Here is a 72089-nt window from a genome sequence, read left to right as displayed (position 1 = left end):
CTTGTAATTGACATCTTATTCATGTTTATTCATCCTGTGAGTCACTGTTAATAAACTCATTGGTTCATTAGCTAGAATAGTTTCTTTCTATGGTGCCTTATCTGAGATAAATAAACACTTATTAAAATCTCCTCATAAAATGTTAGCATAAGGCATAAAAAAGTCCTTTCTGTAGTTCTTGGCAAAGTGTTCCAAGGTCTATTCTTACCGTCATCATTACTAAGTAATATATGTGAACGCTTGAATACAATATTAAGCAGATATTTGTGTTTTCTTTGTTCTATTACTTTACCATGAACATCACATTGATTTAGACAGTGTCTGTAGTTAAGATTGTTAAATTGATATTATCATGGTTAAGCTATGGGATACTAAAAGACTATATATTCTCCAAAGACTTTGCCATCGGTTCTTGGGAAATAGTGGGGGGGGGGTGAATATGGGGCAGATGTATTATATTATTACCAGTTTATTTTCTTCCTTTGAAAATTTAGCATGGCATAGAGTGGTCAAGTTGCCAAGAGCTAGATAAGTGATCAATTTATATTTATGTATAAAAATATCATGATGAAAGTCATTAATTAATATAGTTTATGTCAAAAAATTAGAAAGAAAGTGTTATTTACTCATACAGTTTATGCATTTTTTCCTCTTACATTTTTCTTATTAGTGGGGGATCTATTACTACACTGAAAATTAATTTTTTGATGACCTCTTCTGGTTGCAAATGTACCATTATGTGAGCCTTGGTCTTTGTCACCTATACATTTTCACCCCCATGCCTTTTCTCCAGCCTTGAAAAACAGAAAACACATTCACAGAAAAAGTTCCCACACAACAATTTATCTTCATTTATCTCTCTGAGTTCACAAGTTCATTTTAGTTTTAGAGTGCCCTGTGATGTATGCAGTTCATTTTGACAATGTCTAAAGATGTTTATTCAACATATGTATCTATTTTTTAGTGAAATGTTCAGGATGTGAATGAAATGAAATGATGTAATTCTATGAGTTTAGGCACTTTGTCTTACTTTGCTATGCAAATTCTTATGCTGACTTTTGTTATGTTATTAGTTTCATACTGTTTTATCTAGGACTCTCAAGAAGAACAGAAATGAGAGAGAGAGAGAGAGAGAGAGAGAGAGAGAGAGAGAGAGAGAGAGAGAGAGAGAGAGAGAGAGTTACCACCAGAATATTCATGGTGGGTCTTCTGACTGCAAATGACCCAGATGTGCAATGGGTCTTCCCACCCCGAATAACCTAATCAGAAAACACCTTCATGGTGTTTTGCTGATTCTCAAGATATAGCCAACACAAATATATTGTAATAAACCTAACATATTAAGAATTATAGAATATTAATACTCAATACCAGCCATTCATTCTAGCTTCCCACACTTTACATTGCTGGCTTCTTAACTGGTAGCTTCTTGAAAATAGTCCTAGAAATCGACTTCCTAAACTTTCATCACATAGTGGGACACTCTTTAGCATTGTCGAAATAAATAATAAAATAGATTTTAAATAAATTAAATATAAAATTTTTCTTGTTATAATATCTGAAAATCACACTTGTTTCTGCAAAGAAAATTTTACTTTGTACGCTCTCTCTCCCATTTACCTAAAAATAACCAATTACATTATGAAACAAAGTAGTTTGAGTAAACATACCTGGTTTTTTTATTAATTTATTCATATTACATCTCAATCATTATCCCATCACTTGTATCCTCCCATTCCTCCCTCCTTCCCTCTTTCACTCTATTCTCCTCACCTAGGTCTGTGACAGATGGGGACATCCTCCTCCACCATATGGTCACAGCCAATCAAGTCTCATCTTGGTAGCATGTTTATCCTTTCTCTGAGTGCTGCCAGGCCTCTCCACCAAGAGGAAGTGGTCAAATATGGGGCACCAGAGTTCATGTCGGAGTCAGTCCCTGCTCTCCACACAACTGTGGAGAATGTCCTGTCCATTGGCTAGATCTGAGTAGAGGTTCAATGTTTACTGCATGTATTGTCTTCACTGGGTACAGTGGCTTGAGCAGACCCCCTGGGATCCCCCATGCCCACCATGATGTTTTCTTGTAGGTTTCTAGGACCATCTGGATCCTTCTATTTCCCCATTCTCCCATATTCTCTCACCTAGAGTCCCAATAAGAAGTCTCTGCATCTATCCCAACCTCTTGGTAAGTGAAGACTTTCATGGGACATCCCTTTTGGACTAATATCCAATTAGAATGAGTATATACCTTGTGAGTAATGTTGGCATTCATTCTGGGCATGCAGGGATGGTTTAATATATGAAAATCCATCAATGTAATCCACGATGTAAACAAACTGAAAGAAAAAAAACACACTATCATTTCCTTAGGTGCAGAAAAAGCATTTGACAAAGTCCAACAGACATTCATGTTTAAAATTTTGGAGTGATCAGGAATACAAGGCATATACCTAAACATAATAAAGGCTATATAAGCAAGCCAATAGACAACATCAAATTAAATGAAGATATACTCAATGAAATTCTTCTAAAATTGGGGACTCACTCAGTATGATCATTTCCAGTTCCATCCATTTGCCCACAATCTTCAGGATATCCTTGTTTTTAACAGCTGAGTAGTATTCCATAGTGTAAATGTATCACAGTTTCTTTATTCTTAAACCAAGGGACATTTAGGTTGTTTCCAGGTTCTTGCTGTTATGAAAAAGGTGGCTATAAACATGGTTGAGTACATATCCTTATTGTGTGGTGGAGCATTTTCTGGGTATATTCCAAGAAGTCAAATAGCTAGGTCTTGAAGTATCCCTATCCCCACTTTTCTGAGAAAGCACCAGATTGATTTACAAAGTGGTTGTACTAGTTTGCACTCCCACTAGCAATGAAGGAGTGTTCCCCTTTCTACACATCCTCACCAGCATGTGCTGTCACTTGAGTTTTTAATCTTAGCCATTCTGATGGGTGTAAGATGGAACCTCAGAGTCATTTTGATTTGCATTTCTCTGATAACTAAGGACATTGAGCATTTCTTTAAGTTTTTCTCAGCCATTTGATATTCCTCTGTTGAGAATTCTCTGTTTAATTCTGAGGCAATTTCTTTTTTTTATATCAGTTATTTCTTTTTTTCTCTTTTCTTTTTTTTAATGAATTTATTCATATTACATCTCAGTTGTTAGCCCATCCCTTGTATCCTCCCATTCCTCCCTTCCTCCCGCTTCCCCCCTACTCCCTTCCCCTATGTCTGTGACTGAGGGGGACCTCCTCCCCCTGTATATGTTCATAGGGTATCAAGTCTCTCCTTGGTGACCTATTATCCTTCCTCTGAGTGCCACCAGGCGTCTCTATCCAAGGGACATGGTCAAATATGGGGCATCAGAGTTTGTGTGAAAGTCAGATCTGAGGCCATTTCTTAATTGGGTTATTTGGTTTGGTGGTGTTTAATTTCTTGAGTTCTTTATATATTTTGCATATGAGACTTTTGTCAGATGGAGGATTGCTGAAGATCTTTTCCCAGTCTGTAGGCTGTCGCTTTGTTCTGTTGACAGTGTCTCCTGCCTTACAGAAGCTTCTCAGCATCATGAGGTCCCATTTATTAATTGCTGACCTTAAGGCCTGGGCTGTTGGTATTTTGTTCAGGAAGTTGTCTCCTGTGCCAATGTGTTCCAGGCCCTTCCCCCACTTTTTCTTCTAGCCGATTTAGTGTCTCTGATTTTATGTTGAGGTCTTTAATCCACTTGGATTTGAGTTTTGTGCATGGTGACAAATATGGGTCCAATTACATTTTTCTACATGTAGACATCAAGTTAGACCAGCACTATTTGTTGAATATGCTATCCTTTTTCCATTGAATAGATTTGGCTTCTTTGTGTCCGTATGTGTGTGCATTCATTTCTGGGTCTTCAATTCAATTCCATTGATCGATCAGCCTATTGCTGTGCCAGTACCAAGCTGTTCTAATCACTGTTGTTCTGTAGTACAGCTTGAGAACAGATATGGAGATTCCTCCAGAGAATCCTTTATAGTACAAATTTGTTTTAGCTATTATGGGTTTTTGTTTCTCCATATGAAGTTGAGAATTGAACTTTCAATGTTTTTAAAAATTGTATAGGTATTTTGATAGGGATTGTACTGAATCTGTAGATTGCTTTTGGTAAGATGACCACTCTTACTAGGTTAAATATCCCAATCCATGAACAATGGAGATTATTCCATCTTCTGATGTCATCTTCAATCTCCTTCTTCAGAGATTTGAAGGGTTTATTTTTTTCAAACAAGTCCTTCACTTGTTTGGTTAGAGTTATGCCTAGATATTTTATATTGTTTGTGGCTACCATGAAGGGTGTGTTTTCCCTAATTTCTTCCTCTGCATGATTGTCATTTGTATATAGGAAGGCAACTGACTTTTTTGAGTTAATTTTGTATCCAGCCATTTTGCTGACAGTGTTTATCAGCTGTAGGAGTTCTCTGAGGAATTAGTGACTAATATACACTATAATATCTTCTCAGAATATGAATAATTTGACTTCCTCCTTTCCCACTTGGATCTACCTGGTCTCCTTGTGTTTTCTTATTGTTCTAGCTAGAACATCAAGAGCAATATTGAAGAGATATGGAGAAAGTGGGCAGCCGTGCCTGGTGCCCAATTTTAGAGGAATTTCCTTGAGTATTTCTCCATTTAATTTGATGCTGTCTATTCACTTGCTTATATAGCCTTTATAATGTTTAGGTATATACCTTGTATTCCTGATTGCTCCAAAATTTTAAACATGAATGGCTGTTGGATTTTGTCAAATGCTTTTTCACCATCTAAGGAGATGATCATGTGGTCTTTTTCTTTCAGTTTATTTATATGGTGGATTACATTGATGGATTTTCATATATTAAACCATCCCTGCATACCTGGAATGAAGCCTACCTGTTCATGGTGAATGATATCTTTATTGTGTTTTATATTTGGTTTGTGAGTGTTTTATTGAGTATTTTTGCATCAATGTTCATAAGAGAAATTGGTCTGAAATTCGCCTTCTTTGTTAGGTCTTTGTGAGATTTAGGTATCAAAGTGACTGTGGCCTCACAGAATGAGTTTGGTAGTATTCCATCCATTTCTATCTTTTGGAGTAGCTCTTCTGTAGGAGAAATATGACTATTTAATTTGTTTATGTGGTCTTGATTCAATTTTGGCAAGTGGAATTGATCAAGAAAATTGTCCATTTCCCTCAGATTTTCAAATTTTGTGGGACATATGCCTTTGAAGTAGGATCTTAAGATTCTTTGTATTTCTTCAGTGTCTGTTATGCCTCCCTTTTCATTTCTAATTTTGTTAATTTGAATAGTGTCTCTCTGCCTTTCAGTTAGTTTGGCTAATGGTTTGTCTATCTTGTTGATTTTCTCCAAGAACCAGCTCCTGGTTTTGTTGATTCTTTGAATTGTTCTCTTTGTTTATAATTTATTGATTTCAGCCCTGAGTTTCATTATTTTCTGATGTCTACTCCTCTAGGGTGTTTCTGGCTCTTTTTTTCCTATGACTTCCAGATGTGTTGTTAAGTTGCTTATATGGCATGTTTCCACCTTCTTCATAAAAGCATTTAGTGTTATGAATTTTCCTCTTAGCACTGCTTACAATGTGTCCCCAAAATTTGGGTATTTGTTCCTTCATTTTCATTGAATTTCAGGAAGTCTTTAATTCTTTCTTTATTTCTTCCCTGACCCAGGTGTCAGAAAGTAGAGAGTTGTTTAGTTTCCATGTGTCAGGCTTTTTGTTATTTCTGTTGTTGTTGAAGTGCAGCCTAAGACCGTGATGATCTGATAGGATACAAGTTATTATTTCAATCTTCTTGTATCTGTTGAGGCTTGCTTTGTGACTCACTATATGATCAATTTTGGAGAAGGTTCAATGGGCTGCCAAGAAGAAGGTATAACCCTTTGTGTTTGGGTGAAAAGTTCTGTAGATATCTGGTAGATCCATTTGATTCATGACATTGGTTTTATCATTATTTCTCAGTTTAGTTTCTGTTTCAATATCCTATACTTTGGTGAAAGTGAGGTGTTGAAGTCTCCCATTATTAATGTGTAGAGATCAATGTGTGGTTTAGCTTTGTTAATAGTTCTTTTACAAATGTGGGTTCCCTTGTATTGGGAGCATAGGTGTTCAGAATTGTGACGTCATATTGGAGACTTTACCTTTGATGAGTATAAAGTGTCCTTCCTCATCTCTTTTGATTAATTTTGGTTAAATGTCTTTTTTATTTGATATTAAAATGGCTACACCAGTTTGCTTCTTGTGTCTGTTTGCTTGGGATACCTTTTTCCAGGCTTTACTCTGAGGTAATGTCTATGCTTGTGGCTGAGCTATGTTTCTTGAATACAGAAGATTGTTGTGTCTTGTTTATGCATCCATTCAGTTAGTCTGTGTCTTTTTATTGGAGGATTGAGACCATTGATGTTGAGAGATATTAATGAGCAGTGACTGTTAAGTCCCTTGATTTTTATCTTGGTTGCAGTAGAGTGTTTGTGTGGTTATGTTTTTGTGATGGTGTAGTTATCTATTTCCCATGTAATTTTCATTGTAACTTGTCACTTTGGGTTAGAGGTTTCCTTCTAGTAACTTCTGTAAGGCCAGATTTGAAGATAGCTACTCTTTTTTGTTTGTTTTGTTTTGTTTTTGTTTTTGTCCTGGAATATCTTGTTTTCTCCATCAATGGTTATTGAAGTTTCACTGGGTATAGTAGTCTGGCCTGACATCTGTGGTCTCTTAGGGTTTGTAGGACCTCTGTCCAGGCCCTTCTGGCTTTTATGGTGTCTGCTGAGAAGTCTGGTGTAATTCTGATAGGTTTGCCATTATATGTTGCTTGGCCCTTTTCCCTTGCTGCTTTTAATATTTTTTCTTTGTTCTGTATATTTTGTATTTTGATTGCTATTTGGTGGGAAGATTTTCTTTTCTGGTCTGTTCTATTTGGTGTTCTGTGGACCTTTGTGTGTTTATATCCATCTCCTTCTTTAAATTGGGGAATTTTTCTTTTATGATTTTGTTGGAGATATTTTCTGGGCCTTGGAATTGGGTGCTTTATCTTTCCTCAACACCTATTATCCTCAACTTTGATCTCTTTATGGTGTCCTTGATTTCTTGGAAGTTTTGTGTCAGGAATTTTTCAGATTTAACATTTTCTTTTATGGTTGCTTCAAGTTCTATGATTATTTTTCCAGACCCGAGATTTGTTCCTCCATCTCTTCGATTCTGTTAGAGAGGCTCACCTCCGTGTTGCTTGCTTTCTTCTCTAAGTTCTCTCATTTCCATTTTTCTTCTATCTTTGCCTTTATCACTGTTTCCAGTTTCAACTTCAGATCTTGAACTGTTTTATTAATTTCCTTCATCTGATTGTTTGTATATTCCTGAGTTTCTTCTAGTGCCTCTCTGTAGGCCTTCAGATCTTGAACTGTTTTGTTGATTTCTTTGATCTGGTTATTTGTATTTTCCTGATTTTTTTTCCAGTGCTTCTCTATAGGCCTCTTTCATGTCTTCCACCTTTTTGGCTACATCTTGTTGCATTTGTTTATGGATTTTATTCATTTCCTCCATTATCATCTTCATTACTAAGGATTTGGGGTCACTTTCTTGTATTTCAATTGTGTTTACGTTCTCAGGGTTGCTTTCTTTGAGATAGCTGGGATCTGAAGATACCATATTATTTTGGTTTTGTTGTTTGTGTTTTTTATACTGGCCTTTAGTCATCTTGCTGTCTCTGATGTTTTGGGGTAGCTTCTGGTGCCCTTCACTGGTCATTGAGAGCAGATTGTTGGTGAGTGATTATAGGTCAAGGGCCCTTGCCTGTGGAGATCAGAGAACTCTTTTCTGGAACAGGCAGGTGACCTGTTTTCAGCTCCAGGAGATTTTGCTCCACACCCTGGGCTCCCCACTGGGTCAGCAGAGGTAAGTGCTGGTGCTCTGCAGCCCCAGGAACAGTTCAAGGTACTGTATATAGAGCCATTTGTCCTGTGTTTGCCTGGACTTCAGATACACAGCACTCCAGCCTTAGGGCCTTGGGTCCTAAGCATAGTTCACCCTAGAGGGCCTGAACCCCTGCTGGGTTCTAGTAGTTGCTTAGGTTTCTGCCTGATCCTTCCAGGCAGTGGGGCCTAGGTTCCTCCCACCAGGGAGAGAGGAGCTACTGACTTCTGATTGTTGTTGGTTGCCTAGATTTCTGCCCTATCCCCTCCATCCTTCCCAGCCTCTCCCAATAGCATGGGAGATCCTGCTGGACTGTGGAGCCTGGCTAGGCTGGATTGGTTCTGCCCAATTGTGTGGAAAGTCAACTTGTGGTATGTTGCTAGGTTCCTGCCAGATCCTTTTCCAACTGTGCAACTGTGGCAATTTGGTCTCACTGAGTTGGGGCACTCGTTATTTTTCTGACCTATCCCCTCAGTCCTTGGGAGGCCCTGCTAGGCTGTGGAGCCTGCCTAGGCCAGGAACTGACCTCGTTTTAACAGAGTTTAATAAATAAAACTTTATCAGTCTTATTTTTAAAAGCTATGGATCTATGGGATTTTTTTTCAAATTTTTCTCACAACATTTTGAGTCATTATTTATATGGGCATACATTTGAACATCTAATGAACTATTTTTGGTAATTAAAAGCTGGAGAAATATAAAATACATATCAATATTTCTGTCATATCTAGTAAGAGCCATCAATATTGAGGTTAGCAAAAATAAAATGAGATTAAGAAAGCTAAGGTTGTTAAATTTCACACAAATTAATCTGAATAAATACAGTTTCAGTCTTAGGCTACAGGAATTAAGTTGCTAAGTCTTTATATTTCTGGCTTTGAAAATAAAATTTCAACAACAGTTTCTGAAAGGAAAAAAATAGAGTAACAGAGACTGGAAGACAAAATAGAAAAGCAAAAATAAAAAATAAAAAACCTAAAGGGTAGTTTAAGTTAACCAAGAGAAAATGCATAATAATACTTTATGTTGGTAAAGGCTCTCAAAAAATTGGAGCTTTGCTGCTGGTGGTGCCGGGGAATGGTGTTGTCACACAGACTGCACTAGGATAATGTGTGATGTGAGGAATGCCTCTTTCTCCTTTATGGAGGAATGCTGAGTGAATGTATCAACCGTCAATAAAGCGCTGTTTAGCTAATTAGATGGGCAGAAGGACAGGAAGTGGAAGGCGGGACTTCCTGGAGAGAGGAGAAAGGAGTTTGATGGTTGGAGGAGAGGGAGAAGGAGACTTGATGAGGACTGGCCCATGGGTCATAGTGGCAAGTGCTTGGAATATACGTACGTTATAAGGTTTAGAGTAGTTTGTTTATTTTACGAGTAAATTAGAATCAGTTTAGACTCTGCCCAGCAAAGTGCTGGCAGCTTTAAAGTACTTTTCAGTCTCCCTGTGTCAGTTATTTGCTTTGTAGGCCGAACAGATACAAATGACTGTAACAGTCCTTTCATTAAGTTACTTCTCAGTGTTAACACTATTGGCATTTGAGACCAAGCAATTCAGTGGGGCAGGTACTAGATCATGTTTGTGTGGTCATATATTTTGAACTTCTAATTAACTTTTTTCATGACTAAAAGTGGGAGAAAATATAACGTTTGTTTGGAAAATAAAGCTCAGGGTTTTTGTCACATTTATTAAAAATCATCTCCACCAACCTGTTGGTGGGAATGGCAAAATTCTCCACTTAATCTTTATTCTAATTATTTCTTCCACGAGGCAGGCTAGGCCATGACTCAGTTTACCAAAGCATCCCCCTTCCTTGTCAATATTAACTTTAGCTTCAGATCACTTCTCGAAGTAAACAATTGTCATTCCACTGCTTCCTTGCCTTTGCATTATTAGCTTTGATGTGTTCAGCGTAGACTCTTATACTAGTATTAAAAATCCATAGAAAGCCAATGGCCTTTTTTTCAAATAATATCATTAATAACCACACAGTAATAAGTTATAAAACAAAAGCAACTTCTGACTGTGTTAGCTGCTTTTGATATTAAAGAAAGACAATAATGTGATATGAAATCTGCAAACATATTCATTATTTATTACATATGTGTATATCTTTTGTATTTTCGTGCTTTTAAAAATGTTTCAGAATCTATAGAAGCCTCCTGTTTTACTCATTTCCTGGTGATGAAAAGTCAGCTCAACATTCAGGAATCAGGACTGCTGTCTGTCTCACTGTGTCCCTAGAAAAGAAGTTATATTGAGCACAGAAGATGGAAGAAGGTCAATATTTTTAAAGAAGTTCAAAGAAAACAGTCAACACCAATGTACCACCACTCTGTCTTCTGTACTTGGGAAACACTGAAGCGGGCATGAATTATCTCCTAAACTAAAAAAATGTATCTCTGTAAGTAAGTAATAGTAATAGTAATAAATAAATATTATCTCTGAATTTATCTTTACAGTACATATATAGTTTTCATGATGCTAATAGAAATCTATTTTTTCAAAATCTGGTAATATTATAATAACAAATAAAAGACAAAAGCTCATCACTCACATAGTGATATCTCCTTCCTCTTTTATGAAGATTTTTTTTTCTTAAAACATTTAAATTTGGGCAAATAAGAATTTCTTGATTTCTTGTGAGCTCATATATTCATACTTACCTTTTCTGTGAGTAGTTGAGCTCTAAACATCAGAGAATAAAAATCAGCCCCTAATAAGCAATTTATTAGTTCTTGGAGTATATCATATTTAAATAGGTATTATTTATCCAAACTACAAAACATGATTTAATGGGAAATAATTAACTATAGTACAGAATTTAAACATTAATTTAATGCTAAATTTATTTAACTTAATATGACAGATGAAATTATCAGTCATGGGAAACAAACAAAAGTGACAACAGAGATAAAAGGGTTGTATTTAAAGCATGTAGCTGTACGTCTCCTGATCCCAGTCAGCACAAAGCCACTTTCCCTCAGGCCTGCTTTTCCTCTGAAAGATATTATGTACAGCAGAAAAACTGTGAGTTGATTGGAGAATACATTTGAAGTGGGAAAAAAGAATCTTATAACCCACAAATTACGTTGTGCTCTGAATGCATAAACATTGTCCATAATTCGTAAAAAGCTTCAGATTTGTCAGTAACACTGTTTACTGTGTGCCACCTAAAATGGGAGTTGAGATGACTTATAGAACAGAATTTTCAGTGTCTACCAAAGCTGGAGGTTTTGAAATAAAGGACAAAGTAAACAGTGTTTTCCAGGCTCAGAAAGACAGTTTGCCAAACACTCCTACTGAGCCAAGAATGAAATACAACAACACTTAATTGGCTAACGTGTATTTACATTTACTTGATGGACATTTTTTTCAAGTGAGTAATGAAAATATCACCAAAATCTTATTTATTTTACTATTTCACAGCACACATCCACCTCACACACCTGCTCCAGGGTAGTTTCTCAATGAACAATTAATGAAAATGTGTTTTTATGAGACCATTATTAAATCTAAATCCTAGTAATGGTCTGCTTGATATTTCAGGGTGTATGTGTAAATGTATTTCCATCTTAATATGTTTGTGTTTTGCCTTAAAAAGAATACAGGAGAACAATGAGTTTAAGAACTCAGCTAAAGGCTCTGTGGCTGAGGGTCCCTGCTGCTCTTACAGAGGACCCAGACTTTGTTCCCAGGCTGATACATTGGCTCACAGATTCCCATTAACTCTAGTTGGGTCCAGGGGACCCAAGACCTTCTTCTGACTTCTGTAGGCACCAGGCATGCATATGGTGCACATAGATAGATAAAGAAAATAACAGTGGCACACCCAGAATAAAAATAAACAGATCTTAAAAGAGTTCAATTAAAGGGAAGGTGAAATCAACATTACCACCGCTTCACACTTTAAGATGATGTAAAATATGTCACTTATTTCTCACTTCCCTTTACAAAAAATATATCTATTCACCAGTTTCTTCATAGCTGCCTTCACTTCCTTGTTTCTCAGTGTATAGATGATGGGGTTGAGTAAAGGGAATATCACAGTATGAAACACAGATACCACTTTGTCTAGAGAAAACGAGTCAAATGGGCGAGCATAAATGTAGATGGAGGGTCCAAACATTAGCACCACTATGGTGATGTGGGAGTAGCAGGTGGATATAGCCCTGTTGGTGCTCTCACCTGAGCCTGAGTGCTTCTTGAGCATGGCCAGAAGGAAGGCATAGGACATTAGCAGAGCAATGAAGCACACCACGGAGATCAGGCCGCTGCTGAAGATCATGACTAACTCCTCCAGGAAAGTATTGGCACAGGCAATCCGGACAACCTGTGTGATGTCACAGAAATAATTGTCTAATTCATTGGGCCCACAAAATGGGAGCCGAATAATGAGAGCCACCTGTATTATGGAATGAACGAAGCCCCCTGTCCAGGAGAGAGCCACTAAGATACAACAGAGCCGTCGGTTCATGATGGTAGCGTAGTGGAGAGGGCGGCAGATCGCAGCATAGCGGTCGAACGCCATCACTGTGAGCAGGAACATCTCAGAGGCCCCGACAAAGTGCAAGAAGAAGAGCTGAGCAATGCACCCACCAAAGGAAATTATCTTCCTTTCCACAAAGAAGTCTACAAGCATCTTAGGCGCTGTGATGGAGGAGTACCAAATATCAAGGAAGGCTAGATTAGCCAGCAGGAAATACATGGGAGAACTCAGATGGGGATCAAGCCTGATGGTACAGATAATAAGGACATTCACCGGAAGTATGAATAAGTAAAAGGATAAAAATATAACAAACAACACTAGCTGCACTTCCCGAGTCTGAGACAGACCAGTGAGAACGAATTCTGCCACGGTGGTATCATTTACAGACTCCATTTCTTCAATTAATTTTTCATTATGGCTATGGAAAATAAAAGAAACAGTAATTACTACAAATAATATTTAACAAGAAGTGAATCACTATTTTCAAAATTATAATTTTTTTGTCATTAAAAGATTGCATTACAGGGGCTGGGAGATGGCTGAGAGCTCTTGCAGAGAACCTCAGTTCACTTCCCACCAACCACAAGGCAGCTATTAATAATCCGCAGTTTTAGTCCCAGGGTCTCCAACATTTTATTCAGCTCCTCATGGGCACCAGGTGCTCATGTAATGAACAGATATATATGCAAGCAAAACGTTCATACACATTAAAATAAAATGAAAAAAATAACAAAATTATATCAGGATATCCTTGCTTTCCAATTTTATATTTAAAACTAAGATATAGAAAGTAGATTGCAATCTCATAAACTAGACACACTGAAACTATATAAAATATATCAAACACTTAAAAGGCTACTTACTTCAGGACTGTGTCACACACCTGGAAGTATACAATATTAGCTTCTTAGTGCTATATAGTTCTATTTTTTAGAAAATCCATTGGCAATATTTTCTTCAAATATCCAGCTTAGTGGACAATATATTTACTGACTTGTGGAATTAGCTGATATTTGGACCAATAATTGGAAGTGCAGCCTCTCCTCTCTAATCATGTTTTTGCTGGAAAATCTTGCTAATTTGGGGAACTAAGCTTGTACTCTAATATTAAGTACACTGATCTTTCAATGTTTTTGGTAATGTCTTTTGTTATTTGTGATTACAGATGTTGTGGGGGGAGGTGCACGTCCTGGTGCCTGCCAGGTGCACATGCTGATGCTGGCCAGGTGCATGGGCTGGTGCCTGCCAGGTGCATGGGCTGGTGCCTGCCAGGTGCACATGCTGATGCTGGCCAGGTGCATGTGCTGATGCCTGCCAGGTGCATGAGCTGGTGCCTGCCAGGTGCACGTGCTGGTGCCTGCCAGGTGCACGTGCTGGTGCCTGCCAGGATCTGAGAGGCTTCAGCTGCACCTGGAGCCAGACAGCCCAAAATGGGAGCTGGGAACAGCTGAGTGCACACCCTCCTGAAGAGCACCAAGCATTGTTTCATGTGAAGTAAAATAATAATCAAAATTTTATGGCTTACTCCTTGGCAATGGGTAAACAGAAACAAGAAACAGTGGTGCAGGCTGTACATATGAAAATCTTCCCCCTCCTCCCCATCCCTAAAGAAATGGCAATCAAAACAGAAAACAACATCCAAACAAAAGAAGATGAAATAAACACATGACAACAAAGACAAAAAAGCACCAAGTCCATTTCTTTTGGCTGACTGCTGTGCATGGACCTTGCCTGCAGTGTCTGTATACCCACTGAAGATGGGTGGGCAGAGAAGTGAGGAAGATCTGGGTGGGGGCCAGAGTTGGGAGGAGGAGAAAAAAACAACATGATCAAAATATATAATATGAAATTTTTTAATAAAAAAAAAAAACCCTTCCTGCACTCAAAACCCCTTTGCTCACCACTATAACTGTGAAACTGACCCACTGCTTTGGAAAAGGCAGAAAGAACAGTCATCTGAAGAGTAGGAATAAATGCCATGTGGCACATCGTATCATACTGATTGGCCCTGCCCACTCAGAGAGAAAGTAAGATTCTCCTAAAATTTTTGCTTAAGATCCAATATTAAGTGCAACACTACTAAGTTTTTTTAAGTATTGAACAAACAGAAAACACTCAGTCAAGCCAAATTGGGGTAGCACATGATTGTGATCCAAGCTTGGGAGGCTGAGGCAGAAATGTCACAAGTCTGAGGGCACACTGCATTACATAGAGAGTTAAAGGTCAACCAAGGCAGCGTCACAAGCGCCATTCAACAACAACATAAAATTAAGGGGCAAGGGAATGAGACATATGCTTTCTAAATAGTCTTCCTCTTTTACATAATGTTTAAATCTCCAAAGAATTTCTTATGATCAACAGCCAGCTGTAGATGTGCTGACATCTGTGTTTCCTGATGTAGTACCATATTGCATTTCCTCAGTTTTTCTCAGACAAAAGTTAAGTACGAAATACAAGTTAGAGTTTTATCAAATCAAGTAAATATAAGTAGTTTTTATAGACACTGTGTATAGTACCAATTAAAGAAATCTAATGTTTCCTCCTTGAAGCCTGTGCAGTCAAAGTGTGTGTGATTACAATAAGCATTCTTGTGACTCTCAACACTATGGAGAGAGATAACAGATAGATACAGAAAGAAAGGCCAGCGCTTTCCAGAAAAACCAAAAATACAGAAAACTCAATAGTGTGACACTACCTAGGCAAAAAGTACATGTATGCATATCCCCACTCCCAGGAAGCCCAGTGACAGCCTTCATGAGCTAAAAGTCATATTTAGTGAACTTCAGCTTGGAGAAATTTAAATGAAAAGAAAATTGTGAGTGCGGCTATCCACACTAAGCCATCTTAAAACATGTTTAGCTGCAATGATGTAGTTCCAGAGATTCCACAGATTGAGTGGATTCGGAGTTTCTGGCCACCATGGTCTCCTCAGAGAGCATCCAGCACATCCCAGTACCCACCCTGAACATGCTGCTCTGAGGCAGCAGATGAAGGTGGCTAGTGTGGTGGTTCTCAGGCAGATCACTGCTCTCCCATTATTGTAAGGAGAGCACTATCTCAAAGAAGTAGCACTGTGAGAAGAGCCTATGCATTTTAACATTTTAGTGGAATTACAACTCACTTGTGATTTGTTCGCATATCATCTAACTTCTCCTGTGGCCTGCTTCCTACAACCCATCAACAAGAAAGCAGGAAGTGTTACTCAATGCTGAAGAAACAATATAAAATGTAAACTAATGACACACACTTCTATAAGAGATACTAGTCTGGTTAGTCCTTAGGAACGAGATATAGAGCATCACTCTCTCCTCACCACCACAAAGCTGCCAGGAGATGCGTTCTGCAGCACCTCACACCAGGAGCCAGGGAGCCAACATAGCAACACTATTCGCCGAAACAAAACTGTTCAGCAGCTTCCTGCTGCTTACGCACACATGAAATGGCCAAGCTAAGGCAAGCCACTGCTTCAGCAAAGGGCAGACAAGTTCATTCCCTCCGTGTTTACAGCCACAAACTGAGAAAAGTGTGCATTTCTAATGATAACCAGGATATTTAAAATTATATTCCCAAACACACATTTATGTCACTTCTATAAATTGTTCATTTGTTTATTAAACAGTTGGGGAATAACCCCTGTGTGCTAACTGTTATGACATCAATGAACACAGAAGACACAGCAACTTCACCAAACTTCTGTTCTAGAAGTTCTGTTCTATAACAGACAGTAAGTATTCAAGAAAAAATGAAAGGAAGCAAGGAAGCAAGGAAGATGCCATTCCCATAGTCCCAAGAGATATTCCATAGAAATGGAATTTGGACAGACAATACATTGTAGTGTAGTATAGAGATGGCTGTTTCAAACAGTTTTGGTCATTAAAATTCAAGAGAAAATAATTTTAAGAGTGGGAAACAATAAACAAAAAGGCCCCAAGACAGAAAGAATGTTTCCAATTACTGTAGAAGACCCAGAACTTTGGAGGTGGGATTTGGCTCTATAGCTAAGGCACGTGCCACACAAGTGTGAAGTCTTGGGTTCATATGCGCAGAAGTCACGTAAAAAACAAGCAGAATCAGTAGCCACCTACGATTCTGTCACTTTTGAGGCAGTGATGGAAGGATACCCAGACAAGCCAGCATCAGTGACCTCCAGATGCAGTAAGAGACCATGCGGCAATAAAGTAGGTGGCCAGTGATATGCTCAGTAGGTGAGGCCACTTGTCACCAAGACTGACGATCTGAGTTTAATCCCCAGAATACACCTGGTGAAATGAGAGAGCCTGATCCTTCAAGTTGTCCTCTGACCTTCACATGCAAGTCTTAGCACATGTACTCACATGCACGCATGCACACACACATACACACACACACACACACACACACACACACGCATGCATACACACACACATACACACACAAAGAGAGAGACATACACACACACACACACACACACACACACACAAATATATATATATATATACTTTCTAAAAACAAAGTGAAGAGTAATCAAAGAGCCTATAGTCACCTTCAGGCCTCCATATGTAGAGGCACAGGTATCTGCACACACATGAGCATCCTGACACATGCAAATATGTGTACAAATATACACTCCACACACATACACATGCAAAACAAATGACACAAGCAAAACAGTATAACAGAGACAAGTCGTGCAGCTTCTAATAATAAAAACGAGTATTAATAGCTTGCAGTGTATGTCGTAATAAACTCTAGGAGAGTGCTTAATTAAGTTTACAGTTTGGGACTGTCACTCCAGGAGCTCTCTGAGAACTAGAGTGAAAAAAAACACTTCAGGAAAAAGTAAGCTGTTATATGGAAAACCAGCAATAGCCATTTAGAAAAGTGAATGTGGATTGTTTGGAAACTATTTAGACACAACTGGCATAATTTAACGTAGATTCAACATTTACTATTGTCACTCCACCAAAGCTAGATGGACTTTGAGATTATAACAGCGGTTTTATAAGATTCGTATCTTCTGTATGTAAAACAAGGCTCACTTGGCAGCTTACCAGGACCTTAAAACAATTGGCCTGGATCCTCCCATAAAATATATTCATGCTCCGACACAGACTAAGAAAGTCTGGCATTGTGCCAGTAAACATCTGTAACAAGGAATTATCTTGGTTTTTTGTAGGAGACAAGTCGCCTATGAATACTGACTTTAGAGCATGTCTTCCTCAGACTGCCAGGTAGAAGGGCATTTACTCCAGAGTTTACTACAAAAGAATCAAAAAGGTTGAATCTATCTTATATGCATTCATCTTTACCTCCCAAATTTCTGGATAAAACACATGCCACATGCCTCCTGAAAGGACCTAAGAAGCCTCTATTCTTTTTTTTTTAGTATTAATTTTTTATTGAAAAACAAAATCATTCATATTACATCTCAATTGCTATCCCATCCCATGCATCCTCCCATTCCTCCCTCCCTCCCACTTTCACCCCATTCCCCTTCCCTATGACTGTGACTGATGGGGACCTCCTCCCCCTGAATATGATGCTAAGATATCAAGTTTCTTCTTGGTAGTCTGCTATCCTTCCTCCAAGTGCCATTGGGCCTCCCCATCAAGGGGACATGGCCAAATATGGGGCACCAGAGTTTGTGTGAAAGTCAGTCCCCAGTCTCCATTTAACTGTGGAGAATATTCTGTCCCTTAGCTAGGTCTGGGTAAGGGTTTGATGATGACTGCACATATTGTCCTTGGTTGGTGCCATAGATTGAGCAGAACCCCTGGGCCCAGATCTGCCCATCATAGTGTTCTTCTTATAGGTTTCTAGGACCCTCTGGATCCATCTATTTCCCTATCTCCTATATTTCTCCCACCTTCGGATGTCCTCACCACTATCTCATTTTCCTGGGAAGTGAAGACTTTCATGAGACATACTCCTCAGCCTAGTGTCCAGATATAAGTGAGCATATACTATTTGAGTCTCTCTGCTTCTGGGTTAGCTCACTCATTATGATCATTTCTAGTTCAATCTATTTGTCCACAAATTCCAGGAATTCCTGGTTTTTAATAGCTGAGTAGTATTCCATAGTATAAATGTACCACAGTTTCTTTATCCATTCTTCTACTGAAGGACACTTAGGCTGTTTCCATGTTCTGGCTATTATGAATAAGGCTGCTATGAACATGGTTGAACATATGTCCCTATTGTATGCTGGAGCATCTTCTGGGTATATTCCAAGGAGAGGATTAGCTGGGTCTTGAGGAAGCCCTATTCCCAGTTTTCTGAGATAGCACCAGATAGCTTTCCAAAGTGGAAGCTTCTATTCTTTATTTAGCCTTCAGGGATGAAGTGTCAAGAGGATGGTTATGAAGAGAGCTAAGGGTACAAGTCCTTCCCTGTAGGTGAGCGAGCTGTGAGACCTCCTCAGGGGAATCATTGCCTTGGGGAAAAGTAAGACCCTGTGTAGAAATCCGTCTTGCTAAACAAATTGAAACCCCTTCATGTTGCTTGCATAGAATACAAGGAGTGAATGACGGCTGAAGCTGAGACTAGAAAAATAAACAAAAGAAACTCCTATGTTGATGAAGGAAAGAAGTTTACAAAAGAAAATTGTACAAATCCTAATTTTTCTGAGAATATTACATTCTTATAGTTTAGACACATAGCTTAAAGTGTTACAAAAGATGAAATAGTAATAGCTTCCTTCGGGTGGGTGGGTTGTTTGTTTGTTTGTTTGTTTGTTTGTTTTGTACCTGAAAAAATCCTTTCCAGAAGATTGGAGGCATCACTGTCCTGTTGAACCTGCTGATCCCTAGGAAAATTGTGAGAGCACGCAGTAGATTGTAACAAAGATCTCAAAGTGCAGAGGAAACATCAAGGAAAGAAAAACAAATAAACATAACAAATCATAATTTTAAAAACCAGAAAGCATAAGGAACACACACTTTAAAAATCATAAAACATAATATACAAACAGCACATAAGTAAAAAAATGTTTAAAGCCAAAACAAACCAAGATGAAGCCAAAAAATCTACAAAAATATTATTGAGTTGTTTTGTGTTGACCATGTGCTGCTGGAAGTGGGAGTCTGTCCCTAAATGTGGCTAATATAACCAGTGAAACTCCACTGGAGAAAAATAATTTAAATATGTTTTCATTGAGATAGAAGTACATGACTTCCCTCCCTTCCTTTCCTCTCTCCAGCCCCTCTTAGCTGGATTTCCTTCCTGAGAATCCTCCCATGTCACCCCCTCTCAATCTGATAACTCCTTTTGCTGTTATTATTGTTGTTACACAAATATATATATATATATATATACATATATACAAATTCATATATATGTGCATGCATTAGGCACACTCATGTATATATAAAGTTCAATAGGGAAACCATAATTCAACCACAGGATTTCTGAAGTACCACCATTTGATATGTTTATATTACTCTGTATTGAAATGCTAACCTTGTATCTGGAAATAACAGTATTAAAGACTAGCTTAGAAAGCAACCTAAAAAACATCTGACTTGTAAACACCAGCACTATGGGTCCAACGCTTTCTTTCTAATACCTGAAGTTTTGCATGAATCATTTCCAGAAATCTCAATAGAGATTTTTATCTGGGCCCCCAGAGCAACAGTCTGTCCATATATTCAATAGCAATTTTAACTAACAACGTTATAAAATTCTAACTTTTATTCTGACCAAAATATAACAGAAATTCAGTCTCTTCAGGCAAAAGAGTATGTCCTACAACTAGCTAGAGATCAGCACACTTTATTCCACAAGAGGTAGATGATTTAAATAGATTTTTTAAGTTAATGAATAGGTTTGAGAGAAAACAATTTCAAATACTTAGAAGCCTGTTTGCTAACTCACTTTGTCTCTCCTAACCTTAATTTATGTTTTAGAATTTTCATTGTAAAATATCCATATAACCAACAATGGTTCAAGAAAGTATCTGATTTTTTTTTCTATTTACGTTCAAACTTATTAGTGCTACCGACTCCAATACCTTCAAACATGTCACAGACACCACCTCACAGATGCCACCTTACCCCATTCTTTTCTGTTTGTTTGTTTTTGTTTTGTTTTTAATAAAGTCTTTTTAAATATACATTTATATTATTACACATATATATAATAAACTACATACCGCACAACAATCAAGAATCATAGTGTTTTGGCCATTTGTATTTGGCAACCTTGAAGAAAACATCTGCCCCATCTTGGTGTATTCAAAATTCTGAGTGTAAATCGGTATCATATCTCATCTCTCTCAACTTACAACATCTGTCTAGACCTATAAACATCTTATCCCTTAAACAACTAAGCTTAATTGTAAAACTATCTGGTCTTCAACCCCATCAGAGACTTGAGAATTAATTACCTCAGTAAACAGGAAGTGCAGGTTAGCAGCTTCCAAAGTGGAAAAAGTGACAGAGACTGTCTGCTGCATGAACAGTCACCCAAAACTTTCCATAATGTTGGAGCATCACCTTTAGCCTTCTGACCCAATAAATCTGACAGACATATTTGTGAGGCGGGAATCATTGAGGACTTGCTTACTCTGTCTTGGCAGAGTTTGGCTATCAACTCTGCCTACTCTGTCTTGGCAGAGTTTGGCCGTCAACTCTGCCTACATCCAAGCTTGTCATTTTTAGGCAGAATTCTGTCAGTGGTAGAAATGAGGACGTTTTGTCCAGTGGCTTGTTTGACACCTTTGAAGCCATCTCCATAAGGAGGTTCTTTGATGCTCATCATCTTCTTTGAGGTAGGCTGGATGTTGCCAGAAGTTAATCTATCTTATTGTCAATGAATCTTTAAAATAATTTTTAAAATCTTTAAATGCCATATTCTGTAGGCCTCCGAGGTTTCTGAAGACCTTATCTAACTATTTTACCTTATCTAACTGCATAATCATATCTATCTGTTAAACCTAGGATGTATATTCTTGTAATATAAATAGATTAGTAATTGATATGACCATGAGTTGATCAACTAACAATTAGCTTGTATAACTTAGTTATCCTAAACAGCCTACAACAGCACTTTCAAAATATTGGAGATAAATCTTCTAGTCTACTTGAGAGAAGGATACCCCATTTCCCTTAAGGGCAGTTGGTTAGGTTTTTGGTTGCTTTTTTGAGCTGTAGATGCTTATTTTCATTGGGAGTTAGTTATAAGTTACTATTGGTCTTATTCAGAAAGGAAATGAAATTGGACTCAGGGATAACTCTCTTTTCCTTTATCTCTCTTTCTTATATTTGGAGATAGGGATAGAAAAGAAAGAAGAGGGAATATAGAAATATATACGGATACTTGGACAAAAAGTAGATTATTGAATCTACTTCTCACCATAGGCCTTAATTGTTACTCACAGGGTTATTTTTAATTCACTGGTATAGAATTGTGTCTATTGATGCAAAATAAGTTTAATTTTGATACATTGGTATAGAGTTCAAATTTAAGATAATTCTTCACACACATTTTATATATATATATATATATATATATATATATATATATATATATGTTTACTCTAATATGAGGGATTGTACTCACCCCATTTTATACCCTAGATGCTTTCTTTAGGTTTTCTGTTTTATATTGCTGGTTTCACAGAATTTTAAGTTACTTATATCAATATATTCATGCTACCTAAAAAGTTAAATGACATATAAATATTTTAACAGTATTTTTCACCTACCAACTACTTTGCCAGCCTGCATGAGATCAGAGCCTATAAACAGCAGGTAAGAGATGCTTCTCCTCACACCCACATAGAAGACTGTATGGTCGGTATTCTGGCATATATCAGCTCTTGCGCTGATGTAACTATGTGCTAACTAACACCATGGGATGTAACTCTGAAAGTCAATCCTCTGGAGTCTAGAGATAACCAAAGAGGAAGAAAGCACCATGGGAATAATTTAAAGTTGGTGTATTGTTCATTGTTGAGAGTAGAAATACATATTTCCCCACAGAACAAATAAGGAAAATGGCTGATTTCCCATGGTTTGGGTGGTACTGTTACAATGCATGGGATAATTTTTCTTATACTTTTTGCTGTGAGCCTAGCCTTTTCCAGCTGAGCCATCCTTCCAGCCCTAATCTTTCTAGTACCTCTATATCAAGTTACTTTATTGTCTAAAGGTGCTATATACTTGGGAAAATGGAAATATGTCCAATACAATCTCCTGACTGTATAATCATTTGAAAAATATATTTTTAAAATATTTTATTTATTTATGTGTATGAGCAGTGTTAGAGGAGGATCTTGTGCACTCTATTTTCAGATGCTGATTTCAGTGCCGTGAGGTCTGGTTACTGCCCTGCCACAGGCATTGTTATAGATGATGAACCATCTCCTGTATCCATGTGATGTAAGGATTGCTCCCCAGTTATCCCTGATTGGTTAATAAAGTTGCTGATCACCTGGGCTGGGCAGTAGAGAGGGGGCAGAGCTAAGGTTCTCAGGCTTTTAACCTAAGAGGACCACACAGAGAGTGCAGGACAGAGATGGAATGAACAGCAGATCGCCATGGGGTGACATGGACCAGGAGCACGTGGCCAAGAGCTCTGAGGACTAGCCTGATGCAGCAGAAGCAGCCCAAATGGCACATGTGCAAAGATGTATGTGAATTTTGGCTGGGAAGCAGACAAGTTAGCTTAAAGGGTTGATATTTACCCAGCCATAGTGCTTTAAGGCTTATAAATGTAACATGTCTCTGTGTCTTTTCTTTGGAAAATGCTGGTTAAGAAATAACTGCTGTTGCTCCATATTTGACCACCTCCCCTTGGTGAGGAGGCCTGGTGGCACTCAAAGAAAGAATAAGCAGGCTACCAAGATGAGACTTGATAGCCTATGACCATATAGTGGGGGAGGAGGTCCCCCTCGGTCATAGACCTAGAGGAGGGGAATAGGGTGAAAGCAGGAGGGAGGGAGGAATGGGAGGATACAAGTGATGGGATAACAATTGAGTTGTAATCTGAATAAATTAATAAAATTTTAAAAAAATAACTGCTGTTGTAATTATTTCATGATTTATTAATAAATACAGAATAATATTATTCCTACAACAGGACACATGCATGCACAGCACACAAAAGTCAGAGAACAGCTCGCAGGAGTTCTCTCTTCCCACCATGTAGGTCCAGGAGTTTCCAGCAAGTCTATTTACACACTGTGTCATCGTCTTGCTAGCCTTTACCCATGGCTTTGATGAAATCTTATGTACTAAGTCCTTAACCTAAATTGTATTTCTAATTTTATTCAATGTATGTATATATATCCAAATTAACAAAACAGAAATATTCCATAAATTAAACAATTCTCAACTGTCTATGAAACTACAAATAGGTGTCTGCATCTATCACGTCTAAATAATCATCTTGCACTGAAAACTTCCATTCTACACATAAAGGCTGTGGACTGGAAGACAAAAGGATAGTTATAGAAGAGTAGAAGTTGTTGGGCTAATCCATGCTCCCCCAACAAGCTGATGACGGATAGTAATGTACTGTGTGTATTGCTTACACACATTCATGTATCCACACAGCAAATACCTGATTAAATTGTATTTTACTACATGTTTAATCACAGTTCCCACAGTTTCACACTAATATAACGACTCTCTTTCAGAGTTAGATTTACCCAATCAAACGCTCCCTGATAGAAACATTAGGTTCTAAGTCAATTTTATCCTGTCAAGCTGATCTTAATCTGACTACTTAATATTAATTACTTGACATTAAGTTAGGATAAAATAATCAGTACGAGATTGATAAAACGAAATGAAGAACAACCAAGAAAACAACAACAACAAAAACATGCATTTGACAGAACGCAGTAAACTTAAATGTTCCACACAGAAGTGTAAAGACGCTTGACCAGCTCAGTGGCTCGTTCCTCACCAGCACCTGAGGATGTGAAGACAGGGAGATGACAGCAAGCCTAAGTTCAGTCAGGGCTGCATAGTTCTAGACCAACTAAGCTATAGAGTGACACTTGCTTTCAAAACACATGTGTACATATATAGAGTCTTAATTTAATTTTAAAATGTAATAAAAATGTCATCTTTCATCTTTTTGTTTCATCTATTCATATAAAGTTCAGACAGCAGATGATAGATGAAGCATCTTTTCTGTTTGTACATATATTCTAGAACTCCATCATCCACAATATAGCTCGCAGTTTTTTGACCAATGTTAATAATAAAAGTAATTGCTTCTGTAGACCATAGCAGCTAATTCTATAAATGAACCCAGTAGCTTTTTATTGTTTGAGAATTTTACACATGTATAAACTTTGTTTTGATCAAATCCATCCCACTCCTCCCTCTCTAATTTACTCTATTCATCCAACAATCTTACTGTCCCTTTATCTACAATGACCCCTGACCCTTTGGAGAGGGTTGTGGCATAGATACCTCACTGTCCCTTCCTGTATCTCCTCCTTTCCCCGTGCACTCATTCTCCTACCCACTTAAACAATGAATCCAGTAGATTTTTGTCACTAAGCGGTATCATCAACCAAGACTACCACAAAGCATGAGAGTTTGTCACCAAATAAAATAACTCAGGTAGCCAACACCAAAAGATTATATATATATATATATATATATATATATATATATATGTATATATAATATATTATTATTATATATAATATTCATATATATATATGAATTTCCTGACAACTAATTCAAAATAATTGACCTAAAATTTTTCATGAGATACAACAGAATGGAAGTAAACAAATTTTAAAAACCAGAAAAATATGCAACAAAAAGGAAAAAAATCCAACATTATAAGCTCAATAAAAAGATTACAAGCATAAAACTTAGAACACTTTAAGGATAAAGAATATAATAAAGGAACTAAAAGATGTGTTAGCTTCTTAAACAACTATAAATAATAATAAAGACTAAGTGGGGTAGAAAACAGATTATCTGAAATCATCTCAATTACACCAGACAAGAAAAAAAAGAATAAAAGGAATGAATGAAGGCTAAAATATTAATTGATTAACATCACAAATCAATGATATTAATTTCAATAATTCCAGAAGAAGAGAGAAAATAATGGGTAAGAAAGCTCCATTACCCCCTCAGGAACAGTCATAGGGGAGGGGAATAAGGGGAAAAGAGGAGGGAGGGAAGAATGGGAGGATACAAGGGATGGGATAACCATTGAGATGTAACAAGAATAAATTAATAAAGAAAAAAAAGAAAAAAAGAAAGCTCCATTAAAGAAACAATAATCTCCTAGAAACCTACAAGTAGAACATTATGATAGGCAGATTTGGGCCCAGGGGTCCCGCTCAAACTAAGGCACCAGCCAAGGACAATACAGGCAATAAACTTTAAACCCCTACCTAGATCTAGCCAATGAGCAGAACATTCTCCACAGTTGAGTGGAGAGTGGGGTCTGACTTTCACATTTACTCTGGTGCCTCATATTTGACCACATCCCCTGGAGGGGGAGACCTGGTGGCACTCAGAGGAAGGACAGCGGGCTACCAAGAAGAGACTTGATACCCTATGAGCATATACAGGGGGAGGAAGTCCCTCTCAGGAACAGTCATAGGGGAGCGGAATAAGGGGGAAATGGGAGGGAGGGAGGAATGGGGGGATACAATGGCTGGGATAACAATTGAGATGTAACAAGAATAAATTAATAGATCCAAGATGGCGGCGTGCAGTGTGGACCGTGTTTGAAAGCTCCAGCGAACAATTCAGGGAATTGCACAGATTTCTGAGCCAGGAACACCAAGGTCCCCACACCACGGCAGCAGAAGTGCTCCACGGTTCGGAGGGACCAGGGTGCGGAGGACCTGCCTGCCCCTGCACACGGGAGGAGCGCGGACTTTCTCGGATCAGAGCGGCGGCAGCGAGAACAGCAGCGCCCACAGCGGCTCCGGCAGCGCCAGAGGTGGTGGCTGAGGTTTGCAGCTCAGAGCCTTCCAGTGGAGGCGATTAGTGCGGTGAACAGTGGGAGTTGCTGTGGGAGAGGGGACCCTGGACAGGATTTGGGTCGCGTGGTGCCTTGAGACCCAGGCTGGACTCAGCGGATGGTTCGGCCCCAGAGTTCTGGGTTTGCTCAGTGAGCTGTGCTGTGGAGAGGCTGGCTCGGCTTGGCAGGCAATTCTGCCCGAGGCGCAGCTCCCCTGCTGTGACGCAGGCTGGGCGGAGAGCCGGCTTCCACCCTGAGCTCCGGCTCAGCGCAGACGTGGTTTTCCTGCTGTGACGCGAGCGGGGCGGAGCGCTCAGTTATACCCTGGGTGCTTGCTCAAGCAGCCTTGGTTTTTCTGCTGTGACGCAAGCTGGGCGGTGAGCCGGCTTCCACCCTGGGCTCCGGCTCAGCGCAGACTTAGTTTTCCTGCTGTGACACGAGCGGGCAGAGCACTCAGTAATACTCTGGGTGCTTGCCCAGCGCAGCATTGGTTTTTCTGCTACCACACAAGCTGGGCGGAGCGCTCCCTTCTACCCTGGGTGCTTGCTCAGCGCGGTCTCAGTTTCCCTGCTGTGACACAAGCCTGGAGAAGTGCTCACTTCTACCCTAGGTGCTTGCGCAGCACTGCCACAGTTTTCCTGCTGTGACGTGGGCTGGGCGGGGCGCTCAGTTATACCCTGGGTGCTTGCTCAAGCAGCCTTGGTTTTCCTGCGGTGACACGGGTCGGGCGGAGCACTCACTTCCACCCGGGGTGATTGCTCATTGCAATCGCAGTTCTCCTGCTGTGACAGACGGTTCAGGCCCTGAGAAACTAGCTGAGCTCGCCACGTGGCTCAGGCCCAGTATCTCTGGCGGGACTTGGCAAGGGACCCAAAAAGTTGTGGTTACCTTGGCCTGACCCAACGAACATTCAGAGACCCAGAAAGATTGCAGGATCCACAGCAAAAAGGAGCTGAGGATCACTGGCGGTGAGAGCCCAAAACTACAGGGCTAACCTCCTGCCATCCACACCAGTGAAGTATCAGGGCTTCCAGCCTACGGAAATCGTGAGAAAACAAGTGAATCTATCATCAGACTCCATCCACTCAACTCTGGAAGTTACCCAACAAAAACAGAGACGGCAAGATGTCTAAGGGACAGCGTAAAAGCATTCGCAAAAAAACCCAAAACAACATGGCATCTCCAGCTCCCAGCTATCCCAAAGAAAACAACCCGGGGAACTCACATACAATGGAAACACAAGAAAATGACCTCAAAGCCTTGGGAATGAGGATGGTATCGGAGGAAACAAATAAAATTAGAAATCAGATGCAGGAAGAAGCAGCGAAGCAGGTGCGAGACATAAAAGAAGCACATAGAGTAGAACTGGAAATTTTTCAGGAAAACATAAGCAACCAGATGAAAGAAATTAAAAAATCTGTTCAAGATATGAAGATGAAAATGGATTCAATGATAAACACACAGACAGAAAAAAAACGAGAACGTGAGGCCTCAGAGAAGAAGGTGAATGACACAGTGCTGAGCTTCTATAACAGAATCCAAGAGATGGAAGAGCGAATCTCAAGTCTAGAAGATACAATCACAGATCTTGAAGCAACCAATAAAGAAAATGCCAAATCTGGAAAACTCCTGACACAAAACATCCAAGAAATTAAGGACACCATGAAAAGAAGAAATCTGAGGATAATAGGCATTGAAGAAAGAGAAGATATCAGACTCCAAGGCCCAGAAACTCTTATCAGCAAAATCATAGAAGAAAATTTCCCCAATCTAAAGAAAGAGATGCCTATAAACATACAAGAGGCATACAGAACACCAAATAGAATTGACCAGAAAAGAAAAACTGCCCGCCACATAATAATCAAAACACAAAACATACAGAACAAAGAAAAAATATTAAAAGCTGCAAGGGAAAAGGGCCAAATAACATTTAATGGCAAACCTATCAGAATTACACCCGACTTCTCAGCAGAGACCATCAAAGCCAGAAGGGCCTGGACAGAGATCCTGCAAACCCTAAGAGACCACAGATGCCAGGCCAGACTACTTTACCCAGCAAAACTATCAATAACCATTGATGGAGAAAACAAAATATTCCATGACAAAACCAAATTCAAACAGTACCTATCCACAAATCCAGCTTTACAGAAGGTACTAGAAGGAAAACTCCATCCCAAAGGGTCAAGCTACAACCAAAACTACTCAGGAAATAGATAACTATACCATGGCAAAAACACAACTACACAAACGCTCAACTGAAACCAACATCAAAATTAAGACTCTTAATAGTAACTGGTCGTTAATATCTCTCAACATCAATGGTCTCAATTCTCCAATAAAAAGACACAGACTAACTGAATGGGTGCATAAACAGGATCCAACATTCTTATGCATCCAAGAAACACATCTCACCCATAATGATAGGCATTACCTCAGGATAAAAGGTTGGAAAAAAATATTCCAAGCAAATGGACACAAAAAGCAAGCAGGCGTAGCCATTTTAATATCAAACAAAATAGATTTTCAACCAAGATTAATCAAAAGGGATGAGAATGGACACTTCTTACTCATCAAAGGTAAAGTCAACCAAGATGACATCACAATTCTGAACATCTATGCTCCCAATACAAGGGCACCCACATTTGTAAAAGATCTGTTAAAAAGGCTTAAACCACACATCAAGCCCCACACAATAATAGTGGGAGACTTCAACACCCCACTCTCACTGAAGGACAAGTCATTGAAACAGAAACTAAGCCGAGAAATAACATCATTAACCAATGCCATGGGTCAAATGGACCTAACAGATATCTATAGAACCTTGCACCCAAACAAGAAAGAATACACCTTCTTCTCTGCACCCCATGGAACCTTCTCCAAAATTGATCACATCGTAGTTCACAAAGAAAGCCTCAACAGATACAAGAGGATTGAAATCATACCTTGTATCCTATCAGATCATCATGGGCTTAGGCTGCAATTCAACAACAACAGAAATAACAAAAAGCCTACACGTATGTGGAAACTAAACAACTCTCTGCTAAATGGCACCTGGGTCAGGGAAGAAATAAAGAAAGAAATCAAGGAGTTTCTGAAATTCAATGAAAATGAAGGAACAACATACCCAAATTTGTGGGATACACTGAAAGCAGTGCTAAGAGGAAAATTCATAGCACTAAGTGCCTTTAAAAAGAAATTGGAAGCATCGCACATAAACACCTTAATGACACAACTGGAAGCCCTAGAAAAAAAAGAAGCAGAAACACCCAAAAGGAGTAGACGCCTGGAAATAATCAAACTCAGGGGTGAAATTAACAAATTAGAAACTAAAAAAAACAGTCCAAAGAATCAACAAAACCAAGAGCTGGTTCTTTGAGAAAGTCAACAAGATAGACAGACCATTAGCCAAACTAACTAAAAGGCAGAGAGACAGTATTGTAATCAACAAAATCAGGAATGAAAAGGGAGACATGAGGGGATTCCAAGATGGCGTCGACCAGTAGGCACCATAGCTGATCTTCTCCGAGGAGACCAGGGACTTGAATGGAACCACAGACTACTGGATTTTGAGAACTGTAGGTGAGTGGGGCCCCAAACTCCGCAGACCACCAGGGGGTCCAACCCTGGGACAAGCGACAGCCCCGAGGGCTAAACGCACTCCCCAAACTCTGAAAAGGAATCCACAATCAAGCTGTAGCCAGCACAAAAAACCCAAATTCGCCATTTGGGGAGATTTTCCGGAGCCCCAAGCCTGAGGAGTCTCAGCGAATAGGGTGAAACTACCATTGATCCTCTACATCCACACCACGCCAAACTGCGGAGGGCTCCTGCCTAACCCGGGTGGAAACACAGGTGGCGAGTCTCACCAAAAACAACTAGAACTGGCGTATAGCTCACGGACCGCGTCCGCGTCCTGCGCTCAAGCTGAAGCCAGACACAAAGGATTGACCCTGCAAGCTGGGGCAGTTAGGAACCGGCGTGGTCTGCTCCCACACCCCAGTGGGTCCGCCCACGGTATAGGGAGCCGAGGGTCACGCTTGCAGGGACTAACTACTGCCCTAAAGGGAACTGGCAGTACTCCGGCAGGAGATTCACGCCAGCGGTCTGAACCGCCTTTGGCGCCAGCTGCGTGGCCCGGCTGCCGGCAATCCCCCAAACAACTGAACTAACTGGGTCCATCTCTGTGGGCCCGCGACAGATCTACCCAGGTTATCAGGAGCCGTGGGTCTTACTGGCAGGGAATAACTGCTGCCCTAAGGCGACGGACTCTACCTTTCTCTAGCAGAAAGGGAAAATACAGGAGATTTGTCGCCAGCCGAGGGGACGAGCTGCTGGCTCTGACTGGGCTTTCCCCGAACAACAGACCTAGCAGGGGGCATTCTTGCGCGCCCTCCTTAGGACCGCCCATGTTATCCGGAGCTGTGGGCCTTGCCGGCAGGGAATAACTGCTACCTTAAAGCGTCTGGGAGCGGTCTAAGCGGCTTCTGTCGCCAGCCACGGGGACGATCTGCTGGCTCTGACTGGGCTCTCCCTAGCTGTATCCCACAATATAGGGAGCTGTGGCTCATGCGTGCAGGGTATAACTGCTAATTTATAGCAAGCTGGGAGTGGCCTGGCATACAGGGGCGTGGAAACTGCTACCTCATCAGACACTGCCAGTGGCCTGAAACCGTATGGTTACAGGCACAGATCCTGTAATCTCCAACAGGCAGATCCTAGCTGTGTCAGCTCCTGCAGACCCAGCAAGAACTCCCAAATTCATGGGAAAGGTTGGACGCTCCTACAGAGTGTAGAGGCAGAGCTAAAAGACAGCTACAACCCAGAAGATCTGATCCACCTGGGGTCTTGGCTACAAAGCAACAGGAAAGACAGACAGCTGGGATCAACCTACACAACCAGAGAGCTTGTGTGCTGACCTTACTCTAGATCCCAATACTGCTGACTTGAGATACAGCAGTAAGGGGAAAAGGCCCAAACAGAAACCTACTTCGCATGACTCAGCCTGGAGCCTAAGGTGTTGAGAAAAATCTACAGGAGTAGAATCTGAATCACCAGCCTGGTCCAGGGAAGTACTCCCTGTTCCCCACAGGTAAGGGCACCCTACCTATAATCAGACATCAACTATCCACTCCCAAACAGGGAAGGTCACTACAAACCACCTCCCAACATTAGAGTCACCAAAATGACAAGGGGACAACGAAAGAATGCTAACAAAAACCAAAACAGGATGGCATCTCCAGATCCCAGCAATCCTAATGAAAACAACCTGGAGAACCCAACAACAATGGATATACATGAAAACCACGTCAAATCCTTAGTAAGTAAGATGATATTGGAAGAAACAAATAAATTTTGTAAACAAATGCAGGAGGAAGCAAACAAGAGGGCTGATGACTTAAAAGAGTCATATAAAGAGGCATTTGAAGAATTTCAGAAAAACACAAATAACCAGATGAAGGAAATTATTAAAACAGTTCAAGACCTGAAGATAAAAATGGAAGATATCATAAAAGAACGCACGGAAGAAAAACGTGATCGAGAAGCATCAGAAAAGAAAGCAAACATCTCAGAGGTGGCCTTATCTAACAGATTGCAAGAAATGGAAGAACGAATATCAGGACTTGAAGATACAATCGCACAATTGGAAACAATCATCCAGGATAATGCTAAATCTGAAAAGTTCCTGACACAAAGCGTTCATGAAATAAAAGACAACATGAAAAGACGAAACTGGAGAATAATAGGGATAGAGGAAAGAGAAGGCAACCGACTCCAAAGCCCAGAAAATATCTTTAACCGAATAATAGAAGAAAATTTCCCCAATTTGAAGAAGGAGATGCATACGAACATACAAGAGGCCTACAGAACACCAAATAGATTAGACCCAAAAAGAAAATCTTCCCGCCACATAATAATAACAACACAAAATATACAGAACAAGGAAAAAATATTAAAAGCGGCAAGAGAAAAAGGACGAGTAACATATGAAGGCAAACCTATCAGAATCACTCCTGACTTCTCAGCAGAGACCATGAAAGCCAGAAGGGCCTGGACAGAGGTTCTGCAAACACTAAGAGAACACAGATACCAGGCAAGACTACTATATCCAGCAAAATTATCAATAACCATTGGAGGTGAAGACAAGATATTCCATGACAAAAACAAATTCACACAGTACCTAGCAACAAATCCGGCTTTACAAAAGTTACTAGAAGGAAAACTCCACCCCAACTGGTCAAACTACAACCAAAAATACATAAGAAATAAATAACTACACCATTGCAAAATCACAACTTCACAAAAACTCGATTGTTACAAATACCAAAAATGAAGGGACTTACCAATCACTGGTCATTAATATCTCTCAACATTAATGGTCTCAACTCTCCAATAAAAAGACACAGACTAACAGAGTGGATGCATAAACACGACCCAACATTCTTCTGCATTCAAGAAACACATCTCAACCACAAGGACAGACATTGCCTCAGAGTAAAAGGTTGGGGAAAAATATTCCAAGCAAATGGTCACAAGAAACAAGCTGGGGTAGCTATTCTAATGTCTAATAAAATAGACTTTCAACCAAAATTAGTCAAAAGAGACAAGGATGGTCACTTCATACTTGTCAAAGGTAAAGTCAACCAGGAAGACATCACGATTTTGAACATCTATGCTCCGAATACAAGGGCACCGACATTTGTAAAAGAGTTATTAACAAAGCTTGCCCCATTCATCGATACCCACACATTAATAGTGGGAGACTTCAACACCCCACTTTCACTCAAGGATAGGACTTTGATTTCAAAACTAAGCCGGGAAATAACCTCATTAACCAATGTCATGAATCAAATGGATCTAACAGATATCTACAGAACTTTCCACCCAAACGCAAAGGAGTATACCTTTTTCTCAGCACCCCATGGAACATTCTCTAAAATTGATCACATAGTTGGTCACGAAGCAAACCTCAACAGATACAAGAAGATTGAAATAATACCTTGTATCTTATCAGATCACCATGGTCTAAGGCTGGACTTCAACAACAATAGAAATAACAAAAAGCATACCAACACGTGGAAACTAAACAACTTTCTACTTAATGACACATGGGTCACGGAAGAAATAAGGGAAGAAATAAAAGACTTCCTGAAATTCAATGAAAATGATGGAACAACATACCCAAATTTGTGGGACACATTGAAAGCAGTGCTAAGAGGAAAATTCATAGCACTAAGTGCCTTTAAAAAGAAAATGGAATCATCCCACATAAACAACCTAACAACACATCTGGAAGCCCTAGAAAAAAAAGAAGCAGAAACACCCAAGAGGAGTAGACGCCTGGAAATAATCAAACTCAGGGCTGAAATCAATAAATTAGAAACAAAGAGAACAATCCAAAGAATCAACAAAACCAAGAGCTGGTTCTTTGAGAAAATTAACAAGATAGACAAACCGTTAGCCAATCTAACTAAAAGACAAAGAAACGCTATCCAAATTAACAAAATCAGAAATGAAAAGGGAGACATAACAACAGACACTGAAGAAATACAAAGAATCGTAAGGACCTATTTCAAAGGCATTTATGCCACAAAATTTGAAAATTTAAGGGAAATGGACAAATTTCTCGACCGATTCCATTTACCAAAATTGAACCAAGACCAGATAAAAAAATTAAATAGCCCTATTTCGCCTATAGAAATAGAAGCAACTATTGATAGTCTTCCAACCAAAAAAAGCCCAAGGCCAGATGGTTTCATCGCAGAATTCTACCAGTCCTTCAAAGAGGAGCTAATACCAATACTATTCAAGCTATTCCGAAAGATAGAAATGGACGGAATATTACCAAACTCCTTCTATGAGGCCACAGTCACATTGATACCTAAACCCCACAAAGACCCAACAAAAAAAGAGAATTTCAGACCAATTTCTCTTATGAACATTGATGCAAAAATACTCAACAAAATACTCGCAAAGCGAATACAACAGCATATCAAAGACATCATTCACCATGACCAGGTAGGCTTCATTCCAGGAATGCAGGGATGGTTTAACATACGGAAATCCATCAATGTAATCCACCATATAAACAAACTGAAAGAGAAAAACCATATGATCATCTCTTTAGATGCAGAAAAAGCATTTGACAAAATCCAACACCCATTTATGTTTAAAGTTCTGGAGAGATTGGGAATACAAGGCACTTTTCTAAACACAATAAAGGCTATATACAGCAAACCAATAGCCAACATTAAATTAAATGGAGAGATACTCAAGGAAATCCCTCTAAAATCAGGGACCAGACAAGGCTGCCCACTTTCCCCATATCTCTTTAATATAGTTCTTGAAGTTCTAGCCAGAGCAATAAGACATCAAAAGGAGATCAAGGGGATCCAAATGGGAAAGGAAGAAGTAAAATTATCCCTATTTGCAGATGATATGATAGTGTATATAAGTGACCCCCAAAATTCCACCAGAGAACTCCTACAGCTGATAAACACCTTCAGCAAATTGGCAGGATACAAAATAAACTCAAAAAAGTCAGTAGCTTTCCTATATACAAATGACAAACAGGCAGAGGAAGAAATTAGAAAAATTACTCCCTTCACGATAGCCACAAGCAATATAAAATATCTAGGAATAACCCTAACCAAGCAAGTGAAGGATTTATTTGAAAAAAAACTTTAAACCTCTGAAGAAAGAGATTGAAAATGACATCAGAAGATGGCGGGATCTACCTTGTTCGTGGGTTGGAAGAATCAACATAGTAAAAATGGCCATCTTACCAAAAGCAATTTACAGATTCAATGCAATCCCTATCAGAATACCTACTAAATATTTTGAAGATATTGAAAGAACAATTCTCAACTTCATATGGAGAAACAAAAAGCCCAGAATAGCAAAATCAATCCTATACAATAAAAGATCCGCTGGAGGAATCTCCATACCTGATCTCAAGTTGTACTATAGAGCAACAGTAATTAAAACAGCATGGTACTGGCACAGCAATAGGCTAGTGGATCAATGGAATCGAACTGAAGACCCAGAGATGAATCCACACACGTTTGCTCACCTGATTTTCGACAAAGAAGCCAAATCCATTCAATGGAAAAACGACAGCATCTTCAACAAATGGTGCTGGTCTAACTGGATGTCTACATGTAGAAAAATGAAATTAGACCCATATTTGTCACCATGCACAAAACTCAAGTCCAAGTGGATTAAAGACCTCAACCTAAAACCACAGACATTAACCCAATTAGAGGAAAAAGTGGGGAAGAGTCTGGAACTCATAGGCACAGGAGACAACTTCCTGAGCAGAACACCAACAGCCCAGGCCTTAACATCAACAATTAATAAATGGGACCTCATGAGGCTGAGAAGCTTCTGTAAGGCAGGTGACACTGTCAAGAGAACAAAGCGACAGCCTACAGACTGGGAAAAGATCTTCACCGACTCTTCATCTGACAAAGGTCTAATATCCAAAATATATAAAGAACTTAAGAAATTAAACACCACCAAACCAAATAACCCAATAGAGAAATGGGGCGCAGAGCTAAACAGAGAATTCTCAACAGAGGAATATCAAATGGCTGAGAAACACTTAAAGAAATGCTCGACCTCCTTAGTCATCAGAGAAATGCAAATCAAAACGACACTGAGATTCCATCTTACACCCATCAGAATGGCTAAGATCAATAACTCAACTGACACCTCATGCTGGCGAGGGTGTGGAGAAAGAGGAACACTCCTGCATTGCTGGTGGGAATGCAAACTAGTACAACCACTTTGGAAAGCTATCTGGTGCTTTCTCAGAAAAATGGGAATAGGGCTTCCTCAAGACCCAGCTATTCCACTCCTTGGAATATACCCAGAGGATGTACTACTACACAACAGGGACATATGCTCAACCATGTTCATAGCTGCCTTATTCATAATAGCCAGAACTTGGAAACAACCTACGTGTCCCTCTATAGAAGAATGGATAAAGAAACTGTGGTACATTTACACTATGGAATACTACTCAGCTATTAAAAACAAGGAATTTCCAAAATTTGTGGACAAATGGATTGAACTAGAAATTGTCATAATGAGTGAGTTCACACAGAAGCAAAAAGAGCTAAATGGTATATACTCACTTATATCGAGACACTAGTCCAAGGTGTACGTCCCCATGAAAAACTGTACCTACCAGAATAGTGGGTAAGAGAGGAGGACATCCTATTGAAACTTTAGGTGTGAGAAGCCTGGGAGAAAGAGGAAATGGAAGGACCCAGTGGGTCCTGGAAAACTACAGGCGAGTCTGGGCCCTGGGGCCCTCCGCAAACTGTGGCAACAGCCAAGGAAAAAATAGGCAGTAAAAACCTTGAACCCCTACCCGGACTAGCCGATGGACATTCTCCACTGTTGAGTGGAGAAGGAGATCTAACTTTCACACAAACTCTGGTGCCCCATATTTGAACATGTCCCTTGGACGGAGATGCCTGGTGGCACTCAGAGGAAAGATAAGAGGTCACCAAGGAGAGACTTGATACCGTATGAGCATATTCAGGGGGAGGAGGTCCCCCTCAGACACAGACTTAGGGGAGGGGAGGGGAGTAGGGGGGAAGTGGGAGGAAGGGAGGAATGGGAGGATACATGGGATGGGCTAACAACTGAGATGTAATATGTATAAATTAATAAAAATGTATTTTAAAAAAAGAAAAGAAAAGGGAGACATAACAACAGACACTGAAGAAATACAAAGAATCATAAGATCCTACTTTGAAGGCATATATGCCACAAAATTTGAAAATCTAAGGGAAATGGACGATTTTCTTGATCAATTTCACTTGCCAAAGTTGAGTGAAGAACAGATAAACAAGCTAAATAGTCCCATTTCCCCTACAGAAATTGAAGCAATCATTGATAGTCTCCCAACCAAAAAAAGCCCAGGGCCAGATGGCTTCAGTGCTGAATTCTACCAGACCTTCAAGGGCAAGTTAATACCGATACTCTTCAAGCTACTCCAAAAGATAGAAAGGGGTGGAACATTACCAAACTCATTCTATGAGGCCATAGTCTCATTGATACCTAAACCTCACAAAGACTCAACAAAGAAAGAGAATTTCAGACCAATTTCTCTGATGAACATCGATGCAAAAATACTAAATAAAATACTTGCAAAACGAATACAAGAGCACATCAGAGATATCATTCATCATGACCAAGTAGGCTTCATTCCAGGCATGCAGGGATGGTTTAATATACGGAAATCCATCAATGTAATCCACCACATAAACAAACTGAAAACAAAAAACCACATGATCATCTCTTTGGATGCAGAGAAAGCATTTGATAAAATCCAACACCCATTTATGTTTAAAGTTTTAGAGAGATCGGGAATACAAGGCACGTTCCTCAACATAATAAAGGCTATATATAGGAAGCCAATAGCCAAAATCAAAGTAAATGGTGAGATACACAAGGAAATTCCTCTAAAATCAGGAACAAGGCAAGGCTGCCCACTCTCTCCATATCTCTTCAATATAGTACTCGAAGTTCTAGCCAGAGCAATAAGACAACATAAGGAGATCAAGGGTATTCAAATGGGAAAGGAGGAAGTCAAATTATCCCTATTTGCAGATGATATGATAGTCTACATAAGTGACCCTCAAAATTCCACCAGAGAACTCCTACAGCTGATAAACACCTTCAGCAAATTGGCTGGATACAAAATTAACTCAAAAAAGTCTGTAGCCTTCCTATACACAAATGACAAGCTTGCAGAGGAAGAAATTAGGAAAACTATACCCTTCTCATTAGCCACAAGTAATATAAAGTACTTAGGAGTTACTCTTACTAAACAAGTGAAGGACCTGTTTGAAAAAAATTTCAAAACCCTAAAGAAAGAGATTGAAGATGACATGAGAAGATGGAAGGATCTACCTTGCTCATGGATAGGGAGAATTAACATAATAAAAATGGCCATCCTACCAAAAGCAATCTACAGATTCAATGCAATCCCTATCAAAATACCTACACAATTTTTTAAAGACATTGAAAGTTCAATTCTGAACTTCATATGGAAAAACAAAAAACCCAGAATAGCTAAAACAATCTTGTACAATAAAAGGTGCTCTGGAGGAATCTCCATACCTGATCTCAAACTGTACTATAAAGCAATAGTAATTAAAACAGCATGGTACTGGCACAGCAACAGGCTGGTTGATCAGTGGAATCAAATCGAAGACCCAGATATGAATCCACACACATATGGTCATTTGATTTTTGACAAAGAAGCCAAATCCATTCGATGGAAAAGGGATAGCATCTTCAACAAATGGTGCTGGTCTAACTGGATGTCTATGTGTAAAAAAATGCAACTGGACCCATATTTGTCACCTTGTACAAAACTCAAATCCAAGTGGATTAAAGACCTCAACATAAAACCAGAGACACTAAATCACTTAGAAGAAAAAGTGGGGAAGAGCCTGGAACATATTGGCACAGGAGACAACTTCCTGAACAGGACACCAACAGCCCAGGCATTAATGTCAACAATTAATAAATGGGACCTCATGAGGCTGAAAAGCTTCTGTAAGGCAGATGACACCGTAAAGAGTACAAAGCGACAGTCTACAGACTGGGAAAAGATCTTCACCAACCCCACATCTGACAAAGGTCTAATATCCAAAATATATTAAGAACTCAAGAAATTAAATACCACCAAACCAAATAACCCAATCAAGAAATGGGGCATGGAACTAAACAGAGAATTCTCAACAGAGGAATATCAAATGGCTGAGAAACACTTAAAGAAATGCTCAACCTCCTTAATCATCAGGGAAATGCAAGTCAAAACAACGCTGAGATTCCATCTTACACCTATCAGAATGGCTAAGATAAAAAATTCAAGCGACACCACATGCTGGCGAGGATGTGGGGAGAGAGGAACACTCCTTCATTGCTGGTGGGAATGCAAACTAGTACAGCCACTTTGGAAATCTATCTGGTGCTATCTCAGAAAAATGGGAATAGGGCTTCCTCAAGACCCAGCTATTCCACTCCTTGGAATATACCCAGAAGATGCTCCAGCACACAACAAGAAAATTTGCTCAACCATGTTCATAGCAGCCTTATTCATAATAGCCAGAACATGGAAACAGCCTAAGTGTCCCTCAATAGAAGAATGGATAAAGAAACTGTGGTACATATACACTATGGAATACTATTCAGCTATTAAAAACAAGGAATTCCCAAAATTTGTGGATAAATGGATTGAGTTAGAAATGATCATAATGAGTGAGTTAACTCAGAAGCAGAAAGACTCAAATGGTATATACTCACTTATATCTGCATATTAGCCCAACAGGCATGTCCCACGAAAGCCTTCACTTACCAGGAAACAGAGACAGAAGAGAGGACATACTAGTGGGACTCTAGATGTGAGATTCATGGGAGAAAGGCAAAGTAGAAGGACCCAGAGGGTCCTAGAAGCCTACAAATAGAACATTATGATAGGCAGATTTGGGCACAGGGGTCCCACTCAAACTAGGCACCAGACAAGGACAATACAGGCGGTAAACCTTAAACCCCTACCCAGATCTAGACAATGGACAGAACACTCTCCACAGTAGAGTGGAGAGTGGGATATTACTTTCTCACATACTCTGGTGCCTCACCTCTGACCATATCCCCTGGACGGGGAGACCTGATGGCACTCAGAGGAAGGACAGCAGGTTACCAAGAAGAGACTTGATACCCTATGATCATATAGAGGGGGAGGTAATCCCCCTCAGGAACTGTCATAGGGGAGGGGAATAAGGGGAAAATGGGAGGGAGGGAAGAATGGGAGGATACAAGGGATGGGACAACCAATGAGATGTAACAAGAATAAATTAATAAAAAAAAAGTCCCACAAATTAATAAACTATAATTTGAATTACAAAAAAAAAGAATAAATTAATAAAAAAAATTTAAAAAAGAAACAATAATCTTGGAAATCTTACCAAATGTCAAAAGAAAATAAATATCTAGTTACCTAAAACTTGGAATTCTCTGATCAATTCAAGAAATATATTACAATCAACCTGTCAAAGATAAAGAAATAAATATCCAAATGAAACAAAACACAAAGTATGTGTGTATGAACACATGCACAAACACACTTACAACCCTGAAGTTCATTCATTTTGGCCAACTACTCCTGGGTATGGGGCCTGCTCTGAGTGTGGTGGATATACCCAGTAACACTACACTGGAGAAAATTTGGGGAGGAACATATTTTTTTTATTTTTACTGATTTTTTCCTCTTCTTCTTCTTCCTCCTCCTCTTCCTCCTCCTCCTCTTCCTTCTTTTTCTCCTCTTCCTCTTTCTCCTCCTCCTCTTCCTCCTCTTTCTTCTTTGTCTGCTTTGACATTTTGCATGTGTATGTATGTGTATGTGTACGTGTGTGCATATGCACGTGCACTTTTTTAAGAGAGAGAAAAAAGGGAGAACATAATGTTTAGTGGCTAAGGATGTGGGAAGACTTGGGAGGAGTTGGAGAATGGGAAAGTATATGATCAAAATACATTGTATACTTAATTTTGAAGTTAAATAGTAGAAATTTAAAAATAGGCAGACAAATCACATATAAGAGATTAGATATAATCAAAGTGTAACAGACCTGTCTAAAAATCACAGAGAAAATATAAGTAAATTTATAAAGAAGGAGAAACACCTTGCCAGGAAGTGATAACTTTTCTTAAGTGAGCTGTAGTAGTCTCCTGTACTGACTCATAGATAACCATTATTCACATGCAAAATGTCCCTCTAGGGGACATTTTTTCTTTACCTATTAATATGTTAGCAAGAGTGTAGAATGTCACTGATCCAAAATAACTTCAGAGAAAAAGCAACTTTCTACCCTTCAATGAACTTTCATGGGAGAGCAAAGACCATCTCCAAGCAAGTGAATTTTATTCTTACTGCCCTCAAAAAAAAAACTCCTTCCTTGAAAAGTGGGAGTGATTTTCTATGACATCAGTAAAACTATCTCCTCTACCAAATTCTGTTTTCTGGTTTGTTTTGTTATAAGCAGTATATAGTAGGACCGCCAGGTACCAGTAGAAAGAAATACATTGCATGCTTCTATGAAATTCTCAAAGAATAAAATAGAAACACTATAGTTAAAGGAGATAAAAGCTGTTTTGACCTCTAAATTATATTAAATTTAACAGTGTCTAATACAAATATAGTGACTTCCTGATTAGAAAAACAATATATAAGTTACATTGGGGTATTTTTAATCCTTAATTTGACTTGAATATAAAAATTTTTACATTTGCCATTAAGAACATGTAATTAGTACATAGAAATGATTTCAGTAAAAAAGCAGAAAAAATAAAAATTATTAAGTTCACTATAATTTTCAATTCCTTTGCCTCAGAAAAGGACCCAGCTTTCTCTGTTCTTCTTGTCATAGGTAAGAGTTAGACGTAATGTTTTCTGTGTCAGCTGTGTTCAGCCTGTGGCCTTCAGGATAACTATGCAGATGGTGCAACACAAAATGGTAAATTCATTTAAAATATTACTTGATTTTTTCTGAGATCTCTATAACTCAATTTTATAGTTCTTAAATGAGAACTTTATAGGTAATAATATTGTGTCTCAATGTGAAAAGATTAGATCTGATAAACACATACAGATCATCCTATCCAATAGCAGTGCAAAACACATAAAACATTCTCAGCAGCCTCCTAATCTGCCTGTCCTGCACTGGGGTCCCACATCATGAGCTCCACGCAGTTCAACAAGGGTCCTTCTTATGGGCTCTCAGCCAAGGTCAAGTACTGGCTCCTGTCCAAATAGGATCCCCAGAAAGAAGCTGAACTCCGAAGCTGGACAGAGGGACTCACGTGGCTTTCCATCGCCCCGACTTCCAGAAGGGTCTGAAAGATGGGGTTATCCTATCCACCTTTATGAACAAGCTGCAGTCTAGCTCTGTGCCCAAGATCAACCATTCTATGTAGAACTGGCACCAACTAGAAAACGCCTCAACTTCATCAAGGCCACAGCCAGCTTCAGCATGAACCCTGTGGACCTGTTCAAAGCCAATGACCTGTTCCAAAGTCAGAATATGACGCAGGTGCAAGTGTCTCTACTTGGGCTAGCGGGAAAGGCCAAGACCAAAAGGCTATAGAATGGTGTGGACATCTGAGTCAATACTCAGAGAAACAAGAGAGGAACTTCCACGACGCCACCATGAAGGCCAGCCGGTTTGTCATCGGGCTGCAGATGGGCACCAACAAATGTGCCAGGCAGTCTGATATGACAGCCTATGTTACCAGGCGACATCTCTATGACCCCAAGAATCACATCCTGCCTCCCATGGACCACTGCACCATCAGCCTTCAGATGGGCACCAATTGTTGTGCCAGCTAGGTGGGCATGATGGCTCCAGGGACCCGGATGAATGTCTAGGACACCAAGCTGGGCACCGACAAATGTGACAACTCTACCATGTCTCTGCATATGGGCTAAACACAGGGCGCCAACCAGAGCACCAGGTCTTCGGGCTGGGGCGACAGATACACAACCCCAAGTATTGCCCACAGGGCCCAGCAGCTGACGGGGCTCCCTCCGGGGATGACAGCCGAGGCGAGGTCCCTGAGTGCAGAGGAGCCGGACTACTGAGCACCCAAGGGTGCCAACTCCCCACATCAGCATCCCTGTGTGAGTTGTGGGGGTTTTCTGTTTTCACTGTGTTTTGTTTTTTGAAACTGGGCTTCACCCTGTACCCTCTTTGGCCTGGAACTCCACTGCTATCCTCTGGCCTCATCTTCCTGAGGGCTGGGATGACAGGCCTGTGCTGTCTATGTTGCCTTCTCACCCACCCAGCCTGGCTTCCTTTCCAGGACTGACTCACCAGGCAAGGGGCGTGGAGGTCCTTGCTGGGATAGTCAGGCTGTGGTTATCTCAGTGAGAGAAACTGGGCCCCCCCCCCACCAAAGTTTCCAGTTTCTTCATCTCTTCCGCAACAGTTTGGGGTCTGTGAGTCAATGGAAATTAAAGGCAATTTCAGCGGGGTCGGGGGGAAAAACAAGTGGTTTTGTGTTTTGTTTGTCCCCCCTACCCCCGTCCGGGAAAAGTTATGGGGAAATGCACCAGGCCTTACAACACTGCAGACATTCTGAGGGACTGCATTTGAGAAGACCACACCTGCAGCCCTGCCTGGTTCCTCCGCTCTCCCTGCACAGGCCTGTTAGCTGTGCTGGGCCCCTCCTGGCTCCAAAAGTTCTGCACGTGACCCCCAGTGGTCCCTGCACTGCCAGATAATGTGAAATTCTCAATATGGACCAAAATCAATTAAAAAAAAACTCCATTTCTAAGAAAACAAAAAACAAAAGAAATTCTCAACTATAGATCAGAAAATATGACATAAAATATGTTGTATTTAAATTTAGGACCATATATCTTATTATTTCATTCACACTAATTATCTAAAATAAGCAAAATCATAAAGTCAGAAAGATTAACATTCAGGGTATAACAATAAGAGGAAATAGGGAAGGACTGTTAAGTGTCTCTTTCAGGGTGATGGGTGCTCTAGAATTAGATTGTAGTTGTGATTATAAACTCTTACAAATAAGGGTTGGAGACACAGATCAGTCAATACAGTGCTTTCTTAGCATGCACAAAATTCCAAGTTCAATCTGAGCACAGCATCAAGCCAGGTGTGGAGGAGCCCACCTATAATCCCAGGACCGTTTAGTCGGAGATAGGAAGATCAGTGTTATCCTTGGACACATAATGATTTTGAGCCTAGCCTACAGTACATGAGACCCTATCTTTACAAATTTGCCTGATGTCATTTTAGAAGTTTTACCATAGGGATGCCTAAGGTATGCACAGAGAAGTATTGAATGGGCAGCCAAGGAAGCATTATTGAAAGACTTGAATTATCGGACAAGATCTAAACAAGTTCCTCAATGTGAAAGATTATTTTTCTGAAGCATCTCAAATCATCAGCTGGTCTCCATCTTCACTGACAGCACCGGGAGTGGAGTGATGTAAGTCAGCACTTCATTGACTGTGCAGAGTAAATATTCCTGCCTGCTCTGAAACTACATTCTGTGTTTTCCACTATAAGAGAAAGATGAAGGAATTACTATTTTAGAATAAAAATGAAAAAACAAACTTTTCTTTGTATTGATGAATTCATGTTTATAATCTGAATCTGTACACTAGGATCTTTTTATACTGAATTTATGATTTGATCTGCTCAGTTACTATATACAAATTAAAGGGCATATGTAGTAGAAAATATCAAAATTATCATATAACTTTATGCCTGTGATAATAAGCTATCTTATCTTCCTCTCTACAGTGTAGAGTCTAATAATAGTAGTGAATGGTCAATTTACTATGTGAATTATACATGATAATTTTTAAAATATTCCTTTTATTATTTTTAAAGTGTGTGTGTGCATGTGTGTGTGCATGTGGTGTGTGTGTGTGTGTGTGTGTGTGTGTGTGTGTGTGTATGCATGCATTTCCTCATTTATCACCACAATATTGCCTGTTTTATTTTTAAATCACTGTTTTACAGAGCAGAGCAATAAAGATTGATGACATTTCATAAACTGAATAATATATCAATCAGGGAAATGACTCACATTTGGATTGTGGTATTCTGATTTTAGAATACACACAGAACACATCACCTCATATAAATAGAAGACTGTGTAATTATAAATGCATGTGGGCATAATAAATATAAATCCAGAAAATGAACTGACTTTCATAATCAATTACCATCTTATGGTACAAATTTCTTTAACTGTTGACTATGTTGCCTGTATCTATTAGTTTTGAATAGTATATATACTGAACCAGAAAAGCCAGGCTGTGCTAAGTCATCTCTAATTATTAAAACTGTAGGTATTAATAATTATTGAAACTATTAGAAACACTTATATTGTACTTACTGTGTGTTAAGTATTAGTTGAAGCATTTTACATATTACAGCTTCCTAAATTTCTGTAACAACCCATAGAATAGGATGTCACTATACTCCTGTCCTCAGAGATGGAAAATCTTAAGTACAAAGAAGTAACTTACCCAAGGTCACAGGACCAGTGATGGGCAGCATCGATCTTTAAACTCAGGCAACAGACATCTGCGCTGAGTCTGATGAAATCCACTGAATGGCTCCTGATCCATGTCTGGACCTTAATCCTTCTATAATGAAAACATAAACGCAGCTCATGACATTTTTTTTAGATGCTTCTAATAAGCAAAGCATAAAACTTCCAATGACAGCATACTTAGTTTGTGCCCAATATTTAACTCATTAAATTTATAATACAGAATCATAAACGACTGATGTGACATTGCTTGTGAAACCAAACATTGTTTCATTTGACACATGGTGACAATCTAATGCAGGCCATCCACACTCATTTTCACAGTGCTCAGCCATGACGGCTAAGAACATGCAGGAGACCACGGTTGCCTTTATAGAGAGCTCCTCACTGAGGGAACTTTTGAAAACGGGCTAGAATTTATGGTGAAGGAGTATACAGGGTGACATAGAGGGGTAGGAAGAAAGAACGGAATAACCAGATACTCTCCAGGGCTATGCACCAGTATTTACAAAGATGCTTCTGTGTGTAGTGACTTCAAGTTTGATTATAATTAAGTACCAAATTTGTGTAGGAAATTGTCAAGAGACAGAGCTAGATTTTAAAGAGTCTTTTTAGAAAAGTAGCTAAGGAGTTGGTAATTTATCCTGGAAAAATCAGGATTTGTGCCCACTCCACAAAGCAGTTAAATGGTAAGTGATTAAGAGAAGTCACCAAGAAGAGACCTGATACCCTATGAGCATATTCAGGGGGAGGAAGTCCCCCTCAGTCACAGTCACAGGGGAGGGAAGTACCGGGAAATGGGAGGGAGGGAGGAATGTGAGGATACAAGGGATGGGATAACAATTGAGATGTAACAAGAATAAATTAATATGAAAAAAAGAGAAGTCACCAATACTCAGAGGCTGAAAAGCATGCTGACTGGAAGGAGAGAGAGAGGAGCCTGAACATGAATCATCTTGCAAAATCTTAGGAAGTATGATCATTTATGAAACCCACCTCAAATGTATTTCTATGGAGCCACAGGGGGCTACAGTCCATGTCCGTGTACAGCTTTCAGTAAGAGTTGCAACAAGGAAGTGGTAAAACAGCTAAGTCATATTTCTGCTCTTCTTGAGCGGATTCACCTAGGACCTACCTTGCCCCCAAGATCTTTCAATTTCATCGTGAGTTACAATATTGGTATGTACCGATAGAGCAGCTGGATGACAGTGGCACAACAGCAAACACGCAGGCCAGTGGGATGGAATACAGGATGACAAAATTAACTTTGATAGCTATGTGCATCTAAGTTTTGACAAGTGTGTCAAAATGCGTGATACATAGAAAATTAAAACATATTCCTAGCACCAAGTCAATCATTTAAAGCTCTATTTTTAAGTTTCCTCAACAAGTCTACTTAAACTAGACTTAGCTTATGCAAGTCCCATACCTATAAAGTCATAAAGAATCTTTTAGATCATTTGATTTTATACTATTTATTTAACTACTGGTAAAATAAATTAAACACAGAGAGGAAGTTGGCTTGCCCAGATTTCATTTTGCTTATAAAACTGGTACAAAATTACAGCTAAAATAATATTGCCACACTTTAAAGTATTTTAAACACTTGATTTTTATAAAAATAAACGTTGACGACTGAATGAGTAATGTAAAAATTCTTTTTACTTGATTGTAATTTGGACTGTTGAAAATTGCCTTTGCCTATTTTACACACAGTGAAACTGTCACATCAGATATAGCAGTTACTCTGACTGTCCTCTAAGTTTTGATCACCTTAAGAGCCTGTAATCAAAAAACTTTACAGATAAAAAAGGTAGCCTTGATGATATGAAATATGAAGATATTTACACTAAAATATTGGACTCTGCATAGTGAAGCTAAAGATCATTTCTGGTCTATATGGCGTGTATCCTCTCCAAAGCTTAAGAGGGTCTGAACTAGCATTTCTCTTCTCTCTTTTCCCCTCTCTTCTCTCTCTCCTTCCCCACTTTCTCTCTCTCCCCCTCTTACGCTGTTCCCCTCTCTTTCTCTCTCCTCAGCTCTGTCTAGTCTACAGTCATGCCATTTGTCCTGATCTTGATCTCTCAGGATCCTTTCTATACCTGAGTGCACTCCTGTAACTGGAGTATAATCTTCCTCTTAATTTAGTGAGAACTAGTTAATAAGTCATCAAGAAATTTCCATTATTACTCCAACTTGTTTCAAAGAAGGGAGAAAATATGATGCTTAATATCACTACAGAAAACTATGACGCCACTCATGAAGTGAATCTTTTGCTTATAAAACTAGGAAAATATTTGTCTCCATTTACAATTTGGCCAGAACTCTGTGAAAACAGCCTGTCAGTCACATTGTTACATGAAGACATTAATAAGATCTGTAGGTCAAAGGAACTTGACAGGTATGGAAAATTATACCTTTGGTTTTAATACAAAACTGATTCCTAAATCACAGTGTAAACTTTCAAATCAAGTCTAAATGTTCTGTGTTTGAGTAACACAATTGTAACAAGAAGAAAAAAACTAGCAATTTGGACACGAATAGAGCTCATCTGGCTGAAGCAATTTACTCAGGCAAAGGAGCTATCATATGACAATACGAAAATGATTTTTGTCGTTCATGGTGCACTGGTTTTTTGGCCCTCTAGGCTATAAATAAAGCACTTGTTTAAAGTAGGAATCGTCTGATTTGTCTTGTTGTTCCTGGGTTACTCTGCTCCCCTTTTGTGAGGACAAGAGGAGGGGACATAAGGGGAAGAGGGTGAAAGGGAGGAAAAGAGGGGGAAGAGGGCTATGATCAGGATGTAAAGTGAATATATAAATCAAAAATAAATTTTAAAAAAAAGCATCACTGGCAGTGAATTTTGAAAGGAATGTTTTTAAGAAACTTCTCTAATCCCCCTCAGGAACAGTCATAGGGGAGGGGAATAAGGGGAAATTGGGAGGGAGGGAAGAATGGGAGGATACAAGGGATGGGATAACCATTGAGATGTAACAAGAATAAATTAATAAAGGAGGAAAAAAAAGAATATGGAATGCAAATATAACTTAGAAAAAGAAAAAAAAACCGAGGTTGCTGCCTGGCTGCTAAACTCTTGTTGCTAATGTGTATACAAGCACAGAGGAATAGCTCTCAAATGATGACACGCCCAATTTGGAGAAAATACAGAATAGAATATTAGGAGAAATTAAGGTGTATTTTAAAATTACTTTTTTAGGTTTAAATATAGATAAAAGTCCATGGAAATAGTTTACAGATTCTTGAAAGAAAAAAAACTGCTCACATGATAATTTTACTGTCTATGATAAAATATAGATAATAATATGGCTCAGTAAAACATTACAATAAAAATTCTAAAATGTGAAAAAAAAAAAAAGAAACTTCTCCAAATTGATAGTAACGTATAGTAGTAGGGTATTGACTCCTTTTAAAAATGTCTTCTAGTTTCTGAAGCTCTTAGAGTCAAACAAGAATTGGAAATATGGAGGTAGAATATTCTGTTATATCAGTCTTTCTGTAATATGTGCTTTGTAACTAAGCCATACATTTTAATACCTTGGTTTCCCCGTGATTCAGTGTGGTTTCTCTCGTTAATTATCGAATCAAGTGTGTCTTTGCTTCCTTGTTGTTTTTGAAGCCTAGAGGTGATAAAAGGGCACAGACCTCCCTACATAAATATCTATAGAACCCGGCACAGTAATTCAAGTGGACTACAATTAACATGTTTGAGAGCTATAAACGATGCTAACAAAAATCCAAAGATGATATCTTCTCGTTCACTTACAATTACTGAAGGGCTATTTTCTCATTGAAATTCCTTCAGAGTATTTGAGTTTCTGAAGGAAAACATGACGATATGGGCTTAACGGACCTTTGATCTTCACCTTCCAACCTCCCACTTCTCCTGAGCCCAAGCCTTACCACAGTGACCTCTCACAGACACGCAGGCGCCAAGGCTCTGCCACACAGCATGGATACAGTGTCCATTCACCAGCTGCCGTCTGCGTTGACATCAGTAGTGGATGCAGTGGTAACCTTGGATTGGAGGAAAGGACTCAGAGAGAAGCTCATGTAAGCTACACAAGCAGGACCATGGAACCTGAGCAGAGGACGCTACTGTGTGGGACCCATGGGTCATATCAATTATGTGCAGTCTGAAAAGCTGGAAACATTATTGGCTTATTATTAATAATAATTTTAGTGTGAGAAAACAAAGTATCAGAGATCAGAAACATATAGAAGGAGTGCAAAAGCTCCTGTGTTTAAGGATATAACTCTGCAATCCCAGCTATGAGCTTTTCTTTTAAAAAGAAGGTGCCAGAAAAGGGCTTGTTTCAGCCATCTTGGTCCTGAAAGATGGTACTTCCTGTTTCTGTAATGTGCCTGCTTGAAACACAGGTCCACTTAAATCTTTCTATCAGCCCACTGATGGACAGTATTTTATAATTGTTTTATCATCACACACAGTAGCTATTGTAAATAAAGAGCATTTGAGGAAATGTTGAGTAAAGCAGAGCAAGAAGAGGACAGGGCTTTTGTAATAGGGGAGACACTCTCATGCCTCAGTCACCCTACTTAGAAATCTTCCAAGTTTGTTTCGGTTGTGTGAAAAGTCTTTCCACAGCAGTGCATGTATGTACAATGTATGGGTACAGGCATACATATACAAACACTTTCTTAAACATAAATCCCAAAAGGAAAAAACTGAAAAATCCACTTTTCTGATGTTAAAAGTAGCTCTTTATGATATGATTGAGAGAAGTAATAGTTCATAAATTTAAAAATAAAATAAAAACTAATAGTAATTGACACTTTTTTGTTTGTTTTGGTTTTTATTTTATTTTGTTTTTTGTTTTTTTTTTTGAGATAGTGTTTCTATGTTAGCTGTCCTGGACTTGCTTTGTAGACCAGGCTGGCTTCAAGCTTACAGAGATCCACCTGCTGCTGCCTCCCTAAGTGCTTGGATCACGGGCATGTGCCACCATACAACTGACACTTTTCAATAGCTAATAATCAGGAACTTTCCCACAGAGACATGTAAATATGAAAGTGTAAGCAATCATAAAAGGCTCTTTATAAATATTGATTGGGTTTAAGGTGAGAAAATATGAAAACAATGCTAAAAGTTTATTGTTGTGTTATTTGCTGAATAGAATAAATGTCTTCTGATAATCAGAAGAGCTGAGGGAATTTTATGTCAGAGCTAGATAAACTGTGCCCACAAGATGGCTTAGTGGGTAAAAACCGTGGCTACACAAGAGAGATGACCTGAGCACAGTCCCAGAACCCACTACAGAAAGAAAGAGCCAACTCCTGAAGGTCGACCTATGCCATCCACATGCACAGTGAGGCACGTGTGAATCTGCACTAACTCAGACTGTGCAATTACACATATGCTGGCAATCAATTACTGAACTTTCAAAACAGCTGGGTGAAATTTTTGTAGGGAACACCTAGATTTGAAGCTTCTAAATAGATGCTGTAGAAATTAAGCAATCTCTCCATGTAATTTGACTAAATCTTTCTGAGGCGAAAAATATTGACTTTACTGTCTAAAATTAGTAGTTTTCTTGGCTGAGTATTGTAATCCATTTTTATGGGAAATACCACGTACATGCTAAGAGACTGGAACTTTTTTCCTAGGCCTCGCAGCACAGTTCTCAATGCACCTTGAGATCACTTAAGGCTTAAGATAGCTCAGTCAGATTGTTTAACCTTTCCTTTAAGAGAACAGTGTAACAACCAACTTGCCTTACATTCCCCATGTAATCAGCCTTAAGAACCTAAAGCTAATGTATAGCTCGAATCATAAGTTATGAACTCTTGCATGTCCCTGACTCAGAGCAGAGCAGCACATGGTGTGGGGGGGGGTGAATGTGTGTGTAAATGTGTGAGTGTGTGTGTGTAAATATGTGTGTGAGTGTGTGAGTGAATGTGTGTGTAAATGTGTAAGTGTGAATGTGAGTGTGTGCAAATGTGACTGTGTGAATGTGTAAACATATTGCTTGAGTGTGTGTGTATGTATGAATGTGTGTGAATGTGTGAATGTGAGTGTGAATGTGTGTGAGTGTGTATATGAATGTGTGTGTAAATATTAGTGTAAGTGTGTGAATGTGTATGTGCTTGAGTGAATGTGTGTATGAATGTGTGTGTGTGAATTGTGTGAGTATGTGTGTGTCTGTATGTGTGTTTGTATGTGTGTGTGGCAGTTTTCAGAAAACAGCCAACAGGGCAAAAGCAACTCATACAAAAAAATATCTACCATAAAGTGTCTGACACTGCATATGGATAATTCGTGATAATATTATGTTTGCTATCTTGCTTGTTATATGAGTCAGTTGAGGTCAGTTGGAGTCTGTAACCTCTTCACCTGTGAAACTCTGTGAAAGATTTTTGAGACGTATCGATCATTCCTTACTCATGTAATGCTTTCTGTGTTGTTTTAAAAAAAAAAATACAGAGCAAAGCCATTTGTTAAAGACACACAGGCAACAGGAGCAGATCAGGAACACAACAGACTACAGACAAGCTGGAAACCTCAAACTATCCAAGGGGAAGTGGTCAGCTTTCTTTCCTTAAAAGAACAGGGATTCATCTTGGTGCTTCTGAGAATAATTTTAATGCATTTAGCTGATGCTACTGGTTATGCTTTTTATAATTAATATCAAGCAAGTTATTTAACAGCCCAGAGATCATTTCCTTTGTTTGTTTGTTTGTTTGTTTGTTTGTTTTGTTTTTTTCAAGACAAGATTTCTCTGTGTAACCTTGGCTGTCCTGGACTCACTTTGTAGACCAGGCTGGCCTTGAACTCAGAGAGATCCACCTGTCTCTGCTTCTGAGAGTGCTGGGATTACAGGCGTGTGACCCCATGCCCAGCTCTGGGATCATTTCTGAAATATTAGGTTAAATAATACTGTCTATGACTCAAAGCACAGTTGTAACCCAGTGGTTATAACTTGAGTACCTCAGAGATAGGGGAGGTGCCTTAAAACACAGATTGTTTTCCTTTTTATATCTCTTCTTTAGAATTAAACATTATGATTAGCTGAGTCCCATCAACTTACACTCCATAAGAAAGAGGATGTCGCTACAGAGAAGACTCTACCAAAGAATGGAGCACCTCCCCTCAACCTGGCACTCCTGCTTTCTCAAGTGTAAACGTTTATCAGACTGATGTGTGCTTTTAAAATTTGGCAGTGCAGAACACAATTCCCATTTGAACACCAGTGCAGAGGGATTTTAGTGTTTTCAGGCTTTGCTGGAGAGTGGACAAGAGGACCTTGCACTACTTCAAGAGAGACTGTGGAAAAACATCACCAGCAGGTGTGTCCTCGAAGTAGGGACTGTTAACAGGGGAAGACACCTTTTGTTGCTTGAACAAAGCAAAGTAATAAAACAAATTAATGAAATAAAGGCTTTCTAGAGATAAAGAGGAAGAGAGTTGATGTTTCCAGGTATTCTCTGGCCCTGTCATGAAATTAATGCCAATCATTTGTCATCCAGTAAACGCCCCTGAGTCACAGCCTCACAGTAACACCCAACAATGTCACCAACAATGCCGTACAATTATTATTGCAAGCAATGTTTTACAATTTCTATGCTATCTTCCCTTTGATATCCAGTGTCTAAAGTGGCTTTCACATATGCGCAGGTGAAAGTAAGAGCGATCCAAGAAAGGGTGCTTATTTCAAAGGTAACTTTCACATCACCCCTTAACACAACAGTGGGATGTCACTCGCTTCCTTCTCAGCTTCTCTACAGCCTGTTTCATATCTGCGTTCCTGAGTGTGTAGATAAGGGGGTTCAGCATAGGTGTGATCACTGTGTAGAACACAGAGACTATTTTATCCATAGAGAAGGTGCGGAAAGGCCTCAAGTAGATGAATACGCAGGGCACAAAGATCAGGCTGACCACTGTCAGGTGAGAGGCACAGGTGGACAGCGCCTTGCCCTGGCCCCGTCGGAGGTGACTTCTCAGAGTGACCAAGATGAGGGCATAGGAGAAGAGCAGGACCAGGAAGCAGACAAGAGACAGTATGCCACTGTTAGAGACCATCAGCACCTCAACCAAGTACGTGTCCATGCAGGCCAACTTGATGACCTGAGGGACATCACAGTAGAAGTTGTCCAGTTCGTTTGGACCACAAAAGGGCAGCTGGATGACAATTATGACCTGTGTGATAGAGTGGATGAACCCCCCACACCAGCAGCCAAGCGCCAACTGACAACACAGGTGGTTATTCATGACTGTCAGGTAGTGCAAAGGGTTGCAGATGGCGACGTACCTATCGTAGGCCATAACAGTCAGCAGGAACATCTCACTGGCTCCCAGGAAGTGGAGGAAGAAGATCTGGGCCAGGCATCCTGAGAAAGGTATTGTCTTCTCCTTCTGGAGGAAATCTCTTAGCATTTTGGGTACAGCAACACAGCTCAGGCACATGTCAATAAACGACAGGTGGCTTAGGAAATAGTACATGGGCGACTGCAGCAGATGAGCATCAGCCCGCACCACCATCACTATCAAGAGGTTCCCAAGGACAATGGCAACATAAACCAATAAAAAGGTTAAGAAGAGAAACAACTGCAGCTCCCAGGAAGAGGACAGGCCCAGAAGCACAAATTGGGACACCTCAGAGTTGTTTTCATTTTTCTTCAAGCCAAGGGTATCAAGCGACCTAGTGTAAGAAAAATTAAATTGGACTAAGAAATTTGAACTAGACACGAATGGAAAAGCCATTAGAGAGTGCTTCTTGCTCGTCTGTATGTATGCTGTGTAGCAGAGGTTCAATAAAATTAAACTGAAAAAGAAAACGCTGGATTAATGATGAACTGCTAAGTTCTGTAAAAGTAAGGTTACTCTTCTCCCCCCTCTCGCACTTCTCACTTCCCCTGCCTCCGCCCCCCCACCGCCACTCTCAATAGAAAGGAAGGTCTATGTCCAGAAAAGACAGTGTTGGGTCTAAAACCAGCTCTGGGAAAATATAAAGTGAGAAAAGATTTGTATTTTCTTTTGTGATATATACATTTTCATGTGCTTTTTTTAAGTATTAAAGTTCACTTATTAATTTCATGTGAGTGTGTGTATGAGTGTGCGTGGCTGCATGTGTTCTGTGGAATACAAGGAGGACAAAGGGAGACCCTGGGGAGTCTGTCATCTCCTACCACATGAGTCAAGGTGATGCAGCTCAGCCATGGCTGCTGGTGCTTTTACCTGCCCACGGTTTGTATCCTCGTATTGCTACTTACTGACTCAATATTATTAACTCTTGAGAAATTTGGTCAATTTGATTAAAACAATCATTCATACCAGATGTAAAATATTATATATATATGTATATATATGTGTGTGTGTATATGTATATATATATATATATAAAACATGCAGTAACATTACAGAATTTCTAAAAAGAAAAAATCTTTAACAATAAAATATATTTCTCCAAAATAGTATTTTAGTACAATGCAGAGGTGAGGAAGGTTCTGGGCTGAGGCATCTCTGGATGCATTTCTGCCAATGTGCCTGTCCTCTCCTCAAGAGCAAGGTAGAACTCTACAGTTTAATAAGTCCAGGAAGCAATTGTGTCGCTTTATAGGATAATAGAGGAAATAAAACAAAAGGAAAATAGAGCATAGAAAAGTATTTGGTTCCATGCGAGTGAAATTTTTCTTGAACAAGTGTCTTCTTAATTGTTTTTTGTTCTTGTTCTTGTTTTATCTGGGCTTTTGAGGGGGGTTCCACAATGTTTAGATAATAGGGAGCAAGTTTTTATGACAATTATAAATATAATTTCTAACACCATATTGTATAAACTATAAAAATTCTAATAAATATATCTTAAATAATAAACACCACACACACACACACCACACACACACACACCACACACACACACCACACACACACACACACCACACATACACACACACACACATACACACACCACACACACACATACACACACATACACACACACACCACACACATATACACACACACCACACACACACACACCACACACACACCACACACACCACACACACACACACACACACACACACACACACACACACACTGAAGGGTTGGTAAGATGATTGCTGCCAAGCCTAAAGACCTGAGTTCAATCGCAGGACCCAGACGGCAAAAGGAAAGAACTAACTCCTGCAAATTGTTCTGACCCCTATAAGTGTACTTGTGCCACATTTACCCATCACCCTCATATACACACATTCATACACAAAATAAATAAAAAATATAATTTAAATTTTTGTACCAAAGAATTTATTGTGAGGTTTGATCCTTAGAGGAAGGATGTAATGTATTTCAAAAGTATAGCTCTACAGAAAGATAACCTTGTATTAAAGTAGTTAAGACTAAAATTAACCCACAAGGTTAGATTAAATAAGAATGTGTACATTTATTAAAGCCCATATGATGACAAGCAATTTTAATCCTGAGCTAATGATCTACTTCTTTAAAGTAATATTTAATCTTAAGGAACTTCAATGCTTGTTCATATTTAAATAGTTCCTAGGGTTTATGGTACTAACATTTTACTAAGAATGCTACTAAGTTTTTAATACTTAAAAAAGATAAATAGTGTATGTATTTGATCATTTTAATTATTATTGATTATTTGAGTGATTATTAAGGTAAGGACTAAGTAATGGTTTCCATAGGTGTTTGTTTGTTTGTTTGTTTGCTGATTCAAACATGCATTGCCTTCATATAATATTAAACATAATGCCAACGATGTCCAATTTACTTTCAATATTTGATGAAATCAGCATGTTTTCTAAAAATATCTTCCGATTTTTAGGTTTCTAATAATCCCTATCACAAGTAGGACATAAGCCTCTGAATGCTCTGTGTAGGATACAGAATATTGTGTCCTTTAACATGAAGAAATGTGTGCCAATAAGGTTATGTTACACCACAACATACTTTATCTCCCCAAGAATGAAAAGGAACACAGCTGTCACGGAGAGCAGAATGAAGTTTTCTTAAAAATTAAAACTAGACTATACTATGATCCTGAAATTCTCCTTTGTTGTAAAGGTATAAAACACCTTACTGGGTTAATACCTAAAAGAAATGAAATTGGGATCTGAAGAGGTTTTTTTTTTTGTTCTCCCAGGATCACTGCAGCATCATTAATAAGAGGGAGAGAGAAACAACAATCCAACACCCATCAACTGATGAATAAATAAAGAAAGCATATACATAAAGGGATAACATTTAAAAGATGAAATTTTGTCATTTGTAACAAGATAGAACTGGAGAAAAATGCAGTGGTCAAATAAGCCAGGCAAGGAAAGACAAATGTTCCTGATTTTACTCATATCTGGAATCTAAAAGATTGATATCATAAAAGTCAAAACAGAAGATAATTGTTGGAGGTCAGTAGAGATGGGAAATGTTAATTTGACTGCTGAGTACCGAGTTATAAGTAAATAAAAGTAAATTCTGGTGTTCAAAAAACAAGAAAATTCACTGTCTACTTCATACAGCTAGAAGGACTGTTGAACATTTTCATGCCACAAAAAAATAATTGTTCTTGAAGACAGTAAGTCTTAGACTGATATACATTACACAGTATACACAGATTTCAAAGCTTTATGCTGCCCCATTAATATGCATAGTTTGCATGATTTGTATGCAAGTTAAAAGTAAATATTATTTTAAAGTTCCCCTTCCTAGATTCTATAGGAGCAGGTGAGTGAGTAAAAATAAGGATTTCAGACTCACTGTTCCTACCCAGCCTATAGATCATTTCATGCCACATTCCTTAGGAATAGCAAGAATTTTCCAAAGTCAGTAAAGTGTATTTAGTTCACAAAGCACATCATAGAATAAAAACTTTTAATAGTAAAAGTGTGTTTGGGGAAGGATCCCACTGCATGGAGGAAATAAAACAAAAGAAGCTCTTCAAATGGTCCAGGTACTAAGAGTTGGGCAGCTGGTCTCTCGCAGTTCTTTCTAAACAGAGATCTAAGGGCCAGAGAGATGGCTCAGCAGTTAAGAGCACTGACTTCTCTTCTAGAGGAACGAAATTCAATCCCCAGCACCCACATAGTGATGTAACGCCAGCTCTGGGCAATCCAACACACCCTCTGGATTCCATGGACCCTGAAAATTGTCTTCTTAGATTAAAATTATAAATATGAGAGTACAGAGACTAAAAGGGTAGAAACAAAAGGCACTTTAAGAGCATCAAGAACAGAAAGGAGACCAGGAAAGTGAGTACGAACATGTATGATGGGCTTACATCGTTGCTTACGGGGAGCAATGTGCTTGGAATGTGACGAAAATAACACGGTAGCTTGCTGCTCATCACACCGGTGCTCTCACAATCTCGGGCTAGGAAAGAGTAATCCTCAGATGGCCATGCCAGGTGCCAAGACTGTGTCTTAACCTCTTCCTCATAAGCCAATCTCTAGTTATATGGCTGTGTGGATTAGAAACAGCCCCTGTCCCTAGGGCTCTGGCTCCGTAGGAGATTCATGTGGTCATTACATCACTACTCAGGCTAATGAGCCCTGAGATCTCTGGGCTGCTGTTGCTTGAGTTAGCGGCGTATCGGTTCTTGCTAGAAAGCTGGCCTGAGAGCTGTATGCTTCAAAACTCTCAGGCCTGAGGCAGAGGTCAGCCCAATATTTAAATTTTACTTTGGATTAATTAATTTGGAACTTTATCTACCAACCAATTTCCATGACTCAGTCTCTGCCTGAAGGAAGAGCGTGCGTGGTTTTAACTCTACAGTGTTCCTGAAGTTACAGAAGATGAAGTATCAACACGAGGCTACCTGGAAACCGGAGAAGAAACGTGTCCCTCATAACGCTCCCTACAGAGCGTGACGCGCACCTGAGTGTCTCACGACACCTCGGGCAGTTCATCTAAGGCCACATACTTAGGAGAACCTTATCTAGAAAATGCAACTGTTATTCTTACTGATTGATAGTTTTTATAAATCGATTTCCTCAAGGTAGATTTTTCAGCCGCTAAAGGCTGTTCGTACCCCCTGCCATTTTTTTTCTTACATTTTTAGTTGAAATACAATTACATCACAGGCAGGTGTAGTGATGCTTGCCTGTAATCACAGCTCTCAGGGAGAAAAAGGCTGGTGGATGTCTGAGTTCAAGGCCAGCCTGTTTTACATGGTCTACAGAGTCATGTCTCTAAAACCTAAATTAATAATAATAATAAACAACTTCCCATTCCTCCTTCCATCTCTTCCCAGATACCCTCCCTCCAATCCCACCCATCTCTATCACACCCGCAAATTGATCATTTCATTTTATTTTTATTTGATATACATAATGATGTATATACATATATAAAAAGTATAATTTTAATGACAAAATATAAAATTCTCAAATTAAGGAATGTTAAACACTTCTTTTAATTTATTTGACTGTTAATGGCATACAGGAGACTAACAAAGCCAGCTCAAATGAGAATATGAAAAATGTTATCTCCAATAATCACAATATGAAAAGAACAATTAAATAAAAACAAATTAAGTAGAATTAAGTTAATATCATGAGGAGCAATGCAACTTTGGCTCTTTTGCCATATGTGGAGAAAATTACGAAGATATAAGCAGCCTCCAAAAATTCTATTTCACAAATTTTTCTCATTGCACTTAAATTGTATTTGTCTGTATTTGTGTATATACATACAATGAATCATAAATCTATCAAATCACATACCATCACTAACAAGGCCTGAGTCGCAATGAGACTCACATAATGAGAGTCACATGGGCAGGTCAGAAGTACATCTTCAATTATCTTTTTAATTTCAGAAATTTATTTTTAGCTCATTTAGTATTTCTCTACTCCAGAACAAAATGGAACACTGTAGGCCAAGGACTGGGAGATCTTTGTAGAAATAATTTTTACATAATATACAAACTTTTGTTTAGATATATCATTTTCAAAGAGAGTAAGAAATCTAGTCTTGTATTAACATCTTAAAATAAAACTTATTGACACAGAGTAAGCATAAAAAATATTTAGTAAAATTCACTACTTTATTTCTTCAACAGATTTTTAGTTAGTTCTAAGAGTCAAAGAACCTGCCATTGGGTTTCATGTTAAAATACATGCCGGAAGTATAACGTGACCATAAGATGTCTCATTTCTTCAGCTTGAAGTTTCCCCTGTTGAGGTCTTTAATCCACTTGGACTTTAGTTTTGTGCAGGGTGATAAATATGGATCAACTTGCATTTTTCTACCTGTAGACCTCCCATTAGACCAGTACCATTTCCTGAAATTGCTATCTTTTTCCCATTGTGTGGATTTCTTTGTCAAAAAATCAAATGCCTGTAGGCGTGTGGAATTTTTCTGGGTCTTTGACTCAATTCCATTGATCAACCAGCCTATTTCTAGGCCAGTACTATGCCATTTTTATTTCTGTTGCTCTATAATACAGCTTGAGATCAGAGAAGGAGGTTCCTCCAGAGCATCTTTTTTCTGAATATGGTTTCTTGATTCAAAAAAATGGTGCCGGGAAGGCCTCTGGGGTTTATTTTTTGTCTTCTGAAGAAACTTCTTAAAAATTTCCCCTATTTTATTATATGCTAGAAATTGTGATTGCCATGTAGATCATTAAACTAGGAAAGAGGACCATAAAAGGTCACAGATTTTAGCATTAGTAGAGAAAGAGGGAGAAAAAAGTGATGCCTGTGGCACCAAAACAGAAGCAGAGCTGAAGACAAGAGGAGAGCAACCTAAAGGTTGGGGGGGCAGAGTGGGAGAGAAATCAACAGGAGATAAAAACGTGTGTGAAATTATCAGTGAAACTTGTCATTTGTATGCTAATTTAAACAACTAATTTGAACGAAAGATTTCAGACAAATGAAGTCAGATATGAATCTGAATTAATGGAATCCTTATAATTTGTATTCTATGGAAAGTATTTTGCCATTTATGTAGAAAGCCGCCTTCCTTCTCTCCCCTTCCTCTGCACTCCAGCGTCAGTGGAAAGCCTGAGCTCCCTATGATAAAGCTATAAGCACCTCTGCAACATTCCTGCTCTAAAAGAGGAAATGAATGTGATATTTCATATCAAGACGAGACACTGCTTTGGTGGGTAAACCCACTAGCCATACGAGTGTGAGGACCAAACTTCAAGTCCCCAGAAGCCATGTAAAACAAAAAACAAAAAAAACCCAAGCATCTGTATTACTGGCACCATACAGAAATGAGGGCAGAGACAAGAGAATGCCTGGAAGCTCCTGAATCAGCTAGCGTGTCATACGCAGTGCAGAGACAACAGGGACCCTGTGTAAAACAAGGTAAAGGGGCCCCTGAAACCAACAAAGTATCAGCTCCCGTGTTGTCCTCTGATTTCCACACAGATGCCTACACACATGCCTGTGAACACACACGCGTGCACTTACACAGGACTAGTGATGAAGCAAGGACATGGATGAACTCAGACTTGCATGATTACCTCTTGAGGCGCAGCGACCAGGGAAGGCCATCGTTTGAACAGCTCTCGATTGCTCCAAGGATTGTAAAAGCCTTCTCCAACAAACAAACAAATTACCTCTAGCAGCCAAGTAAAGACCCACCACTCCGGAAAACTCCTCAGTGCCTTTTGTGACCACAATCTCTGGAACCTCACCAAGCTCTGGGCCATGTGATCGCTGCAGCCAGCGTCTCTTGCAGAGTGGCGTATGCGCTTTCACTACCACTTTCACTCCTATCATTCTGTGTCTAGTTCTATTCATTGCCTGGCAGGGAAAGGACCTGAGCATTCCATCACAGGACACCCCGAGACCCCTCTAGTAGCAGTAGTCTGAGAAAAATGGAAGGATGGAAACGGCAGAAAGCAGGAGCCTCTCTTGCTTTAAGAGAGAGAACAGTCCAGCAAAATGACAACTGTTCTTGCAGATGTCAAGGGGATGTGATACCAAGTCCGTGAGAACTGAAACCCCCAGAATAAGCTAGGAAAGAGGAAGCTGTGAAACGGCAAGAAAAGGAGGCAGTCTAGGGAGAAGTCATGCTCCACCTTTTGTAAAATCAATGCTCCCCGCTCCCTAGAGCGTCCCAAATATCACCAATAACAAAGACGCCATACTTCTGTGTGAGAGCAGGGACCAGTGTGGAACAAAGACTCCCAGAAGAGAAACGTTTCCTTCTTTGGCTACAGGAGATGAATAAGAAGTCTTCCTGAGAGCACGAATCTGTCTCCACCATCCTCTTCCTCCTTGCTCAAAGGTAAGGAGTGCTGTCAAAATGTCAGAGGAGCTTCTGGACAAGGCAGATGAGCATAGTGACAGTGCGGGGAAGAAGGCAAACTGCCAGGTGTCTGCTCCCTTCTGAGAGAGCCAAATACCGGGGCCAGGGGGCAGCCAGGCAGGCAGGGCCTAAGGACAACTGGATTAAGCTTTACCACACTTTAAGTGGCCAACTGAGACGTGGTAGTTCATGCACAATCTATGTATGTCTCTCAGGGTTATAATATTAAATCTGATATCTAGAGACAGAAATTACTGTCTAACCCAGACTTCCACAGTACCCAGGGTTCAGTACCAAGGTCACTGTGTCTACTTGATCTAAGATCTAGTCCAGTCCCTGACCTCACCCTAGGTAAACAAACAAACAAAAAAAAAGAATAAGGAAAGTTAAATCAGCAGGGAACACTATTTGACACTTCAAGGCCAAAACAAAAATCACCCTTTCAAAAGGTGAAGAGACTAGCCATGGGGGAGACAGGTGGGGGTCAGGTAAACAAAGAGGCCATGCCACTTAGAAGATGTAGTCCCAGTCTCTTCTCCTTCAGCCTCCTCTGCCTCAGTGCCTCGAGAGTCAATGTGTTATCACACAGAAGAAATAGGAACCAAAAGAAAGCAGAGAAGTCCGTGGGTTAAATGTCAAATTCTCTACACAAGGGCCTGAGTTACTGAATGGGACATAGCCCTTCACTTGTGACTAACTGGTGTCCATCATCCCCAGAGCAACAGACTACTCTTCTGTCTCTTTCAAACCTCTCAGGGACTTTCATGTCCACTGATTTCACAGTGGTTACTCAGAGGCCTCTCCGTGAGAGAAGAGCCACGAATAATGGGATGGTAGAAGGTGGTCCCCATCACCACCACCCGCATCCCTAGTGCTAGGCTCTAAGCTCAAAAGTATCAAGGCATTATTTCTGTCTTTATTAGCCTAATTTATTTATTTTCTTAAATATTTTACCTGAAATATTTTTTAATAATATCTCCATCAACTCAACCTTAAAATCAGCTTACAGCGTTTCCTTGGTTCAGTCTGCAGACTATTATATCAGACCATTAGCCCTAGTAGAAAAAAAAAAAGGTATGCCACTTTCTACTTTATTTTTAAGTTGACATACGTACATTTACTTTTTAAATATATTTTATTAATTTATTCATATTACATCTTAATTGTTATCCCATCCCTTGTATCCTCCCATTCCTCCCTCCTTCCCATTTTCCCCTTGCACGTTCTACTTTTTTGAGTAAGGCATGTAATTTAGCTTCGTGGACTCATGTGTAAAGAAAGACAGCAGCCCACCTGTGTCACATGGCTAAGAATTTTGTTCAAATACAAATGGGTCAGTAGCACTGTTTCCTCTCCCAGTGTACTCTCCATGGAACAAGTTGATTTTCTGCCTGGCTTTGGATGACAGATTCCTCTAGTGAAGTCAACAGCCTGTGCCAGTTACCCCCAGCCGTGACTGTGGAGCTTCAGGGCTTCTTTGGGTCTCCCTCAGATTCAATCTCTGCTGGTTCCCTACCTGCTTGGAGTCACACATCAATGACCACAACTTGAGTCTCTAGCTTGGCAATCCTGTCATTCATATCTTGATTATTGGGGTATTTCCCAGCGTGTCCCTAAGTCCCAAGAACGTTAAGCATATTAGAAGGCCCAGGCTCAGATTCCTCGTCACTCTAAGAGTTGGTACCTTTTCTTTCCCTCTCTTTTTTCTAGAATCAATGGCAAAGATGGAAAGACATCAGTTCTGCTCTGTCCTCCTCAGTATGATACTTTCGGCTTTGGTGAGCCTTGACTTGACCAGCTGGGCCTGGACTGCCCCTGATTGTGTCATAGCAGACAGCTTGCTATTTCCTAACTTTCCCTCCTACATCCCATTCTGCACCTTGACCCCAGGACTGCATCTTTTGGCATCTTGCTCCAATGTTAAAGACATGGGTCTGACCCTGGAAAGAGTACCCAGAGATACGGAGGTGCTTTGCCTCCAGGGCATGGTGTCTAGCCTTCCAGCTAATGCTTTTGATCACTTCCACTCCTTACAGCTTCTAAGGCTGCAACTGGGTGCAATCAGTATCACTTCTAGAACGTTCCAAGGGCTGGACCAGCTACGGTACCTTTTTATTGAGCATCACGCGCCCTGTTGCCTAAATCTGCTCCTTCCTCCAAGTTGTTTACAGCCACTCAGATCCCTCCAGGGTCTTTCCTTTCAAGGCTACTGCCTGAATTATAACCAAAGTATCTACTTACCAACTACTCTTAGGCATCTAACCATGAGGAACAGCTGTCTGACAAAGCTGCAGGAACTACAAAGGCTCTTCCCAGATCTGCTTGGTGCCTCTTCTACACCCAGGACCAAACCAAGGCCCCCATTCCTAGAGGTGCTGGATTTATCTTACAACCTTCAGCTGAAGCTGACAGATGCCAGAGCCTTCTATGGCCTCACATTCCATTCCCTAATATTGGATGGTACCCCACTAAGAACATTTAAAGTCACAGGCTCAGGACTGCTCCACTTAGAATTCCTCTCCCTTGTGGGTACAGGTATAGAAAAATTGCCTGTGGATGTGACTGGCTACTCTGACCTTCGTGCACTTGACCTTGGGAAGAACCAAATCCAAAACATCTTGGAGAACAGAGATCTCCCAGGTTATAGAGCCCTGCAGTTCCTTAGCCTCCATGATAACAATCTGCGAGCACTTCCAGTCACTTTCCTAAGTATGCTACCTCAACTTCAGAGCCTCAACTTGTCTATGAATAAGCTAGGCCCAACCTTGGAGCTCCCAGAAGGACTGTTTAGCACAAGTTTAAGAGTGTTAGATCTGTCCCACAATCAGCTCTGTGATGTACCCCATGGGGCTTTCTCCCTTCTTCCACAGCTCCAGGAGCTCTGGCTGAGTGGCAATAACATCTCTAGTTTGTCTAATGAGAGCCTGCAGGGACTCAAGTGGCTGAGGACACTAGACTTGAGTTGGAACCAAATTAAAGTACTCAAACCAGGCTGGCTCTCTCATCTTCCTGCTCTGACTACCCTGAACCTTCTGGGCACCTACTTGGAGCATATCTCAGGCATGCAACTGCAGGGTCCCCAGATGCTGAGGCATCTACAGCTGGGTTCTACGGCAATGCTGGACATCTATCCTCCCTGGCTTCCAGGGCTCCTCAGCTTAGAAATACAAGCAAAAATATGTGTTCAGTTTATGATTCCAAGTGGAGAGCCATTCTTATTCTTGGAGAATCTTACCTTACACACTTCAAGTCTGTTGCTGCAACCGGACGCCACCACAGTTCATTTTCCCTCCCTGCGTCGCCTCACCTTGCGTGGCTACAGCCTCGTGTTCTCAACCAGCCAACTCCGGAGGTTCTTTCCGCAGCAGCTTCCACTCCTTGAGCACTTCTCTATCTGGTGTGAAAATGACGATGCGGTAGACCTCCATCTATTTGGGATGCCCAGGCTGCGTGTGCTAGAGCTGGGGTACCTTAATTTTTTCCACGAGTCAAGTACTACGAAGCTAGAAACGCTACTGAAGGAGGTGCCTCGGTTACAGGTCCTGGCACTGAGCCACCTGAATCTCAGGAACCTCTCTGTGGGCAGCTTTAAGGGCTTGTACAATCTCAAACTGCTACTGCTCAGCTCCGAGAGAGCCCTGGGGATGGACAGCAACCTCCAGGAGTTCATTCCTCAGCTACCTCGGTATGTTTATTTCTCAGATGTCACCTTCGCCTGCCAGTGTGAAACTTCCTGGGTGGAGTCTTGGGCTACACAGGCCCCAAACACTTTTGTGTATGGGCTGCAGAAATCCATCTGCATAGCCAACGCTTCTGACTACTCCAAAACACTACTGTTCTCCTTCCTCGCTACTCATTGCCCACGTGACGCTGAGTTCTGGGCCTTTCTAGCCAGCTTCACTCTGCTGCTTCTGGGGACCATCCTTCCTCTGATTAGCTGTCATCACCTCCGGAGACTCTTTTATGCTTGTTGGTGGGAGTTAGGTGGACGTGGACTCAGAGGCCAATTCAACTACGATGTCTTTATATCGTATTGTGAGGAGGACCAAGCCTGGGTGTTGGAAGAACTGGTTCCTGCTTTGGAGAAACCCCCTCCTGAAGGTGAGGGCTTGAGGTTGTGCCTGCCTGCCAGGGACTTTGGGGCTGGAAATGACAGGATGGAATCCACGATTGCCAGCATGGGTGAGAGCAGAGCGACCCTCTGTGTGCTCACGGGCCAGGCCTTAGCAAGTCCCTGGTGCAATCTAGAGCTGAGACTGGCCACTTACCATTTGGTGGCCAGACCCGGGACAGCTCGCCTCCTGCTGCTGTTTCTGGAGCCGCTTGATAAGCAGATGCTCCACGGTTACCACCGACTGTCCCGATGGCTCCAGACGGAGGACTGTTTTGATTTGTCCAAAGGGAAAGTGGAATGGGATACTTTCTGGGAGCAACTTACCAGACGGCTCAGGAAAGCTGGGCAAGACAGAGAAGACTAAAGGCAGCAAGGGAGGCTGCTGTACGGAGGTGAACGCTCCCTCGTCACTGGAGGATGGGCTCACCAACGGGGTGAAATGATATATGAAATCCCAAGGTCGGGGGAAGTCTTCCAAAACACTGGGAAATATTCATCAGCAAACAGCTCTGTTATGAGCTACTTTGTTCTCATACAAGATATTGTTCAACGCACACCGCATGTATGCACAGGTTTGTGCAATCCCATGTGCATTTTTTCCCAAAGATTTTCAAAAGGAATCTATCCCACCACGATTAGGTGCAAAATATTCACTGTGCAATTCTAGAGGGAAAGGTGGAGAACCGGTGAGTCACTTACATTGAAATGGTATTTTTAGTTTGTCCAATGTTCAGTAATCAGTTCCTCTAACTCGTTTCTCTCACACACAGCATTTCATGAGTAAGATGTGTTGTTTTAATCTGTATTGGTGGGGAACTGAAATCTGCACAGGTGAAATCTGCACAGGACTTACATGCCTGGCTCAGCTCATGCATCACCCATGGCGGGGCTCACATCTGCTCCTCCCATGGTGGGGCTCACACCTGCTCCTCCTATCCTAGGGCTCACATCTCCTTCTCCCATCCTGGGACTCACATCTGCTCTTCTCATGGTGGGGCTCACACCTGCTCCTCCCATGGTGGGGCTCACATCTGCTCCTCCCATGGTGGGGCTCACACCTGTTCCTCCCATGGTGGGTCTCACATCTGCTCCTCCCATGGTGGGGCTCACATCTGCTCCTCCCATGTGTGGGGCTCACATCTGCTCCTCCCATGGTGGGGCTCACATCTGCTCCTCCCATGGTGGGCTCACATCTGCTACTCCCATGGTGGGCTCATACCTGCTCCTCCCATGGTGGGGCTCACACCTGTTCCTCCCATCCTGGGGCTCACACCTGCTCCTCCTATGGTGGGGCTCACATCTGCTCCTCTCATGGTGACGCTCACATCTGCTCCTCCCATGGTGGGGCTCACACCTGTTCCTCCCATGGTGACGCTCACATCTGCTCCTCCCATCCTGGGGCTCACACCTGCTCCTCCCATGGTGGGGCTCACATCTGCTCCTCCCATGGTGGGGCTCACATCTGCTCCTCCCATGGTGGGGCTCACATCTGCTCCTCTGCTCTCCATTCTTCTTCAGCTTTACTTTCTAACAAATGGCTAACGTGGACCACATTCACCTTTTCACAGACTCAAAGAAACTTTGCCAGAATTATAAACCAAATAAAAATATAGTGACAAAAATGTAATGTCACGCACCAACTAAATCCCATGAATGTGACAAGATGTTATTACATAAATAAAATTGTTTTGTTTCATGGGTATTCAGTTAAATGGAAAAGATTTATCATAATATTAACACAGTATTAAACAATGTTGTTAACCAAAGACATATAAGTCCATATTTGAAAACTGCCTGTGTACATATGTAAAATAGATATAAATGAAACATGAAGAAAAAGAAAGTAGAAACATAAACCATAAAGAGACCTTAGAAAAGCACTGCTTGTTACTTTTCCTTCTTTATACTTCTCTACTAGGTTTTAATAAGCACACATTATTCTATAATAACAATAAAGTATCTTTCAAAAATAACAAAACATTTTGATCCAGCAAGATTGCTCGGCAAATAAAGACACTTGCCACCAAGCCTGATAGCCTGAGTTCAATCTGTGGGACCTACATGAGATACAAAGGCAAGCTGTCCTCTGACTTCTACATGTACACGATGGCATGCAGGCCTGTACGTACACACACACACACACACACACACACACATGCATACACACAAGACACATAGATGATAGATAGATAGGTAGATAGAGAGGTGATACATATATAGATGCAATAACAATTTTTAAATTATTTTATTTTTGTACATATATTTATATTATACATATATACAATAGATTACTTATGGCAAGAAGAACCGTGACACATTCAGGAATTATATAAATTTTACATTCTTAGTGTTTTGGGTATTTGTATTTGACAGCCTTGAAGAAGACATCTTTCCTATCTTGGTGCATCTAAGTTTCTGAATGTAAACCAACCTCCATCACATCTTGTCATTATCAACTTAGAACAGCTATCTAGACCTAAAAACATCTTAACCCCTAAACAATTAGGCTTCATTGTAAAACTAAGCTACCTGGTCTCCAACTCCCTCAGAGACTTGAGAAGGATGCAATAACAATTTAATTTTAAAACCACTTTTTAAAGAATACTCTAGCATAGAGTAGCTAGTTGAACTAATTCTCTACTGTCCTTTGTACAATAATATCTTTTATGTCCAGCTATCAAGACATTTATAAAGCTATAATAATTAAAGGAAAGCAATGTGTAGAGACTGGATATGAACAGCCTTTTTCCAGGCACTCCTGCCTCCACCCACGCCTCTCCTACAGGCTGACACTATATTTTCAGGTAAGAGAGAAATCATGGTGTCTGGAAGCCCACAACCATCTGTAACTCCAGTCCCACAGTATCCGATGACCTTTCTGGTCTCCACAGGCACCAGGCATGCATGTGGTCCATAGACACACTTACAAGCAAAGCACTCAATCACAGTAAATAAATAAAATAAAATATTTCCTAATATTCATGGGATTACTTGTATATTTGTTAATCTTCTTAGTTATGTATAACTCTAGATATAAAGCCTTTTTAAATAATAGCTGTCAAAGGCATTGCTGTCCTTCTTAGATTGTGTGCTCAGTAAGTCTGCTGTGTCCTTTATTGTGCAAACTTTGTAGCTGTGTGAGTGGTTTGGAATGTCTCTCCTACGTTTCTTTCTAGGGGGTTCAGAGTATACATTTAGCCTTTTGCTTAATTTTGGTTTTGGTTTTGTACAGAGAAAGTCGTCTGGGTTAAGTTTAAATCTGCTCCTCATGTTTGAGTTTTTGTTGCTGTTCAGTTTTGCAGCACCATTTGTTCAAGAGACCATTTTCAATACAAGTGTTGTTGCTGTTGCTGGTGTGTTTGTTTTGTATCCTTGTCGAGCATGAGCTGGCTTTAGACAGTGCATGCTTGTTTCTGAGGTGTCTGTTCTCTTCCACTGAACTGTGCATCTGTTCCGATGGCAGTACTAAACTGTTTTGCGTAAGATGGCTCAGTGATACATCTTGAAATCAAGCATTGTGATGTCTCTAAATTTATTTATTATGCTTGACATTTCGTTAGCTATTTGTAGCATTTTGTGCCTCCAGATGAATTTTATATGAGTTTTGGATTTTTTCACTTCTAGTCTTGTAAATAGTGATATTAGTATTTTGTTGGGAATTGCATTTCCTCCACAACTTTGGGGGATAGTGTGGCTAGTTAGGTGGTATTAACCATTACAAAGCTATTACAATATCCATTGACATGTGAAATCTTTCCATTTTTATGTGACTAATTTAATTGGGTTTGTTGTCATTTTGTAATTATCATTGTGATCTTTCACATGCTAGGTTTATTTTCAGATTAGTTGTGACAGTTATGAGTGGTTTCTTTCACGATTTTTTCTTCAGCAAGTATTTTGTTGAAATATTTAAAAACGCTACTGTTTGTTATGCTTATTTTGTCATTTGGCATTTTATTTAAATTTTTATAACTTCCAAGAGTTCTTTTGTGAAATATGTTTTGGTTTTCTACACATAAAATATCACCTGCAAACGTGAATGTTTTGAGCCCTAGATTTGTTGTATATAAACTTTATATGTTAAGCCATGATATTTAACTTATCCAAGGGATTTTTATCCATGAAGTGATGATCAGTGTGACTGAGGCTCTTTCTCTCACCGATGTGCAGAATTAGCCAACTATACATCCCATAAGAAACACTTTGGCTTGGTGCATTTTGTGTGCTGCTGGACAGTGTGCTGATGGTGCTGCTGGACAGTATGCTGATGATGTTCACATATGTTAGTAGGGGCATGAGCTCCTGGCTTGTCTTCTAGGCTTTTGTAGGTTGTTGGAACAGGGCAGTTCTGGTCTCACGAAAGAGTGGAAGTCTTCCTGCCTTCCGGGTCTATGGGGGCAGCTTGAGAACTTTAAGTGTGTGGTGGGATCCAGCAATGTAGGGAGGCAGCCCTGAGCTTCTGTCTCTAGAAAATTTACTCATTGAATCAATGTTGCTTGTTACTGATCTATTCAGAAGTTTACAGCCCAGATGATTTGTGCCTATGATAAATTTGTTCATTTCTTATATATATTCCAAACTGTTAAAATATAGCTCTCCAATAAAGTCCTAGCAGTGCTCCTGTGAGTTTCAGAGACATCTCCTGTAATAATCCCTTTTCAACCTCTGATTGTATCTGTTTTGGTTTTCTCTCTTTCCCCTCCCATCTTGTTCTAGATAAACATGGGTTTAGTTTATTTGCCTTAGATATGGATTCTTTAATTAATTTTTATATTATTCATTTATACTCATTTATTCATATCTACTCTGATTTTACTTCTTTCCTTTTTTACATACATATAGTATTATTTATTCTTGATTTTTCTCAGTTTCTAAGATGAATCATCAGATTGTTCATTTAGACGTTTTTTATGTTCTTACTCATTATCATAAATTCCAGTGTCCTAGAGGCTTTCACACATTCGTTTCAATTTTCACTGCTATCTATGAATTACATCTCTCTTCTGATAGCCTAAATAATTCAACATTAGTTTAAAGATGTGCCGTGTTTGTCTATTTCAGTAAGCTCTAGTGCTTCTCTTGCTATTAATAAGGTCTTTTATTCTGCTGTGATCAGAAAATAAAAAAGTTATAGCTGCATCATTAAACCTTTTAATATTTTTACAATAAAGTATGTGTTTTGTTTTGTAGTCAATGATATGCTTTACTCTATATCGAACTCTATAATAATGAAAAGAATGTGCATTGTCAGCATGTTCTGGAAATGCCTGTTAAGTTTTACCAATCTATGGCATAATTTAAGTAATGTTTCTTGTTGGCATCTTTGTCTGGATAATCAGTCTGTGAAGAGAGACTGTTACCATATTGGAGCCAACCCTGCCATCTAGATCTAACAAGTTTTGGAGAATTGAGTGTTACATTTGGGGTATGTATAGACTTACATTTGTTAACGCTATTCTTGATTAATTATTCACTTGATAATCATACGGTGACCTTCTTTGTCTCTCCTCATTGTTTGTGCCTCAAAGTCCATTTGTCACACATACGCATAGCTATTTCTACTCACTTTAGAATTCTGCTTACATGTAATACTGTTTTCTATCCTCTCACTTTCAGAAATATGTATTTCTGAAACTGGTAAAGTAAGTTTCTTGTAGGTAACACATTGTTATGTCTTAAATTCATTCAGCCAGTATGTTTTTCATTTATTTATTTGTTTGCTTTGTATATCCTACTGACAACCATCTTACCATATAGCCTTTAACCCTTGATTCTGTTTTGTCTGCCTTCCAAGTTCAAGTTCTGATATTTCACACATGCACCAACACACCCAGCTAATGTGCATATTTTAATTGGAGAATAGAAGTTATTTACATTCAGAGATTTCCTTCACTTTTACTGAAAAATTGTCTTATACAATGCATTTTTATTGTATTTTCTCCTCCTCCAATTCTTCCCAGCTCTTCCTCCCTACCCACCAAACTTTATCTTCCTTTGTTCTCTCTTTCTCTCATTCAAACAAAGAAAAGAAGAAGAAACACGCACAAATTTTAAAAATGAAAAAAGACAAATAAGACCTAAAACATCCAAATAAATAAAAATGAAACAAATGGTTTACAAAATGTCCACTGAGTTCATTTTGTGTTGGCCAACTACTCCTGGGCATAGGGCCTTCCCTTAAATGTGGTTGCTATGCCCAGTGAGACTTCACTGTAGAAAACTGATTTTGTATTTGCCATCTATGTCTACTTCCCCTTC

General features: G+C 39.8%; 3 protein-coding genes, 1 long non-coding RNA gene and 1 pseudogene across 6 annotated transcripts; 2 read left to right on the top strand and 3 right to left on the bottom strand.

Annotated features, from left to right (window-relative positions):
• Nucleotides 1-10025: 10025 nt before the first annotated feature.
• On the bottom strand, nucleotides 10026-19334 carry LOC311589526 (olfactory receptor 4M1). Of its 2 annotated transcripts, XM_084768053.1 has the most exons (3): nucleotides 19155-19327; nucleotides 12129-12847; nucleotides 10026-10180 (listed from the first exon to the last, which is right to left on the bottom strand). In XM_084768053.1, exons 2-3 carry the CDS (start codon nucleotides 12820-12822, stop codon nucleotides 10170-10172), a joined length of 705 nt encoding a protein of 234 aa, XP_084624179.1. In that variant the 5' UTR covers nucleotides 12823-12847; nucleotides 19155-19327; the 3' UTR covers nucleotides 10026-10169. The 2 variants fall into 2 exon arrangements, with proteins under 2 accessions (XP_084624179.1, XP_084624178.1); XM_084768052.1 differs by lacking the exon at nucleotides 10026-10180 and having other exon boundaries at nucleotides 10868-12847; nucleotides 19155-19334.
• Nucleotides 19335-42112: 22778 nt separating this feature from the next.
• On the top strand, nucleotides 42113-43242 carry LOC311589139 (calponin-2-like; annotated as a pseudogene). Its single transcript has one exon. The product of its transcript is annotated as a calponin-2-like (transcript).
• A 780-nt stretch (nucleotides 43243-44022) lies between these two features.
• Nucleotides 44023-61059, bottom strand: LOC311589544. The gene is made up of 3 exons (XR_014776576.1): nucleotides 60927-61059; nucleotides 45443-45562; nucleotides 44023-44464 (listed from the first exon to the last, which is right to left on the bottom strand). It is a non-coding gene; the product is annotated as an uncharacterized lncRNA (long non-coding RNA).
• On the bottom strand, nucleotides 53181-54205 carry LOC311589570 (olfactory receptor 4Q3-like; the record flags this gene model as incomplete). The annotated part of the gene is given in 2 exon segments (XM_084768084.1): nucleotides 53181-53206; nucleotides 53209-54205. Coding segments are annotated over 2 exon segments (1023 nt in total).
• Nucleotides 61060-61542: 483 nt separating the features above from the next.
• On the top strand, nucleotides 61543-67667 carry LOC311589515 (toll-like receptor 11). Its single transcript, XM_084768030.1, has 2 exons — nucleotides 61543-61696; nucleotides 63428-67667. The coding sequence occupies exon 2, from the start codon at nucleotides 63433-63435 to the stop codon at nucleotides 66193-66195; it is 2763 nt and encodes a 920-aa protein (XP_084624156.1). The 5' UTR covers nucleotides 61543-61696; nucleotides 63428-63432; the 3' UTR covers nucleotides 66196-67667.
• Nucleotides 67668-72089: the final 4422 nt, after the last annotated feature.

The sequence above is a fragment of the Acomys minous genome, assembly GCF_964271855.1.
Source record: "Acomys minous genome assembly, chromosome: 18".
NCBI lineage: Eukaryota > Metazoa > Chordata > Mammalia > Rodentia > Muridae > Acomys > Acomys minous.
Note: the sequence above shows the minus strand (reverse complement) of the source record. Positions and strands in the feature narration are given on the sequence as shown.

Coding starts and splice junctions, on each gene's coding strand:
- LOC311589526 (XM_084768052.1), bottom strand. CDS start 12,822: ATGGAGTCTGTAAATGATACCACCGTGGCAGAATTCGTTCTCACTGGT.
- LOC311589515 (XM_084768030.1), top strand. CDS start 63,433: ATGGCAAAGATGGAAAGACATCAGTTCTGCTCTGTCCTCCTCAGTATG.